We start from the raw sequence: 60,720 nt of genomic DNA on the forward strand, positions 1-60,720 counted from the left end.
ACTTTGTATACTGTATAAAGTAGTAAAAAATAGCGGTCAACCCGAAACGGTATACCGGTATTGATCGGTATCCGAAATATATCGTACCGCTAGCCAAACTGATACAGCCTCTGGTACAGTATTGACTTCCTTGATTTATAAAGGGATGTCAAAAGGCTTGTGTGCTCCACAACAATACCATACCACTTTACACACGGAACAGTACTTGTGATTGGTTGGAAGGAAAGAATAGAGAAGGGTCGAGATGCAAGAAAAAGAAGGATGCATGTATGCTTAATTTGATTGGAGAGAGGAGAAGAATTGGAGGATTGGGTTTTCTTCTAGGATGCATAAAGAAACTTTTTTTTTTTTTTTTTTAACAACGGTGCATAAAGAAACTATGATAGTACGATGTTTGATCATAGTTAATTCTAGTGGGTTTCGCAACCTCTTTTTTTAGTCAAGATACCCTTTTTTTTAGTCAAGTTACTTGTTTAAATCCACTTTTTGAGTGCAAGTTGAAAAAAACATAGATCAAATTGACAATTATTAAATTATATAGACCAAATTGATATTGACCCCAAAATGATATTTTAACTACCAAAAAAAAAAAAAAAAGTGTCAATTTCTAGCTTATATGTGTAAAAACTCTTAAGATTTGAGTTTGTTGTGTTGGCAAACCATGACAAATTGTAATCTTTTCCGATTGGTGTTTGAAAGCTCAAATAGTGTAAAATACTATAACTTGTTTAGACCCCAATTTTAAAAACACGGCTTGATTGCTTTTACCTTATTTAAGTGTAGAATAAGAGTAAATTATACGCAATAACCGGAACTACTCTCTAAGCCATAACCACATGCAAGCAACAATAATTATAAAGCTTAAAGAGTAAGGGAAGAGAGATGCAAATATAAGATAACATCAAGACGTGTTATCAAATAGGAAATTGAAGAACTCAACGAAAAACCTCTCCGCAGCCCTCCAAGTCAAAATCGATCCACTATTGAATAAGTTGGAGTACAAGGATATCAAAAAAACCCCCTAAGCCTAATCTACCCAATGTACTTGAGACCTCCAAGTTCTAGTAACCAACGGACTTCTCAAAATCTTGTCTTCACTAGTTATCTGAATCCCGCAATACTGCTTGATTGCATCCGCCAAGCCTCACTGGCTTCTTTTGGCAAATCCCAAATGCTTTCCAGGCTCTAAAACACTCTTTATATTCTGAATAGGTGTGGGTTGTGTTTGGGTACAAATCTTCTCTCAAGGTATAACAATGGGAGAAGGGAATGAGAAGAGATTACAAGGATTTCTCTATTGAGAATGAGTAGCTCTCTCTAATAAGGGTGGGTGTGCTGTAGAAACCTCTCTACGGTTTTTTTCTGAATAGTCTCCTTGCAATTTTATGGGTAATGAGGGTAAATGTAATAGGATAAAGAAGAGGAAATGTCTTACTTAAAATTCTCTAGGTAGAGAGTTTCGCAAGTCACTCACAACTTGGCTTGAGTCGCGAAGTGACTCACGAAATACAACTTGGCACTTGACTCTTTAGCTTCCAACATGTGCGTAGGTTGCACCACTCGCAAGCCAAGCCGCTAGATCAACTTCTTGGGAGAATCTAGCCTTTTGCCCTTGTTTGGCAAAATATTTGGCAATATGCCCCTATTTGCAAACTATATAGGGGCGTGCCCCTGTTTCGGTACTCGATGACACTAAAATCAAGTTACTTAAAGAAATCGGTTACATTAAAATTGAGTTATGCCCGATCAAACTTAAAAAAAAAATTGCATAGAACTCGATTTTAGGGAGATCAAGTTCCAAAACGCCACTATAGAGCTCCCTCAACCTGCCATGGGACAATCACACTTAGGAAAAAAAATTTATAGGAAAACGCCGTTATAGGGCTTTAAAATTAGGGATGACAATTTTTGCCCGACCCGTGGATACCCGGCCCGGCCCGACCCTAATGGGCTAGATTTTACCCAGTCCGATTAGGAATAGGGTCGGGTATGGGTTTTAAAAAAAATAAAAAAAAATTCCGAAGCGGGTTCGGGTCGAGTCAGGGTTTTATCAAAAAAATCCGAAACCCGGCTCGGATATAACCCGGTTACAGCAAAATTACAAAAAGCCCCCCTATATATATATAGCTATTACTAACCCTAACTAAGTCCCTCATTTAGTCATTTTTTTCAGCAACAGCAGCTCACGCCTCCTCAGTCCCTCCCTCACCCTCTCACACTTACCCTTTGTCACTCTCACATTCGCTCTCATCCTTGCATCACTGCCGCCGACCACAACCCCATTCATTCCCACGCCTCACTGCCTCAGCCCAGCCACCTCGCTCCCTCCGCGTGTCTCCATAAAACCACCTTGTTCTCTCTCTTTTCTTTTTCTTTTTCTTTTTTTGGGGGTTCATTTTATCTCAATCATGTGAGTTGTTTTCTCTGATTTTTGGAGGCTTGATTCGATGGTGGAGGAATGGGTCTCGGCTAGGGTTGGTGGTAATTTGCAACGCTGCTCTTCTGTGATTCAGATGTGGGTGATGTCTTTGGGTATTGATGATGAGAGCAAGGTATTACAATTGTTTTGATTATGGTATTACGGTGATACTAAGATTTTTCTATGGGTTTTTTAGTGGGTACAATAAGAACACAATGCAAGGAAGATTTTTTTTTTTTTTTTTTTTTGGAATATGGGTTTTCTTGTGGGCACTGGGGATGGGTTTCTGATTTCGTTACTCATTTCCTAATTTTGATTGTAAAAGTTCACAAAATGAGTTGAATTTATATACAAGTTTCTAGCTGTGATTATTACACCAATTTCGGTTTTTGAAAGTATTATATTTGCATTCATGTAATATAAAAAAAAATGATCTTTTTATTGATTCCTTTGAAGAGCTCAGGTAGTTTGAAACAATGATGAATTTGTTAAAAACTCTTTGAATTTCTGTGTTGTGTTATTTGCATACCAAATTCATTAGCAATGGGTCGGCACAGAGGTGATTTTGCAGAGGGAAGAGAGAGGGGGCAAAGAATAAAAGTCCTTTATTCTTCAATTCTTTTTTTGGGCTTCAATTATTATTTTTTTTTTTTTGGTTGGGCCACAATTTGGGCCGCAAATTGGAACTAAATTTGGTAGGGCTTAATAGGGCCCGGTTGGGGCGGGTTCGGGCCTCGGAAAAAAATCTGTTTAGTAAACCGGCCGGGTCCGGGCCGTGGGTCTTGGCCCGCGGGTCGGGTCAGGGTATGGAAAAACCCGACCCGAACCCGACCCGTTGCCATTCCTATTTAAAATGTCACTATAGAGCTAGAAAAACACCACCATAGGGCTCTCTCAACTTACCATGGGAAAATCACACTTAGAAAAATTTTTTTGCAAGAAAACGCCGCTATAGGGTTTTAAAACGTCACTATAGGGCCTAAAAACGCCACTATAGGGCTCTCTAAACTTGGTATGGGGTAATCACACTTATTAAAAAAAATTGCAGAAAAACGCCGCTATAGAGCTTAAAAACGCCACTATAGGACTTAAAAACGCCACTATAGGACTCCCTAAACCTTGTATGGGACGATTACACTAAAATTTTTTTTGCATGGAACTCAATTTCCAAGAACTCGAGTTCCATGCATTTTTTTTTTTTTTTTTAAGTTTTATCGGGCATAACTTGATTTTCTACAAATCGAGTATTTAATTGAAACTCGATTTTAAGGTAATCGAGTATCGAAACAGGGGCACGCCCCTATATCGTTTGGAAACAAGGGCATATTGCTAAATTTTTTTTAAAAAAGGGGTAAAATGCCAAAATCTCCCAACTTCTTGAGCAATCTTTACCAACTTAATATTAAACCCATTACAAATAAATCCCACAAAAGATAAGAAAATAAATTAATGCAATTACAACACTTTTTTGTGATGGAATAAGCCAACATAAATGTGAGTTACAACACTTTTCGTCATGAACAACCATAACTTAACAATCTCTCCCTTTGGCTATTCCGTGACAAAAACATCCTATAACAGACTTTAAACTTAAATGTGAGTTTGGGAACAATGGCAAGACTCACTCACACCTAAATCTATAACCTATAACGATCTTGGAACAAAATAACTGTATCCTAAAACACTTGCACAAAACACATTAGACCATCAGGGTAAAGAAAATAATAAAGGACAAGTAAAATGAAACAAGTAAATTGCAATCAAGTAAACATGATATGAAACATATAAGAGCAACTTGATCAAACACCAAATAGTCATATAGAAATGACTACAATGATCACATAGCAAAGCAAATGATCTTCCGAACATGCAGTCAATAAAGCACAATAGTATAAGGATATATGCATATTCAACATATAAACACGATGCGATAAGAACAACAAAGCATAGAAACTAAAAGTAAGTCAAAGCACCAAAAAGAAAAACAAAAAAAGGTTTTCTCATAAAAAAAATGTCATTTTCCCCTTGGTATATCCATCTCTCCTATAAAATTTCTCCCCCTAAGAATGTGTATGAGATAGAAATTCTCCCCTTGAGAATGTGCACAAGAGTCATATAGAAATGACGATAATCTCTGGTATACTCTTTAGTATACTCTCCCCCTTTTTGACACGAACAAACAAAGGGGCCAAGAAGAATTAGGGAAAGATATGAACAAGAATAAAGATGCATGAGGGGTATAAGATGAATGAGAAATAAAGCTCAAAGAAAAAAGAAAAAAAATGCTACAAAGTATAAAGTAAACATGACGCGTTAAGGATGAGGAAACAAGATGTAGACAAAGGCATGACATGGATAGCAAAGGTGTATGCAAAAGGTGGCTATGTTCAATGCATGAACAAAACATGAGAAATACACAAGTGGGGCAAGGTCTGTAAAATACACAACCAATAAACGAAACATGTTACTAGTGAGGAAACATGAAAAATCTCAAAGTTTGGTACTCATCAGAGTCCAAATGAGTGAGAAAATGACTAAAGGGCATTTTATCAAACACTTAGCATGCATACAATAACTTTATATGAAAAACAATGCATGAAAATATGAAAAATATGCCTTAAATACATGTTCAAAATGCCTCATGGGGCCAACACAATCATCAACAAACAAAATAGGACTAAGCCCAATCAACAAAATTGAAATTTTTTGCAAGAAAGTAAGTTTTCCCAACCCAACACTGAAATAAACCCCAACCCTAGGTTTTAAGTAATCTAAGACAAAATCAAGGAATTGAAAGATTACAAGTGATGAAAAATACCTTGGAGAAGTCTTAGAGTAGAAATCCAAAAGGGTTTTGATGAGTTTTGGAAGAAATTTTGAGTTTTGGGGGGTGGGAGTCGCGGAGTGCAAAAAGACAAGTATTTTGAAAAACTGAATTTTCGAGCCCTTTAAAAACTGTTTTTTTTTGCATTTCACGAGTCAGTGACTTGTGAACTAGTTGTGAACCCACTCACAAAATGTGCAGATGAACAGGGCAGAATTTCGCTGGTCAAGTCTAAGTTGTGAACCTTTCACGAAGGAGTCATGAAACTCTCTGCCTGAAATGGCCAAACACAGTTTTTCAACACAAAGAATTTGACATTTTGAGAAAAACTTTCAAAAACAAAGTGATAAAAATCACTTCCAGAAACAAATAAAATACTCAAAAATCTTTTTCGGTTTTATCATCAAGCAATTGCGCATACACACATCACATTTAAACATGTATAATCACACAAATGAAATAGATATACATTGAACATTAGACTTGTGTGTTGTCTGTGGGTATCAAGTATAAATTAGTCCATAGTCTAGTATGAAGTTTCAATGATTAATTCAATCAAATCATACACAAATAGTACGAAGTTAAGTGACCTATCTCACTAGTAGAAATGAACATATATAACTCCTCACCAAAGTGTTTACAATGATTGAAAGCTTTTCATTTGGCTTCCATTTTTTATACTTTTTTTTCAATACAACTCAATTTTTGGGCAACGATGCCATGAAATTTTTTAAATTTCTTTGAAGAATAAGCCTTTAGCTTTGGCATGATACATTTTGAATGCATTTTTGCTCCACCTTTTCCTAGTCTAACTAGTTTTCGAAGCAAAACATTTTCAGTTCTTTCTCCTTTTAGAGATTGAAGTTTAAAGCCTTTTGACATAAAAAAATAAAATAAAATAAATGTGAGGAGATATATAGGGTCAAGTCTACGCATGTATCATGAACAATCTAGACTATTGGCTAGACATTCATGACAAGCTTGAAGATCTATTTACAACAATCAAACGTAGATTTCTAGGTTTTACTCATATTCAATATGTGCATATATAACAAGCTAAGCTCCTAAATACACTATGCCATTAGTACGAAGGTACTAGGTCAAACTCATATGCGATATGACAAAACACAAGCGATCAAACTTTTTGAGATTTTTTACTTTTTATGAGTTTTTGGATTTTTAACTCACATAAAACAAAAGCAATAAAGTAAGATTAACAATGAAAACAATGCTTATAAAAAGATGCAAGATGCGCAAATGCATGATAATGAAGCATCTAATGCATGAAGAGTCCTACAAAGATTGAAAGAATTAAATCAATGACTAAAGGAGCAAAAGCTCAACCATAGGAACCCTACCTCTTCCAAACGGAACGATTGTTTGGAATGAGTATCTCATGAGAAGTGAGACGAGAGTTAGAAGAATGAAAACTAGAGATGCACATAGACAAGGAGGTAAGAGCATTAACCACATGCTTTAACAATTTACCACTTTCAATCAAATCCAATTTAGCTTTTGAAGCACAACTTCCAAGAAGCTTAAATTTCTCCTTTTTTTAAAAAAAAAAAAAAAATTCTTTTAAGAGCTTGAAACTTAGAGGAATGGGGTCTTAAATAACCAAATGCACCACAATGGTGACAAATAATGTGTTTAGATCCACTAGGCTTTTTAGGGACACAACTTCCAAGAAGCTTAAGTTTCTGTTTTCTTTTTTCTTTTTTATTTTTTTAATTCATTTAAGAGCTTAAAATTTAGAGCAAATGACCAAAGGCATCACAATGGTGACAAATAATGTGTTTAGGTCCACTAGGCTTTTTAGGGAGGGATCTAACAACATGGTTTTGTTCTTTCTTCAACATAGAATATTGAGGTCTTATGTGACTGATCACACCGCAATGGTGGCAAGTAGGGACAAACTTAGATCCATTCAAATCTCTAGGATGAGACCTAAACAAAGGCTTTGGCTTAAAAGTCTTTCTCTTCACTTTTTGATTTCTTTTGTGTGAAGGAATGTACACCGATTTGTCTATGGAGGTAGAACTCACAAAAAGTACAAAATCAAGCAACACAACATGATTGCAACAAAGATTTTCTTCCTTTTTAGCAATAGGTTCAACAATCAAACATTTGGCATGCATCTTAAGATCTTCATTTCCACATTTAAGATCATCGACAAGTTTGTTAGACAAAACAAGTTTAGCATCCAAGTCCACATTCAAACATTCAAACTCTTTCATCTTTTCAAAAATATTTTCAGAAAGTTTCTTATATTTCTCAACTAATTTATTGTATTCATTAAGCTTAGAAATCAAATCATCCTTTTCACCAATGAACTTGCTCAAAACCTCATGAAATTTTTTTGACTTTTTCTTTAAGAGTTTGACATTTGGAATTTTAACAACAACCAAAGAGTCATGTAACATGTCATCACAACCAAGAGGATAAACACTCACATTTTTACAAACATATGGCATGTTACAATCAACATCATCCAAAACATGCAAAGAAGCACACAAAACACTATCCATGGCCATAAACACAAAGGGTCAATGATCACACTTAAGTATTTAAACCAAAACAAGTGTACCAAGAGGATAAATCCCACAAAATACAAAGAAATAAATTAATGCAATTACAACACTTTTTGTCATGGAATAAGCCAACATAAATGTTATGTGAAAAACCATAACTTAATAGTGTTCAACTTGTCAAAACTATTCAATTGGTGTTTGACCTATTGAAAATCATAGGATCAGTAAAAATCAACAAACATGAAAAGACATTATAACTTGTCCATTTCGACCCAAATTCGTGATTTGTTTGTTGTGGTATTTAAAGGACATAAGAAACTAACCCTAGAGAGCTTTTAGAGGATAGAAAAAGTGTCCCATGTGCCTCATATTCTATATCTGGGGTTTCTGTACCCAAAACAATCTCAGATCTTCTATTGGTGATATTCTTTGAAGAAACTTATGATCCGATGTTGTAGAAGTTGCTATCTCATACCAGCCATAAATAGTGCTGGATCTAAACATTCAAGTGTGATCTTGAAGTCATAGAGTGGAGGCCTACGTTGGCGAAAGCCTTCAAGGGTGGTCTTGGAGTCGTGAATTGGAGGTTCATGGCACAACAAATTATTATCGAAGACATCTTTGGGATTCTGAGCTTAGTTCGGTATTTGTACTTAGATTTACAATGAATAGGGTTATTCTAATTGTATATCTCTATCTAATAGTGAATCTATTCACCTCGGGGTTGATAAGGTCAAGTCCTCCAAGGTTTTTCCTGTGATACAATTTGTTTTATTGGTTTTTTGGGTCATCATATCATCTCTTATTTAAATTTCCATACTTCATGATATTTATGATTATATGTTTAACCTAAGGCTTCCATAATTAACCTAGTTATCAAGTTGGCCTTAAAATTGGTTAAATAAAGAGTTTTGACAGGGTCTAAACCCAACAAAAACCATTCATTGTACATCACTAAATAAAAATAGAGCTCATTTCACTCATTCAAGAAAAAATTGAAAATTGAAAGTTGCATATCTTTATAGATTATTTGAACATGGTGTGAGTCTATTATGACTTCGATCAAACCATGTTTTGTCATAAATTTTCTATTCGTAAATTTTTCTTACTTTACACTTTAAAAGTTTAATATGCAACTCAAAAGAAGACACTGTTCAAGAGTAATCTTTAATTTTAACATTCATTAGATCGATTGAAAGATGATTTTCGATAGATATTCAACAATAGCTTCCTTAATCGAAAATTGTGAAACCAAAATCTGACGCGTTTTGATTGATTAAGTTCAGTGCTGCCTTGTCTTTTCCTATCCTATATGCAAATTATAAAACGCTTATTACCACAACTTCATTAAGGAGTTTAGAGACCGTTACCATGCATCAAGGACAGAGAAAATCTAAGCCTAGTTTTGATCAACCTGTGATTCAAAAGTCTATATTCAACAACAATGTTGCTGTATTGATGATCAAGAGCCTAGCTAGCTAGTACTGTTCAGAAGAAAAACATATAGAATTGTTCAGAAGGTTTGGAGCTGGTGTAGGATTACGTGTGTGTTTGACTCAATTTAAAAAGCCAACTTATTTTACTATTTAGCTTACTTTTGCTACAATTTATGGATCCCATTGCACTTTTTGATACTATTCATGAATCTTACTGTACTATTTGAGCTAACTTTTACCTTTATTTATAACACTTTCAACAAAAAAAAAATTCAATTTCAACAAGATAATTAAGTGGATCTCAAACAGACCCTATGTCAATAAATTAGATTGTATCATTTCTATTCATATAGTGGATTTCTTTATCAGAGATTATAACCTCATAGTGTTTTTCCTTTGGAGTCTTCTCCACTAGTTGTTCACTTCATCGCCAAATCTGGTATTATAATAGTCTACCTGTTTAGAAGACTTTGGTCCACATGTATCTCCCTGTAAATTATTTAAACAATTTACGTTAGTTTTTTTTTTTTTTTTTGAGAAACAATTTACGTTAGTAGTTACGTCACACCAAGACATGTAAGTACGTTTTATGCCATTATTTAAACAAAGTTGAAAGTTTTACGTATGTAGTTACATCACACTAACAAATGCCAAAATTTAAAAGATCATCTTACGTTTGAAGTTATGTCACACTAAATCAAACCTTCCTAGCTTACTGGGGAAGAAAGTAAAGTGGGGCTTCCTTTCATAATCGGAGAGGTCAAACTCGGGGTGAGCTACTGGGTTTTGCCTACGCTATATATAGTTTCATAAGATTTAACCTTTTTAAAGCTCAAGAGAATGGTTTTCATTCCCGGGATAATATGTTAAAATTAAAACAAAAGGAAATTACAAGTCTCATATTTTAATTAACTGTCTGAAGTTATATTTGTAATTGCACGTCAATTTACTACAAAAAATCCAATTGAAAATAAATTTTATGCTACCATACCAAGAAATTTTAAACATGTATTTTTTTTTTTGTTTATTTCATTTTATTTTATTTTAAATGTATTTTTATTCTCTAAATACAATTTTTTTATTGTAGGGCGTAAATGACTTATGGGCCAAGCCGAGGAGGATTATGGCCCAAGTTCAACAAAATAGACTTTGGGTACCGCCGAGGGTAGTTCAGTCATCGGCAGACCCAAAGTTCCCCCTCGTAAAGAAGGGTAAAAACGGTATAAAACTGAAACTCGGAAAAAAGATCTAAAATATCCGGGGAAAGCTGCTGTTATTATCATTTAATGCTCTGAACCTGATAGAGCCGCAGTCTTTAGCTTTTACAACCACCCCCAACGACTTTGAATATGGGCTGATGGGACAAGTATCAATTTTGGAAAGATTGACCCTATACGTGGACGAAGGACAATGAACACAGGCGAATATAAAAGGAAAAAGAGGTAACCTAAGGGGGGGGTTGGGAAAAATGGCCAGAAACCAGAGCCTCCCAACCCACCTCCAGGAGAAAGACTCCAGGGGTGAAGGTAAACCGAAACTTGTATGAATACCACGAAAAGCCCACCGCCTGTCAACCGAGGCCTAGCCTTCCAAACCCACGCTCTACAAATGATATTGTTAGGGGTCTTTTCACGCGCGAACCCGACACTGTTACGGTCCGCCACGAAACGCGTCCTTACAATTGGCGCCGTCTGTGGGGAGGGCTTGTGTGTTGGTATAGGAAGTGGGTCGGTAGAGTTTCTTTGTTATATCTAACCGTTAGTTATAAAATTCTAGTATAAAGTTCCGTTAGGAACTACGTTTCTTGATTAGGGGCTTGGTTGAGAAGCTAACTCCCTTAAGGCCAAGGTCCCCCATAAAGAGCAAACTAGGCACTTTGTAACGTTAACTGTATGGATAAACTCTAGGGGCTTGGCTGAGGAGCTAACTCCCCTAAGGCCAAGATCCCGCACAAAGAGAAAACTAGGTTTTGGACAGAACCAAGGCATTGTATGGTCCTCAGACCCAAGCCTCAGGGGAAACCAACTACCTGGATGTAATGAAAACTAGGTTTTGGACAGAACCAAGGCATTGCATGGTCCTCGGACCCAAGCCTCAGGGGAAACCAACTACCTGGATGTGGAAAACTAGGTTTTGGACAGAAACAAGGCATTGTATGGTCCTCGGACCCAAGCCTCAGGGGAAACCAACTACCTGGATGTGGAAAACTAGGTTTTGGACAGAACCAAGGCATTGTATCGGCAACTACCTGGATGTGGAAAACTAGGTTTTGGACAGAACCAAGGCATTGCATGGTCCTCGGACCCAAGCCAGGGGAAACCAACTACCTGGATGTGGAAAACTAGGTTTTGGACAGAACCAAGGCATTGCAACCAAGGCTACCCGACAGAACCAAGGCATTGCATGGCGGACTCAAGCCTCAGGGGAAACCAACTACCTGGATGTGGAAAACTAGGTTTTGGACAGAACCAAGGCATTGCATGGTCCTCGGACCAAGCCTGGGGAAACCAACTACCTGGATGTGGAAAACTAGGTTTTGGACAGAACCAAGGCATTGCATGGTCCTCGGACCCAAGCCTCAGGGGAAACCAACTACCCTCAATGGTCCTGCCTGGGAAACCAACTACCTGGATGTGGAAAACTAGGTTTTGGACAGAACCAAGGCATTGCATGGTCCTCGGACCCAAGCCTCAGGGAAACCAACTACCTGGATGTAATGAAAACTAGGTTTTGGACAGAACCAAGGCATTGCATGGTCCTCGGACCCAAGCCTCAGGGGAAACCAACTACCTGGATGTGGAAAACTAGGTTTTGGACAGAACCAAGGCATTGCATGGTCCTCGGACCCAAGCCTCAGGGGAAACCAACTACCTGGATGTAATGAAAACTAGGTTTTGGACAGAACCAAGGCATTGCATGGTCCTCGGACCCAAGCCTCAGGGGAAACCAACTACTTGGATGAGGAATTAACTATTTAAAGAAAAAACTATGGCCTGTAAACCTCGAAATCCCTCCGAAGAGAACTCCGCGTTAGCAGACGGGTTAATACCTTGATTGCGCGGATTCCTCGGCCTACCCTCAGACCCCCAGTATTAAAGGGGTTGGTGCGATACGGTGCAACATATTACCCCAAAAGCACAACCAAAGTCCCTCGCTACCTAGTTACCCTTTCAGACGAATTATTTAGAGGTTATCGTTCTCGGACATTGGTCTAGCATGCATCACGTAGTACTCAGCGCTTATCCCGGTTAGTTCCAAGAATTTAACTTATTGGAAGTTACCATTGCTGTACTTGATAATATTTGTGAGTTTAAATTAGTAGGAACCTGTGTTAAAGCATTTTTTTTTTTTTTCTGCCTGGAATATCCTTAAGGGTAGGCTTGCATTTAATGTTCATGCATAAAGTAGTTGTTATGGAGAAGAAAGATATGTATGGAGAAGTAGGCACATATTTTATTAAGACAAAAGAACAGTACAGTGTACAATGAAAGGCTGAAACAAGCTTACACTAAAGCTGACTGCATAAGTAAAGGAAAATACAAGCGAGTGGACAGAAGGCCGTGGGGACAGCTCAGAGGAGAGGTTGGCTACTGCGCCGAGTTATTGTCTAAGGAAACCATTCCTCCATGCTTTTGCACGCCCGTAACTCAGGCAGCAAAAGAACCTGACCTCAGGCTAACACCATCTACAAAAAAAGTGCAGGGAGCCGGAAGTTGGGAAGCCCCCGCAAAAATCTGCCTGCCACAAAGTAGACAGTGCTGATGGTGGAAATCCCTTTTTCTGACATACCAAAAATCGGGCATGACCAGAACCTGCTTCGGATTTTGACTAAAAGAGGGAGGAATACCATCTTCCCTCCATCAAGACGGAGGACTGGCTTGAATCTGTGCCATCCTTGTCCATACCATATCACCTTGAGGATTCGGTGCCTCTGGAGCGCGCGGAGACCTTTCATCCCTATCCAAGCCTCAGACATCTTGCTTTGGGGCAGTGGCACTAGGGAGAGGGATCGCGGATATCGAAGAAATATAGTTCTGAAGGGAAAGGGAGAGTTCATGTGCAAGTGAGGTGATCCCCTATCCCATTTATACCCAGAAGTAAACCGGTGGCATTTAATTCGCGCAGCGTCCCAAGGAACGCTACAGACAAAACGTCTCTGGCTCGATTTCCAACGTCGTCTGCAACCCTGAGATTAAAAAAGTCTCGAGAAGGTGCACCTCGAACATTGGGACGCCAAAAGGTACCGCGTGGTCAAAGGTTATGGTAACACCTCTTAATTTGTGGGCCCAGTAAATCAGCGGCCCAGGCCCATCCAGCATATGGGCCCAGGGACAGAACCAAGGCCTTGCATGGTCCTCGGACTCAAGCCTGTGGGGAAACCAAGTACAAAGAATTATAAAAATTACAAGTTTTTGGACAGAACCAAGGTCTTGCATGGTCCTCGGACTCAAGCCTGTGGGGAAACCAAGTACAAAGAATTATAAAAATTACAGGTTTTAGACAGAGCCTAGGTCTTGCGTGGTCCTCGGACTCAAGCCTATGGGGAAACCAACTACTTGGGTAAGTAAAGACTTGAATTTCGTAAGATGGGCTACTTGATAAAAACGTTAAGTCACTTCGTCTACGGCTTAAACACCATAAAAGGTTAAGGCCAATAAAGGGGTAAGGAAGATGGTGGGACGCCTCAGCATTTAATCGTATAAGAGGGCTATTCATTTGGCGGGGGATATGTCCTCGGACGGTTATTTCTCACACGGCATCAAGCCTTCGTTTTTCACCTCGGCTAGCATGGGGTAAGTATTACTCTTCGTTGGTTGGCCTTATTAGGCCAGGCATTTCTATTAAAGTTATGGCGACGTTTTTTTTATTATCAAGTCTTTTGGTCTTAGTCGTCATTGATTTAGATGCTATATAATCGTATCAAGCAGCATTTGTAGATCTAAAAAAAAATAGGAACAAAATATGCGAAATAAGGTAGACAACAACCTTTATTAATATGAAAAATTGCTACAACATACAAAAAGGGGCTCAAACGAGCCTATACAAAATGAGAACTGCCTAAGCAACCATTACATCTGTAGTACAGAAAAGTAAACTGTCAAGCGTCTTTTGAACTCGTCTTCAAAGTTTCTCCAATCTCTGCCTCATTGATGCTCATACTGAGAGAGGGACTCACTTTAAAAAAGAAAATGAATAAAGAAGATGGAGGACATGAGTAAAGAAGGAGGAGAAGAGGAGAGAGAAATGAAGAGACAAAGGGAGGAACAAAAGATAGAAAAGAAACAGCATCAGGGCGGAACTGGTGCTGGGAAGACTATAAGAGGAAGGCGGAGGAGGGCACCAAGGAGCAAAAGAGGGAGAAACAGAAGCACTTAGCCCCTGTCTCAGCCCTGACTCCTAACACGCCGGTGCCATATTAGGTACGCTCGTGAGGAGCCGGATGGTAACGATCTTGGGTGTTCTCGACTCAGTCACGTCGAAAGTTTAACGTGACAAGTCCCTGCTTCGGATTTTGACTGAAAGAAGGATGAGGTTGATTTTGAGTCTTCGCCATCCTTGTCCCGATCGAGCCATGATAAGCTTTATCGGAACGTGGCGTTTTTGGGAGGGGTGGGGCTTTTGCATCCCTTGTTGTTATGGTAAAGTATTTTACGATTAGGTGTATAAACCAGCGAGTAAACCGAATCCTAAGGGAGACTAAGTATTCCAGAGTCACAGGGGGATGAAAAGGGATTTTTGGTAAAAACAATAACCTCCTCCTGTCCTATTTATACAGAGGGCGGAGCGGGGGGCATTTAATGGGTTCAGATCTCCAAAGGAATCAGCAAACCCAAACACGCCGGTTCCACTTCCCCACCCCATCAAAATAAACCGTCGAGTTAAAAGTAGTCTCGTAAATAGTGATTATTCAAAGCTCGTTTTGGATGCCCCAAGCAATAAGAACGCTTCAAGCGCGAAATTAAAAACTATCTCGTAGACCGGTGAATCTCTTGGGCATATGAGGAACCGCCAGCGTGTTTAAATAGGCCGAGTGGATTGGGCCACAGGAAGAGGTTTGGAGTCACCAAAACCCCCCTGTCCAGCCCAGAGGTTGGACAGCCGGGTTTTGAGGGGCTAATGTAGGGCGTAAATGACTTATGGGCCAAGCCGAGGAGGATTATAGCCCAAGTTCAACAAAATAGACTTTGGGTACCGCCGAGGGTAGTTCAGTCCTCGGCAGACCCAAAGTTCCCCCTCGTAAAGAAGGGTAAAAACGGTATAAAACTGAAACTCGGAAAAAAGATCTAAAATATCCGGGGAAAGCTGCTGTTATTATCATTTAATGCTCTGAACCTGATAGAGCCGCAGTCTTTAGCTTTTACAACCACCCCCAACGACTTTGAATATGGGCTGATGGGACAAGTATCAATTTTGGAAAGATTGACCCTATACGTGGACGAAGGACAATGAACACAGGCGAATATAAAAGGAAAAAGAGGTAACCTAAGGGGGGGGTTGGGAAAAATGGCCAGAAACCAGAGCCTCCCAACCCACCTCCAGGAGAAAGACTCCAAGGGTGAAGGTAAACCGAAACTTGTATGAATACCACGAAAAGCCCACCGCCTGTCAACCGAGGCCTAGCCTTCCAAACCCACGCTTTACAAATGATATTGTTAGGGGCCTTTTCACGCGCGAACCCGACACTGTTACGGTCCGCTACGAAACGCGTCCTTACATTTATTAATTTACTTTAAGGAATTAAATTAAATGTCTAAACTTTATGTATTTATTTAGATTAATCTCTTACTTCGATTGTTAATAACTATGAATTAGTTATTTTTATTATTTACTTTAATGATATAAAATATATAGTTGTCATTTATTGAAATTATGGAGAATTATGAGTGTGATAATGAGTCCAGATCGAGTTTTAAACAAACTTGTATTGAAAAATGAAGAAATCATTCAATAGTTTCAAAATAAAAAATACCAAAAAAAAAAAATGGAAGAAAAAAAAAAGTCAAGTGTTTTCAAGTAAATTAAACTAGGTTTGAAATATTAAATTTTAGTTTAAATTTATATTATATTTTGTATGACATTACCATTATTTACAATTTTTTATTTATTTTATTATAGATATTGACTGATATTTTTTAGGTTGATTTTTTTTAAAAAAAAATTCCTTTTAATTTTGCCTCTCTTAAATTGAAATTTTGACTTTGTTACTACCTAGGATGATATGTTAAAATTAAAAAAAATAAAATAAAATAGAATTACAAGTCTCATATATATATATATATCAATTAACTCTTCGAAGTTATATTTGTAATTCTATGTCAATTTACTACACCGAGAACAAAAATCCAAATGGAAATAAATGTTATGCTACTATACCAAAAACTTTTAAACATATACCCTTTTTTGTTTGTTTATTTATTTTTATTATTATTATTACTATTATTTTATTTTATTATTATTATTTTTTTTTTTTTTTGGTTTTTGTGGATTAGTTAACATATACTCCAATACCTTTTTCGGCTGGTTAAAATCAAGTGTAGTATGTTCTTATCACTTTGAAAATATGTACTCCTAAATCTTTATATATACAAAAAACCATGCAACCTTTCAAACATAAAAATCATCGTCTCTCTTTCAAACGCCTTCTCTTCAAAACGAGTCATTAGCTTACATATTGACAATGGAACAAAAGCCTCGCATAGCTATTCTACCAAGTCCAGGTATGGGGCACCTCATCCCTTTTGTCGAGCTTGCCAAGCTACTTGTTCTTCATCACGACTTCCATGTCACATGTATCATTCCCACATTTGGGCCTCCGTCCAAAGCCATGAAAGAAGTCCTCGAAGCCTTGCCCACAAGCATAGACCATGTCTTTCTTCCTCCAGTGAGCTTGGATAACCTCGAAGGCGTAATGCCTGGAAGCCGAATTATTCTCACCATGAAACGTTCACTCCCATCTCTCCTTGATGTGTTAAAGTCACTAGTTGCAACAGCTCGGTTGGCTGCTTTTGTGGTTGATCTTTTTGGGACTGAGGCACTAGATGTTGCTAAGGAACTCAACATCTCACCTTACATTTTCTTCCCCGCAAATGCTATGGTTTTGTCTTTGCTTTTGCATTTGCCAAAGCTTGACGAGACAGTTTCATGCGAGTATAGAGACCTATCAGAGCCATTGAAAGTTCTGGGGTGCATACCTATTCACGGTAGAGATCTTATAGAACCTGCTCAAGATCGAACAAGTGAGTATTACAAAGAGATTTTTCGCATCGGAAAACAACTCCGATTAACTGAGGGTATTATGGTTAATACCTTCATGGAATTCGAAGGAAGTGCTATAAAAGCTTTCGAAGAAGAAGTAGGAAAAATCTCACTTTATCCAGTTGGACCCATCATGCAAATTGGTTCAAGTAATCAGGTTGATAGGTCTGATTGTTTAAGATGGTTGGACAATCAGCCAAGGGAGTCTGTCCTATTTGTTTGTTTTGGTAGCGGTGGAACTCTCTCTTATAACCAAATGACTGAGCTAACCTTAGGATTGGAATTGGGTGGCCAAAAGTTCTTATCAGTGGTAAGAAGTCCAAATGAATCAGCAAATGCTGGGTACCTTAATGACCAAAGCCATGACAAGAGCCCTCTTGCTTTCTTACCAAAAGGGTTTGTAGAGAGGGCCAAAGGGCAGGGTCTGATGGTGCCTTGGGCCAAAGGGCAGGGTCTGATGGTGCCTTCTTGGGCACCACAAGCCCAAGTGCTTAGCCACAGCTCCACTGGTGGGTTCTTAATTAAGTCACTGTGGTTGGAATTTGACCCTGGAAAGTATCATGCAAGCAATACCATTTATTACATGGCCGTTTTTTGCAGAACAAAAAATGAATGCAGTATTATTAGGTGAGGATCTAAAAGTGGCGTTGAGACCTAAAGCTAACGAGAAAGGTTTAGTAGACCGAGAGGAAATTGCAAAAGTCGTAAAGGATCTTATGGTCGGAGAAGGAGGCAAGAAAGTTCATAAGCATATAAAAGACTTAAAGATTGCTGCTGAGAAAGCACTAAGTGTAGATGGGTCTTCTACTAGGGCACTCTCTGCATTAGCATCCCAATGGAAAAATCAACCTTCCTTTTAGGACACAATACTTTTCTTGCTCAATTTTCTAATTTGTTCCTCTTTATTTTTCATTTTGTATGGTAATCAATTTTGTGAGGGCTGGCTCATGGTATGAGGCAAGTAAGCAACCGCCTAAGACTCCTAATAAAAAAAGTTCTCAAATTTTAACCAATAGAAATATTTATGTACTAAAGGGAGTATCAATTAAGCCCCAAATAATAGCCAATAAATAAAAAGTAATTTTTTTTAACAAAGAAAAACTAGAAAAAGAAAAATACTTTCATTAGATGAGGCAATGAGTGTTTGCTTTTGTCAGTTTTAGAGTGTAGAACTCATTACTATCCCACACACAAATGCTGAAAAATTACTCTCTCGATCTCTCTCTTAAAAAAGAAAAAAAAAAAAAAAAAAATTCGCCAACCTCAATTTTACACTAATTGCTGGAAAGTGAATATTTTTTTTTTTTTTTTTTCTTAAGTTTCTTAGTTGCAATTCATACTATCTTCTCCATTGAGCATTGCAATGAGTCTAGTCCGTCACTTCAGGTTTGACAGTTTGCTAAGAGCTTTAGTTCTTGCTTTATTTTCCTTTTTATTTTTTTCTTCAAAGATAGCTCTTAAGTTTTTTATAATAAAAAAAAAATATTGTTTAAATAAAATTTCACCTTCACTTTCTTTTCTTTTTTCCACGTCAACACTTCTATATAATAAAAAAGAATTATTTTTTTGTACAAACAAATTAAATAAATGTATAACTAATTAATAGTAACTATATTTATACTCAGATTTTATTTTGAGATATTAAATATATAATTTTATTAAAATTTTCAATCATAATTTTTTAGTATATAGATGTTTCACTTAATAGATAGTGTTTATTTTAGTTGTATAGTCATTGAATAATACTATGAATTAGTTTTGATTCATAATTTTGCATCTAACAAATGATTTTAAATGAAAAAATAATACCAAAAGTTAAATAAATTTTTTATTACTATTTAAAATTTAAGAACAAACTTTATTTAAAGTAGTCGCTTTATGTCCCAGAATAACTTAAGCTAGTCTTTGTTTCTCTTTTAGAAATACAAATCTTTTATACTACTTTTTTGTGTTTCACTTTGTGCTCTACCAATTACAAATTGCCATATAATTTTTTTTTTTCATTTTAAATATTTCTTATTTTATTAAAATAGTTAATCAAATATATAGTAAGTTGTAATCGGTTAAATACAAAAAGTTAAATAGAATATTTGTACTCAATAGTCTATTTTATTACATATCATTTCATCATGTATCGTTGTTGACTGTTTGACTATATCATGTCTTTATATGGTTTTTCTAATTTCTAATTTGTAGATGGTCGGCCCAGCTACTAGCTCTGCCTCTTTTTTTAATCTTCTGTCACACAAAGCGATTCAAGCTAGCCCAAACAAAAACTCAATTGGCAAGAGTATGTACAAGGTTATGTTTCTTAAGGGCCCAACCCAATTCTAAACAGTGTTAGGGGTTCAGTTGAAGAAGTTATCGATTAATCATCTCTGTTGCTACTCAATTATGGTTGTTGTTGAAAGATACTCTTACCGCGAAGTTTATCGCCATCGCTTCCGCACCCTGAATTGACGTTGCCCCAAAATTTGAGAGCTAATTATATATATCGGTTAGCCGTAATGGTTTCTCTCAATAAAAGAAACACAAGTTTTGCCATTCTTTTCAACTGCATCAAAATTATATTTAATACAATTTAGGGCTATAAATGAGCCGACCTTTATTGAATAGTGAGCATTTAAGTTTGACTTAATAACGAATGTAAAATGTTCAAATTTAGCTCGAACTCAATTTAAACCTATAAATGATGCTTGAGCTCGAGCTCGTCTAAAAATTTGAATTCAGCTTAATTCATTAATCAAGTCTAGCTCAAGTTAAATACCAAGTTCAAACTCGTGTACAATATCAAGCTTTTGAGCTTAAGATCTAAAACAAGTATATTATCAAGTCCGATCCATATCAAACTTATTGTCAGACCTATTTGATTTTAACGAGTGGCTTTTTAATTCTTAAGCTCATATTATGCTTATTACCAAGCCCATAAATGAATTTTAACTTAGATTGTTTTGTATCGAGTTTTGGCTTGTTTATAAACAAATAAACATTAATGAACTTTTTATCGATTTAAGCCCAAATTATTTATGAACAGCTTGATTCATTTACAGCCTTTCATTTTTGATATCCATGCAACATAAGACAAAAGCTTTCAGCACCCCCCCCCCCTCTCCCCGAGGGCTTTTAACTATCCTATTCCTCAACTCATAGGCAAAGCCTTTGTTACTATTCTCGATCCATAGAAATATCTTCAATCTTTCATGAATGTCTTGTTTAGCAGTAAACTTCCCCGACTTGTTGCACACACATGTAATCTGATTTGTAGTAAACCTACTTGAAAGATGATTTTTTCTAATCTCTGACACAGATTTTTTTTTGTCAAAGAAAAAATGTAGCATCGTGATGTCCCACTTACATGTTTCTTAGTACTCTATTAAGTCACTACAAGAGGATATTGTCTCATGTCCTCTATGTGTTGCTTTCTATTGGGTTGTAGATTGACCCTAGTTAGTTAATTCAATTACCTAAGTTAATTAATTATCTAAATTACATGCAATATTGTGGAGGCACAAACAAATCTCAAATTTAAACTAGAGTGCAGTGGAAATTAAATTTGGCAAAGTGATTTGTTGACTAATGAGGAAAACCTTTACAAGGCAAAAACCCCCCACCGAGTGAATTTTAGGTCATCACTTCAAAGAATCCACTAATCTAGAATAAAAGATTAAAAATATAAGAAATCTTACCACTACCCGAATTATCTCAAAATACCAACCTATAGTTGGACCTTTGCCCTAATCCCCAATTGGACTTGATCTTGTAGAAGACTTCTTCTTTACATAGATCTCCAATCCGTGATTAACTGCTTTGCACGAATCTCAGTATGTGACTAATTGTACAACAACTCATTAGATTGTTATAGTTGATTTGCAGTAGCTTCAAATAATTAAATAAAATAAAAGAATAAGATCTTCAATTATTGGTGTTAAAGACTTTGCTTGGTATAGAACCAAGAGGCGCAACAAGATCTCTTTCTTTTATTTTCTGATCTCATTGGTTCAACAGTTGGAGATTAGGGTTTCAATAAGAAAACCTTATGAAGCATTAGTCTTAGGGTTTTCTTTCTCTACCACTTTATTTAAATAGGAGTTTAATGAGCCTTTTAAATAGGCTCTCATATTCCTATTAGGTTTACACAAACCCATAAACAAATAGTCAATTAGAATAAAACATTGCGAGCTATATTCTAAAAACTGTCAACTCGATAGATTGAGGTAGGTATTGAGGTTCATTAAATCTCAATAGATCGAAAGTGTCAATCCAGATATCAAGATCCCAGTTTTCAGCTTTTCACCACTTTCTCTCTGAGCAGTTTTCATGTCTTCAATACTATCACTAGAAAAACTATTTCAAAGTACTTCATGATAACCTTGAATCCACTTAGATCTACCCAAGTACAAGTACATTTTGTTATAGGATATGCCAATTACATATACATATGACCCTAACAATCTTTCCCTTTGAAAATCTCTGACAAAACTACAAGAGTACATGAATGTCCTAGAATACATTCTACTCAAGATTACACAGAAAAATAAGTCTAATTTAATACTTGAACCCTTGAAAATTAATCTTAACATTGAGGAGATTTATCTCACCATATAAAAGTATGGAGCAATCATGGGTCTTCGCAACTTTGATGGCATCATTCTTTTGTTATCTCAACCTGCCTTCATTAACACGCAGGCTAACATCCTAGGAATCTCTATGAGCCTTGCACAATCTTGGAAAAATATTTCTAACTGTACTTAGGCTTTGATACTATTGAAAAAAATCTATTTTGACCCCTACAAGATCTGAATGCTCTTATATTAATTGAAAAATATGATTTAGACCCCAAACAACTTATGCAAATAATTAGTTACTCAAATTATGATTCGGTCAAAACAGAAAACACACACAAGAATCTCAACCATATGCATAGTTATAACTTATAAGTCACCAAATCTATGGAGAGGATTTTCTAACTATTTAGGCTCAGGAAGGTTTCCTCTCAACATATATAGTTTTGATATGACAACCTCTCTCCTCTCAATATCTGCAATATGGGTTGGTTTTATAAGTTTCCTATTTTATTTTTGTTTTAATATTTTCTAACGGTAATTAAAACTTTTGAGGACCTAATTATTTTTTCATATTTTTGAGTAGTCAATAATCTCACATTTGCCAATTAATTATAGGAAGAAATTCCTTCGATATGACTTGGAAATGCTAATTAAGGGTAATTTTTTTCCTAGATTTGCTATTGAAGTTACGTCACACTAGGTTTCTAAAAAATAAAAAAAAGTTACGTCACACTAACACATTTGATGTATGTTTATATTAGGGGATCGATGGCGTTATGTTCATCTTAGGGGTTCAAATGAACCCCCTAAACCTAACCAATATATATAAACAAATATTTCTTTGACCCCTCTAGAATAAAAATCTGAAAACCTTCACCTTAAATTATTTGTAAACACAGCTGAAATAAGCTTAAATATAATCATTTTAGTGCTACATTTATAATATTTTTATAATAAATTCACAATAAAGGTTAAGTGTCAAGTTTTAATTGGTTTTTAACTATACAATTAACATCACTTTTTTAATTATCATTAACAACTTGCCATTTAAATTTTGTTGTAAAATTTTTATGACAGTGTTATGTAAGTATCACTACTCTTAAGATATTTAATTTTACTGAAGAGAAGAGAAAAGGTTTCAAATGTTGATTTTATTATTTAAACAAAGTTCGAAGACTAACGTTTGTAATTACGTCATTCTAACGCATGCAAGTACGTTTATGCCAATGCTACATAAAATCTAATTGGTTGATTTTTTTTCTCTCATTTCCACTCCATCGAATAACCATACACACGTATTTGACCAAAACGCCTATATAAACCATCCAACCATTGCAAGTCCCAACCATAAAAATCGTTCTATATTCTCTTTCAAAAGCCATCTATTCAAAGCATTATATTGTAGTCTTGTATATTGTCCATATGGAACAAAAACCCCACATAGCTCTTCTACCAAGTCCAGGGATGGGACGTCTCATCCCTCTTGTAGAGCTTGCCAAGCTACTTCTTCTTCACCACGACTTCCACATCACATGTATCATTCCCGTACTTGGGTCTCCATCCAAAGCCATGAAAGCAGTCGTTCAAGCCCTCCCTACTAGCATAGATCACGTCTTTCTTCCTCCAGTGATATTGGAGGAGGAGGAGATCAAAGGCCTAAAGCATGGAGTCCAAGCTATGCTCACCTTAACTCGTTCACTGCCACCTCTTCGTGATGTGTTAAAGTCTAATCGATTTTCCGCTTTTGTAGTCGATCCTTTTGGGATTGATGCGCTAGCTATTGCTAAGGAACTCAACATCTCGCCCTACATTTTCTTCCCCTCAAATGCTTTCGCGTTGTCTTTGGTTCTTCATTTGCCAAAGCTGGACGAGACAGTTTCATGCGAGTATAGAGACCTACCAGAACCAGTAAAACTTCCAGGGTGCATACCTATTCACGGTCGAGATCTTTTAGAACCGGTGCAAGATCGAACAAGTGAGTTCTACAAAATGTTTCTTACCAGCACAAAACGGTACCGATTAGCCGAAGGTATTATCGTTAATACCTTCATGGAATTGGAAGGAAGTGCCATAAAAGCTTTGTTAGACGAAGAAGCTAAAAATCTCCCACTTTTTCCAGTTGGACCGATCCAAAGTGGTTCAAGCAATCAGGTTGACAAGTTAGAGTCAGACTGTTTAAGTTGGTTGGACAATCAACCACATGGCTCTGTCTTGTTTGTTTGTTTTGGGAGTGGTGGAACCCTCTCATATGAACAAACCAATGAGCTAGCCTTAGGATTGGAATTGAGCGGCCAAAAGTTCATATGGGTTGTAAGAGCCCCAAATAATGAATCAGCTGATGCCACATACCTTAGTGACCAAACTCTCGGCAACAACCCTCTTGCTTTCTTACCAAAAGAGTTCGTAGAGAGGACTAAAGGGCAGGGTCTAGTTGTGCCCTTTTGGGCTCCACAAGCCCAAGTGCTTAGCCATGGCTCCACGGGTGGATTCTTAACTCATTGTGGTTGGAATTCCACCCTAGAGAGTATCATGCAAGGTATACCATTAATTGTATGGCCACTTTTTGCAGAACAAAAAATGAATGCAGCATTATTAGCTGAGGATCTAAAAGTGGCACTGAGACCAAAAACTAACAAAAATGGTCTAATTGATCGAGAGGAAATTGCAAAAGTTGTAAAGGGTCTAATGGTTGGAGAAGAAGGGAAGAAAGTTCATAATCGTATGAAAGATATAAAGATCGCTGCTGAGAAAGCACTAAGTGCAGATGGCTCTTCTACAAAGGCACTCTCTAAATTAGCAACCCAATGGAAAAATCATCCTGACTTTTAGAACATGATACTTTTCTTGCTTTTCAACTCTATTCTTCAGTTGTTTTTCTTTATGTTGTCTAGTCTTAATTTCTTATTTTGTCACTTTATCTTGTATTGCATATTTATATGTGCCTTTATAAATATAGCGTTTGCATTTTAGAGACCTATCAGAGCCATTGAAACTTCTGGGGTGCATACCTATTCACGGTAGAGATCTTATAGAACCTGCTCAAGATCGAACAAGTGAGTATTACAAAGAGATTTTTCGCATCGGAAAACAACTCCGATTAACTGAGGGTATTATGGTTAATACCTTCATGGAATTGGAAGGAAGTGCTATAAAAGCTTTCGAAGAAGAAGTAGGAAAAATCTCACTTTATCCAGTTGGACCCATCATGCAAATTGGTTCAAGCAATCAGGTTGATAGGTCTGATTGTTTAAGATGGTTGGACAATCAGCCAAGGGAGTCTGTCCTATTTGTTTGTTTTGGTAGTGGTGGAACTCTCTCTTATAACCAAATGACTGAGCTAGCCTTAGGATTGGAATTGAGTGGCCAAAAGTTCTTATCGGTGGTAAGAAGTCCAAATGAATCAGCAAATGCTGGGTACCTTAATGACCAAAGCCATGACAAGAGCCCTCTTGCTTTCTTACCAAAAGGGTTTGTAGAGAGGGCCAAAGGGCAGGGTCTGATGGTGCCTTCTTGGGTACCACAAGCCCAAGTGCTTAGCCACAGCTCCACTGGTGGGTTCTTAATTAAGTCACTGTGGTTGGAATTTGACCCTGGAAAGTATCATGCAAGCAATACCATTTATTACATGGCCGTTTTTTGCAGAACAAAAAATGAATACAGTATTATTAGCTGAGGATCTAAAAGTGGCGTTGAGACCTAAAGCTAACGAGAAAGGTTTAGCGGACCGAGAGGAAATTGCAAAAGTAGTAAAGGATCTTATAGTCGGAGAAGGAGGCAAGAAAGTTCATAAGCATATAAAAGACTTAAAGATTGCCGCTGAGAAAGCACTAAGTGTAGATGGGTCTTCTACTAGGGCACTCTCTGCATTAGCATCCCAATGGAAAAATCAACCTTCCTTTTAGGACACAATACTTTTCTTGCTCAATTTTCTAATTTGTTCCTCTTTGTTTTTCATTTTGTATGGTAATCAATTTTGTGAGGGCTGGCTCATGGTAAGAGGAAAGTAGGTAACCGCCTAAAACTCCTAATAAAAAAAGTTCTCTAATTTTAACCAATAGAAATATTTATGTACTAAAGGGAGTATCAATTAAGCCCCTAATAGTAGTCAATAAATAAAATGTATTTTTTTTTTAACAAAGAAAAACTAGAAAAAGAAAAATACTTTCATTAGATGTGGCAATGAGTGTTTGCTTTTTTCAGTTTTAGAGTATAGAACTCATTACTATCCCACACACAAATGCTGAAAAATTACTCTCTCTTGATCTCTCTCTTAAAAATGGAAAAAAAAAAAAAAAAAATTAAATCGCCAACCTCAATTTTACACAAATTGCTGGGAAGTGATTTTTTTTTTCTTAAGTTTCTTAGTTGCACTTCATACTATCTTCTCCATTGAGCATTGCAACGATTCTAGTCCGTCACTTCAGGTTTGACAGTTTTCTAAAAGCTTTAGTTCTTGCTTTATTTTCCTTTTTATTTTTTTCTTGGAAGATAGCTCTTAAATTTTTTATAATAAAAAAAATATTGTTTAAATAAAATTTCACCTTCACTTTCTTTTATTTTTCCCACGTCAACACTTCTATATAATAAAAAAAATTATTTTTTTGTACAAACAAATTAAATAAATGTATAACTAATTAATAGTAACTATATTTATACTCAGATTTTATTTTGAGATATTAAATATATAATTTTATTAAAATTTTCAATCATAATTTTTTAGTATATAGATGTTTCACTTAATAGATAGTGTTTAAGACTTTGCTTGGAACAGAACTAAGAAGCGCACAAGAGTCCCAGGCAGCAAGATCTCTTTCTTCTATTTTCTGATCTCATTGGTTCAACAATTGGAGATTAGGGTTTCAATAAGAAAATTTTATGAAGCATTAGGGTTAGGATTTTCTTTCTCTACCACTTTATTTAAATAAGAGTTTAATGAGCCTTTTAAATAGGCTCTTATATTCCTATTAGGTTTACACAAACCCATAAACAAATAGTCAATTATAATAAAACATTGCAGGCTATATTCTAAAAATTGTTAGCTCGATAGATTGAGATAGGTATCGAGGTTCATTAAATCTCGATAGATCGAAAGTGTCGATCCAGATATCGAGATCCCAGTTTTCAGCTTTTCACCACTTGCTCTTTGAGCAGTTTTCATGTCTTCAATACTACCACTTGAAAATCTATTTCAAAATACTTCATGATAACCTTGAATCCACTTAAATCTACCCAAGTACAAGTGCATTTTGTTATAGAATATGCCAATTACATAAACATATGACCCTAACAATCTTTCCCTCTGAAAATTTCTAACAAAACCACAAGAGTACATGAATGTTCTAGAATACATTCTACTCAAGATTACACAGAAAAATAAGTCTAATTTAATACTTGAACCCTTGAAAATTAATCTTAACATTGAGGAGATTTATCTCACCATATAAGAGTATGGAGCAATCATGGGTCTTCGCAACTTCGATGTCATCATTCTTTTGTTATATATCTCAACCTGCCTTCATTAACACGCAGGCTAACATCCTAGGAATCTCTATGAGCCTTGCACAATCTTGGAAAAATATTTCTAACTGTACTTAGGCTTTGATACTATTGGAAAAAGTCTATTTTGACCCCTACAAGATCTGAATGCTCTTATATTAATTGAAAAATATGATTTTGACCCCAAACAACTTATGCAAATCTATGGAGAGGATTTTAAGTCACCAAATCTATGAAGAGGATTTTCTAACTATTTAGGCTCAAGAAGGTTTGCTCTTAACATATATAGTTTTGATATGACAACCTCTCTCCTCTCAATATCTGCAATATGGGTTGGTTTTATAAGTTCCCTATTTTATTTTTGTTTTAATATTTTCTAACGGTAATTAAAACTTTTGAGAACCTAATTATTTTTTCATATTTTTGAGTAGTCAATAATCTCACATTTGCCAATTAATTATAGGAAGAAATTCTTTCAATATGACCTGGAAATGCTAATTAAGGGTAATTTTTTTCCTAGATTTGCTATTGAAGTTACGTCACCCTAGGTTTCTCAAAAAAAATAAAAAAAAAAGTTACATCACACTAACACATTTGATGTATGTTTATATTAAGGGACAGCGCTATGTTCATCTTAGAAATTCAAATGAACTCCCTTGACCTGACCAATATATATAAACAAATATTTCTTTGACCCCTCTAGAATAAAAATCTGAAAACCTTCGCCTTAAATTATTTTTAAACACAGCTGAAATAAGCTTAAATATGATCATTTTAGTGCTATATTTATAATATTTTTATAATAAATTCTCAATAAAAGTTAAGTGTCAAGTTTTAAATGGTTTTTAACTATACAATTAACATCATTTTTTTATTTACCATTAACAACTTACCATTTAAATTTTCTTGTGAAATTTTTATGACAGTATTATATAAGTATCATTACTCTTAAAATATTTAATTTTACTAGAGAGAAAAGAAAAGGTTTCAAATGTTGATTTTATTATTTAAATTTTGTTCGAAGACTAACGTTTGTAATTACGTCATTCTAACGCATGCAAGTACGTTTGTGCCAATGGTACATAAAATCTAATTGGTTGATTTTCTCTCATTTCCACTCCATCGAATAATCATACACACATATTTGACCAAAACGCCTATATAAACCATCCAACCTTTACAAGTCCCAACCATAAAAATCGTTCTATATTCTCTTTCAAAAGCCATCTATTCAAAGCATTATATTGTAGTCTTGTATATTGTCCATATGGAACAAAAACCCCACATAGCTCTTCTACCAAGTCCGGGGATGGGACATCTCATCCCTCTTGTAGAGCTTGCCAAGCTACTTCTTCTTCACCACGACTTCCACATCACATGTATCATTCCCGTACTTGGGTCTCCGTCCAAAGCTATGAAAGCAGTCCTTCAAGCCCTCCCTACTAGCATAGATAACGTCTTTCTTCCTCCAGTGATATTGGAGGAGGAGGAGATCAAAGGCCTAAAGCTTGAAGTCCAAGCTATGCTCACCTTAACTCGTTCACTGCCACCTCTTCGTGATGTGTTAAAGTCTACTCGATTTTCTGCTTTTGTAGTCGATCCTTTTGGGATTGATGCACTAGATATTGCTAAGGAACTCAACATCTCACCCTACATTTTTTTCTCCTCAAATGCTTTTGCGCTGTCTTTGGTTCTTCATTTGCCAAAGCTGGACGAGACAGTACCATGCGAGTATAGAGACCTACCAGAACCAGTAAAACTTCCAGGGTGCATACCTATTCACGGTCGAGATCTTATAGAACCGGTGCAAGATCGAACAAGTGAGTTGTACAAAATGTTTCTTACCAACGCAAAACGGTACCGATTAGCTGAAGGTATTATCGTTAATACCTTCATGGAATTGGAAGGAAGTGCTATAAAAGCAATGTTAGAGGAAGAAGCTAAAAATCTCCCACTTTTTCCAGTTGGACCGATCCAAAGTGGTTCAAGCAATCAGGTTGACAAGTTAGAGTCAGACTGTTTAAGTTGGTTGGACAATCAACCACATGGCTCTGTCTTGTTTGTTTGTTTTGGGAGTGGTGGAACCCTCTCATATGAACAAACCAATGAGCTAGCCTTAGGATTGGAATTGAGCGGCCAAAAGTTCATATGGGTTGTAAGAACCCCAAATAATGAATCAGCTGATGCCACATACCTTAGTGACCAAAATCTCGGCGACAACCCTCTTGCTTTCTTACCAAAAGGGTTCGTAGAGAGGACTAAAGGGCAGGGTCTAGTTGTGCCCTTGTGGGCTCCACAAGCCCAAGTGCTTAGCCATGGCTCCACGGGTGGATTCTTAACTCATTGTGGTTGGAATTCGACCCTAGAGAGTATCATGCAAGGCATACCATTAATTGTATGGCCACTTTTTGCAGAACAAAAAATGAATGCAGCATTGTTAGCTGAGGATCTAAAAGTTGCACTGAGACCAAAAACTGACAAAAATGGTCTAATTGATCGAGAGGAAATTGCAAAAGTTGTAAAGGGTCTCATGGTTGGAGAAGAAGGGAAGAAAGTTCATAATCGTATGGAAGATATTAAGATCGCTGCTGAGAAAGCACTAAGTGCAGATGGCTCTTCTACAAAGGCACTCTCTAAATTAGCAACCCAATGGAAAAATCATCCTGACTTTTAGAACATGATACTTTTCTTGCTTTTCAACTTTATTCTTCAGTTGTTTTTCTTTATGTTGTCTAGTCTTAATTTCTTATTTTGTCACTTTATCATGTATTGCATATTTATATGTGCCTTTATAAATATAGCGTTTGCTTTTTAGAGGTGGTATTAGATTTCTCATTCGCTCTAACTTACGGGAATGTGGGACTTGTGACTTGTCTGGCTAGCTCTAGTGGAAAAGACGAACTCGTACTGTGGTACATAAGCATCAACCTAACGTTCTTCGAAATGACAAAATTTGACGTACTTACGGGAATGTGGGACTTTTGACTTGTCTGGCTAGCTCTAGTGGAAAAGACGAACTCGTACTGTGGTACATAAGCGTCAATCTAACGTTCTTCGAAATGACAAAATTTGACGTACTTACGGGAATGTGGGACTTGTGACTTGTCTGGCTAGCTCTAATAAAAAAGACGAACTCGTACTGTGGTACATAAGCATCAACCTAATGTTCTTCTTTTTTCACCCAAAAAAAAAAAAAAAAACAATTACGTAACATGATTAATCATTTAGGCACTAGAAGATTGATGTGTTGATGTGTACCAAAACGAAATTCTTTGACCAAACGTGTGTAATTTATATTAATAAGCATTAAAGCACATACAACCTTCTTTCTTCATAGGCAAATATGCTTGAAGGACAAGATGCCTGGGGATACAACCAAAACAAGGATATCTAAAAGCCGATTTGCCTAAGGTATGGTGTGGACTGCAACAATATTAGAATTTGGAAATACAATTTAACGTATATATTTGAAAAGATCTGCTATTTTGTAGCTATCATTGTGGATTCTAGTTAGTTCAATTAGTATAATTTCAGGTTGTTGAATAAGAGATTTAAGATTCAATCCTCGTCTAAATCAAAAATTAATTGATTCCTTAGTCTAATGATAAAAAGCTATTATCAAAAGCAAACGCTATAAGTTGAAACTATTTCCAAAAAAAAAAAAAAAAATTATAGCTACATTTAACCTAAAATTAATAACAAAGATATTGAAGACAGACAGCCCATTATTCTTTTCTTAATTAAAAATGGTGGCTCAACTAAACTAGAGAGGCTTATTAGGGCATCTCTAACAGCTTCTCCATATTTTTGTACTGTTTTGACAATAAACAGTGACATTTAACTTTTACCTATTTACTTTTTCAAATACATCTTCCAACAGATTCTTTATCCTTTCTCTATCTCATTTAAATATTATTTTTTCTTTCATTATTTATTCTTTTTTTAACAACTATATTTTTCAATGAGAAGTGTTATGTCCACAACATTTTTTATAATACTTTCACAACAAAATTTATGTGGATAGTTGTTACTAATTTTAATTTGAACCTACCACTGAAATTATTTTTTTACTCATCAATATTAACTAATAGCAATCTGTTACGTGAAACCTATTGTGAAAATATTGTTGTAGCATTTCTCAATTAGGATTTTTTATTCTTTATACTATTTTTCCTTTCTTTCATTTCATTTTCATCCATACGTTTCATTTCTTTTTTTTCTTTTCTTTTGTTTTTTCCTGTTTTTCTCCTCCACACACGTGTCCAGTGTCCTATCTCTATCCCCCCCCCCTCTTTTATTTTCTTTTTCTCCCTCATTCAAGAACATTCCAGTGAATCTAGCTCTCATTCTCTCTTTCTTTCTCCAGCTCTCTCTCTCTTTTTTTTTTCTTTTTTTCTTTTTTTTTCTTTTTTTTCTTTTTTTTCTTTTTACTTGATTCCAGAACATTCACTAGCTCTCTCTACGATAAGAAAAGATAGAAAAGAGGTATAGAGAGAAAGAACAAGAGAGATGGGTCACTGTGCCGTCGCTCATCTTCGTCCCCAACGCAATCCAAATGGGTTAGATGGCTTATGTCTTTTATCTTCTTCTTTTTTTCTTCTTCTTTTTGCTTTTATTGTTATTATTTGATTAATTTTAAAATTGTGTTTTTGAGTTTATATTTTGATAATCTGATTATGCTTAAGTTTAGAGATGTTTGAGAGAAAGATTGTTGTGTTTGTAGCTGTGAGAGGAGAGAAAGAATTATTTTTTTATTGAGATGTATGAATTTTTTAAGTAGAAAAATTCATTTGGAGTTGCTACAGTGTTCTCTATATCAAGAGGTTGTAGCAACTTCAAAAAAAAATTGGAAAAGTTTTGCATATAGAGAATCGGTTGGAGCTAGGTTTTTGGGCTTACTCTCCAAAACATAGATTTAGCTAATCTATTGGAGATGCTCTTAAGCCTTAACTGCTCAAACAGAACAAAAACCCATGAGCCCAAAAACTAGGCCATTTGTCCAAACAAATGATAGTAATCTGAGCAAGTCCAATGCTCAGTTCATCAAGGTGGCCCATCTAAGGATTCCTAAGAAGAACCATGAAAACCTAAATCGAGTTCTCTTCCTAGCTTTGGTCAAGTCTGGTGTGAAAGCTTCCTGAATTGGGTTTAGTTTGTTAAAAGAGGCTAACAATAATGTTCAGTCTTTCATGAATTTTGTTCCACCACAGGAACTTCCATAACTTCTCATGATTATCCTTCCGTTTGGTTCATCCAAATGTCTCATTTAGTAGTAAACTTCCCTAACTTGTTGCACGCCCATATAATCTCGTCTATAGTTGACCTACTTGAAAGATGAATTTTTCTAATCTCTGACATAGATTTTTTGTCAAAGAAGAAATGTAGCATCATGATGTCCCATTGACATGTTTCTTAGTAGTCTATTAGGTCACTACAAGTGGATATTGTCTCATGTCCTCTATGTGTTGGTTCCCACCCCCTTCCAAACCCATGAGTCATTTTTATCACTTCACCCTCTCGCCCCAACAGATAATGTTCTATTCGTTGTATTCTTTATACATGTGCAAAATGCAATGCATTTAGTTAGAGAATATTGTAGACAAGTGCTAGCATTGCTTGTAGCTTTGAAAGTGTACATAGCGAAAAAGTAGATAAGCCTTTTATTAGACATTTGTCTCTTCATGAATGGTAAAATTTGCAGAAGAATATTTTGTAAGAATGACACATATAGTCTTTTTAGAGTCCTTTTGATTGGAATAGTAGAAAAGTAGAAGGATAGAAAATGAGAAGAAAATAGAAAAAAATTTAGTTTTCCCATGTAATGTTTAATTTAGGGGTGAAAAAGTGAAGAGATAGAAAATGTAGTTTATATAAACTTACTTTAATGTCCTATTGGATAAAAATTTAAAAAAAAATTAAAAAAAAGTAACAAGTTAGAAGAAAAAAATGGATAAAGCAAAACAAATTAAACAAACATAAGATAAATTAATCATTTAGACACTATATGATTAATATGTGCCAAAAGCTTACTAGGTTTAGAACCTAGGCACGGTCAAAGTTGGAACTAGAGCCTAACCATTCAGTTAAGCTTGCAAGTTGATGCTCAACAATAACCCAAAAAAAAAAAAAAATTACTTGAAGTAAACTTAACAAAATTTTTTTATTTTTTATTTTTGTAAAAATAACTTAACACAATTCTATTCTACTTAATTAAATTATCCATCTCTTACAAGGAATATAAAAATATATATATAATTAAAATCCTTCAAAGATATTCAACTTTACTTCAAAAATAAATCATAAATTTTAATGTTTTCATGATTATTATTTTATTAACTTTCTTATTTAATTATTAAATATATACTTGAAATCATTAAATTTCCCTCATATATATAGATATATTAGTCAATTTTGCTAGTTTTATAAATTTAATATCTATATTTAGGTTTTAATTAATTATTAAAGTAATTATGACATCATCGCGGTTCAACTTTGGTCGAATCTCGGTTGACCTTAAAAACCTTGAACCTCTCCCTTTACCGATTCTTTGAACAGTCCAAGTCTGAAAATCATGATAATAAGTATTAAAGCACATGCACCCTTCTTTCTTCAAAGGCAACTAAGCTTGAAGGACAAGATGCCGATTTGCCTAAGGTGTGGATTGCAACAATATTAGAGTTGGAAACACAATTCAATCGTACGTGTTGGAAAAGATCTGCTAATTCTAGCCACTTCATTTTGTAGTCATCCTTTAACCTAAAATTAATAACAAAGATATTGGAGAAGGTCAGCCCATTATTCTTTTCTTATAAAAAAGGGTGGCCCAACTAAACTAGAGAGGCCCTATTAAACCTTTACCACTCAAACAGAAGCCCATGAGCCCGAAAACTAGGCCATTTGTCCAAGATGTAAGCCCACAACCAAACAAATTATAGTAATCTGAGCAAGTCCAATGCTCAGGTCATCATGGTGGCCCATCTAAGGATTCCTTAGAAGAACTATGAAAACCCAAATCAAGCTGTCTTCCTTTTTGGTCAAGTCTATTTATGAATGGTAAAATTAGCAGATGACCATTTTGTAAGAAATGACATGTATAGTCTTTTTAGGATCCGTTTAGTTGGAGAAATAAAAAAGTGAGAGGACAAAAAATAAGGAGAAAATAAAAAAGTTTTTAGTTTTCTCTCATGGTGTATGGTTTTGGGGCGAAAAAGTAGAAGGATAAAAAATGTAATTTGTATAAATTTACTTTTTATTCCCCTATTAGATAAAAAAAATAAAAATAGAAAACAAATTAGAAGATAATAAAAAGGATAAACAAAACAGATGAAACACAACCAAAAAATAATAAATAAATATAAAAAACCAACCGAATGAAAAGTATAGAATTGAAATGGACAAAACACTAAAGAATGAAATTTAAAATTATAAAAGAAAAAGAAAAAAGGAACAGCTGAGTAACAAAAACGTACATAATGAAAAAAAAAAAAAAAACCTAAGTATAGAAAAGCACAAAAAACTAAAGAATGTAATTTATATTAAAAAAAAAAAAAAAGGCGAAAACACCATTTTGGTTCCTACATTTTAGGGTCACAGTCAATTTTGTCCCTACATTTTGATAGCAATCTATTTGGTCCTTATTATTTTTAACTTTTAATCAATTTGGTTCCTACCGTTAACTCACTAATGAAAAGTGCCTACATGGCAAACAGAGTGCTTAGTTGACACAATTAAAGTTGACATGGCTACTAAAATACTAATAAAAAAATGTCATGTCAGCATCTGAATAAAAAAATTAATTTATATATAAAAAAAAAAAAATAAAAAAAAAAAAAAAAAAAAAAAACCAAATGATCTTGAACATGAACCCAGATCTAGGAACCCACATCACTAGCTTCATCATTTTTCACTAATATCTTGCGTACACTCTTCACACACGTATCAAACTCACTTTTATTATTTTTGTATTATTTTTTTGTTTTATATTTTCTTATGATTCTCCAATCAAAATAGGGTATATAACTTATATACTCGTGCACTCTGTAACTTATATAATATAATTAACTTTCTATTGTTTATGATCTTATCTTCCCCATGCTCTTTGTCCAAGTTTTAATTTTGACTTTACTCTCTCTAATTGATGCTATTTTTTAAGTGCTGAGTAATCAATCTGGGTCATAAGCACAGCTTTTGGGATTTGAGGATTTGGGAATTTTGAGATTTTGTGTTTTGTTCTTGCTCTGGAATTTCAGTCCAAGGCATTGGGATTTTAGCTGTAAGCTATATCTAGTTTTCCATTTTTAGCTTCTGATGTTGAATGCTATTAGCTGTCTCTAATGTTGAATGCTTATTTCTGTAATGTTATTTTGACTTTCTGCGGTGCTGTTGTGTATTTTGAATTTAAGCCTTCTCTTTCTGAGGTTTTGGCTCATCTAAATTACAGTTTTTCTTCAACCCCTTTGAGTTTGATAAATTTTTATTTGAATTTATGGAGACTTGAGTTTCTAGATTCGTTCATGTTCAAGATCATCTAGATTTTATTTTTTTGGTTTTTAATTCTCCTATATTTTTTTCATTAAAATTGATAATTTTTTTTTCATTCAGATGCTGACATGACATTTTTTATTAGTATTTTTTTAGCCATGTCAGCTTCAATTGTGCCAACTAAGCACTTTGTTTGCCACATAGGCACTTTCCATTAGTGAGTTAATGGTAGGACCAAATTGATTACAAGCTGAAAATAACATAGACCAAATTGATTGTTATCAAAATGTAGGAACTAAATTTATTGTGACCCCAAAATGTAGGGATCAAAATGGTGTTTTCACCCAAAAAAAAAAGAGTCAAACCAAGGAAACCTAGCACGTTGTAGCATTTGTTTTCTCCTCAATTTAGAGAGAAAACACTTTGGTGAGTCAGGGAAGAAAACATCTAAACCCTGCTGATTTTTTTTCCTCTCCTCTTTTTAGCCAAACACACACTAAAAATATTTTCTCTCCCCTTTTCTCTCATTTCTTTTCTACCCTCCTTATTCCACCTCCAACCAAATGAACCCTTAGATTCTAGAAGATTACTATTCTTTTGTATTCATGTATCTTTGTTTTGTATATAAGGAGATGCATTTCATTTGTACATCTCAATGAGTAATAAGATATCGACTTCCTTTCCATTTCCCTTTTTATTTTTGTATGTGTTTGCTACTAGTATCAGATGCTCAGAGCCCCTTCCAACTTGTATATATGCTAAAATAGTATTGCTCTTGTGAATTTTGTAAACTAGTCACTAACCCATGCGATGCACGGGATAGTTAAACAAAATTTATAGACATTCACCTTTATTGGTACAATCATTTGAAAACAATTCTAACTAATACCTAAATGTAAGAGACACATTGACTTACTATTTAAAGTAGCATTTTGAAGAATTTACACATATTGTGCAATTGAGCCTTAAAATTTAATTCATGAACACCGCAACTCTATAAAATTCATACTAATAATAATATTTTATGATTGCACAGACTATTTTTTTAGAGTGGTTGATCTCAACATTGGCGTGCATTTAATCTTTCACTAAAAGCAAAGGGAAGTAGATCATGTGCATACATCTTTATGAGCAATTTTTGTCCTATTCCTACCATCTAAGAACATATCCTCTCTTATAAGTTGATGATGCCAAGTTTTAACATATCCTCTCCCTTTTTTTTCTTTTTTTTTCCCCCCAAAGAAATAAAAGGACTTTAAAGACATGTCCAATTTGTTAAAATGCAAGTGCTTCAAGCCATATAAAGATTTAATGAAAATTGCAACTCCATGAATTGAATTTGCAAATGGTATTAACTATTGGCTATTAATGCGATTATTAAGCTATACCACATTGAACATGTTTCTCTATCAAAATATATAAACAAACAAACTTTACAAAAACTGAACTTTATAAGCTAAATCTATACCGTGAGTTGTAGATCTTGAATGCTATACCGTGCATTTAGGGCTTCCTACATCTGGAGAGAGAGAGTTTGCAAAAACCAAAGAAAATCTCTCTATAGCTTAAGAAATATAATATACTAAAATCAAAGAGAGAAAATTTTCGGAGGACAAAATATTATAGATAATTTAAAAGAATTTTGGTTTAATTCCTGAACACTGCAACTCCATAAAATTCATACTAATAATAATATTTTATGATAGCGCAGTTAGAATTTTGGTTTAATTCTTGAACACTGAATTGGAAATTGATTATATGAGTATTCAATGGTAAACAAAGTACTATGTATTAATTAATATATAAACAAAACTAACCTTACAAAAGCTGAACTTTATAAGCTAAAATCTATACCGTGCATTGTAGATCTTGAATGCTAGATCGTGCGTTTAGGGCTTCCTACGTCTGGAGAGAGAGAGTTTGCAGGAACCGTGGCTTTATATTTCTTAACTTGAGAGGGGTAAGGTTGTTAGAGTTTTGAGGAGTTATAATGTTTTTATTTTGAGAGTTTGCAGAAACCGTAGCTTTATATTTCTTAACTTGAGAGAGGGGTAAGGTTGCTAGGGTTTTGAAGAGTTATAATGTTTTTGTTTTTATTTTTTATTTTTTAAATATTGTGTTGACGTTGAAAATTGTGGTGCCTGCAAAGGCTTCGGTTATATATATATATATATATATATATAGATAAGTTTGAAGTATCTAGCATCATATCTACTACTAAAGAGTTCATAAGGTAAGCTCTATGCTCTCTCTCTCTCTCTCTCTCTCTCTCTCTCTCTCTCACTCTCTCTCTCTCTATATATATATATATATATATGTGTGTGTGTGTGTGTGTGTGTGTGTGTGTGTGTTTTTACAAAGTCTTTTATATTCTTGAATATCATTATTTTGTGTTGTTACATTTATAGCTATTGTAAATAGTGGCGGAACCAGGATTTTAGATTAGGGGTGGTAAGATCAGAAAAGAGTAAAATTAATCCAAAAAAGTATTAATTGATATTAATAACAAAATAAATGGATAACTATATGCAAATGTAATTGTCATACACATTTAAAATTTGGGTTTGTTAAAAAAACCTTAGGTTTGAAACTTAAAATTTTCCGGTTTTATACTTTTAATGAATCAGATTGATGACCAGTTTTCAGTTACCGTGGTCCAACTAGCCGGTCCGGTCCAAATTTCAAAACCATGCCAGTAGGTAATTAGGTTGATTCAGGTTAGCTTTTGCGGGTTAGTAGATTAGCTACACACCCCTACATGTGGGGTTTTCATAATTAAACTCGAAATAATCTAATACTAATCATAAGTTCTAACACTATATAAACCATCTAACCTTTCAAGCCTCCACCATAAAAACCATTGAATTCTCTTTCAAAAGCCATCTCTTCAAAACATTGTCGACTTGTACATTGTCCAAATGGAACAAAAACCCCACATAGCTATTCTAGCAAGTCCAGGGATGGGACATCTCATCCCTCTTGTTGAGTTTGCGAAGCTACTTGTTCATCACCACGACTTACACGTCACTTGTATCATTCCAGTACTTGGGTCTCCATCCAAAGCCATGAAAGCAGTTCTTCAAGCCCTTCCCACCACCATAGATCACGTCTTTCTTCCTCCTATGATATTGGAGAAGGAGGAGATCAAAGGCCTAAAGTTTGAAATCCAAACTATTCTCACCTTAACTCGCTCACTGCCACCTCTCCGAGACGTGTTAAAGTCTACTCGATTTTCTGCTTTTGTAGTCGATCCTTTTGGAATTGATGCACTAGATATTGCCAAAGAACTCAACATCTCACCCTACATTTTCTTCCATGCAAATGCTTTCACTTTGTCTTTGGTTTTTCATTTGACAAAGCTGGACAAGACAGTTTCATGTGAGTGTAGAGACCTACCAGAACCATTGAAACTTCCGGGGTGCATACCTATTCACGGTCGAGATCTTATGGAACCGGTTCAAGATCGAACCAGTGAGTCGCACAAAATGATTCTTCACAGCGCAAAACAGTTCCGATTAGCTGAAGGTATTATCATTAATACCTACATGGAATTGGAAGGAAGTGCCATAAAAGCTTTGTTAGATGAAGAAGCTAAAAATCTTCCACTTTATCCAGTTGGACCAATCCAAAGTGGTTCAAGCAATCAGGTTGAAGAGTCAGACTGTTTAAGATGGTTGGACAATCAACCACATTGTTCTGTCTTGTTTGTCTGTTTTGGGAGTGGTGGACTCTCTCATATGAACAAACAAATGAGCTAGCCTTGGGATTGGAATTGAGTGGCCAAAAGTTCTTATGGGTTGTAAGAACCCCAAACAATGAATCAGCTGATGCCACATACCATAGTGACCAAACTCTCGACAATAACCCTCTTGCTTTCTTACCAAAAGGGTTCGTAGAGAGGACTAAATGGCAGGGTCTAGTGGTTCCCTCTTGGGCACCACAAGCCCAAGCGCTTAGCCATGGCTCCACGGGTGGGTTCTTAACTCATTGTGGTTGGAATTCGACCCTAGAGAGTATTATGCAAGGTATACCATTGATTGCTTGGCCGCTTTACGCAGAACAAAAAATGAATGCAGTATTATTAGCTGAGGATGTAAAAGTGGCACTGAGACCAAAAACTAACAAAAATGATCTAATTGATCGAGAGGAAATTGCAAAAGTTGTAAAGGGTCTCCTGGTTGGAGAAGAAGGGAAGAAAGTTCGTAATCGTATGAAAGATATAAAGATCGCTGCTGAGAAAGCATTAACTGCAGAGGGATCTTCTACAAAGGCACTCTCTGAATTAGCATCCCAATGGACAAACCATCCGGGCTTTTAGTACATGATACTTTTCTTGCATTTCAACTTTATTATTCAATTGTTTTTCTTTTAAGTTGTTTGTTCTTGTTTCTCAAAAAAAAAAAAAAGTTGTTTGTTCTTAATTTCTTATTTTGTAACTTTATCATGTATTGCATATTTGACCGTACCATGCCTTTATAATTATATCGTTTGTTTGTTTAGAGGTGGTATTAAATTTCTCTTTGGTTCTTAATCTTTATATAAAAAGCGGTTATGCTGTTACAGTGCTTTGGCACTGTGCAAGCACTGTAGCGGTGTTAGGATCCTCACTAAGGTGCATTTGAGACATTGTGGCTAGTTAGTGCAGAGTGCAGGGCAGTGTGTTGTACAGTACGGGGCAGTGTGTTGGGCAGTGCAGGCAGAGTGTAGAGGTGTGCTGTTACGACAGAGTGTTAAGGGAGGCTAGTACAGAGACAGTTACCAGTGGCCTTAAAGTGTTGTATAGTAGCTTTAAAGTGTTGTATTGTTGCAGTTTGGTTGTATTGCATTAAAGTGTTGTACTTAGTTAGTTGAGTTTAGTTAGATTAGCTGTGAGGTATTGTACTTAGTTAGTTAGAACAGGATATAAACTACAATTCAGATTCTAAGGATTCGTTGAAGAAATAACGCATTGAATAGCTGGTATATATATTGTTATATTGACACAATAAATTTCACAATATTTTCATAATTATTGACATATTAATTTCTTATATGTCGAAATAAAATATGAGACTATGACAAATCACAATTAAAAATAATTTTTTTGAGAAAATGTCATAACACTTATTACGTAGTACTTTTTCTTTATCGTGAATTCGCATATGTATGATAGCTACCGTGCTTTTGGTTTAGTTAACTGTCACTGTAGTTTTTTTTTCTTTTTCTTTTTCTTTTTCTTTCAGTGATTGGTTTGTGTTTTTTTTTTTAGAAAAATATTTATATAAACTGGTATATATATTTTTATACTGACACAATAAATTTCACAATATTTTTACAATTATTGACGTGTCAATTTTTTACAAGTCGAAATAAAATAATAAAATATGAGACTGTAACCAACCACAACTAAAAATAAATGTTTTGAGAAAATGTTACAATACTTATTGTGCACTGTAGTTACAGTGCCTAAAGTTTTTTTTTTTTCTTTTAAATATTTATGTAAGCTAGTACAGTGCCTAAAGTTTTTTATTTTATTTTATTTTTTTTTAGTAATCGGTTTATGTTTTTCTTTTTTTCCTTTTAAATATTTATATAAGTTGGTATATATATTGTTATACTAAAACACAACAAATTTCACAATATTTTCATAATTATTGACTTGTCAATTTCTTACAAGTCAAAATAAAATAATAAAATATAAGACTATGACGAACCACAACTAAAAATAAATATTTTGAGAATATGTTACAACACTTATTGTGCATTGCTTTTGATTTATTCAACTGACACAATAAATACAATGCCAAAAGTTTTTTTTTTTTTTTTTCCTTCAGTAATCGTTTTTTTTTTCTTTTAAATATTTATGTAAGCTAGTATATATATTGTTATATTGACACAACAAATTTCACAATATTTTTACAATTATTGACTTGTCAATTTCTTACAAGTTGAAATAAAATAATAAAATATGAGACTGACCAACCACAACTAAAAATAAATATTTTGAGAAAATGTTACAACATTTACTGTTATCACAATATTTTCACAATTGTTGAGATCTCAGTTTTTTATAGATCAAATAAAAAATGCTAAGTCTACAACATTTTAACATTAATTTCTCCAGTGCCTAAAGTTTTTTGTTTTTTGTTTTTTTTTTTCCTTTTAAATATTTGTGTAAGCTGGCATATCTATTAACTATATAAAAGGAGCCAAAGACTCATGAATAGTGTTTTATTGGTTTATTTAATTAGTGAGGTGCACTTTTTGTTTTTTTTTTTTCTTCAAGTATGCCAGTTGGTTTGAGCTTTGTTTTTGTTTTTTGTTTTTTTAAGATCTTTATATGTTTACTTTATACTTGCAATGCAAGTTTACATTGTAAATACACAAAAGTGGTTAATATTATACACATTTGCACAAAAAAATGGTAAATATTGTACAAATTTTGTAAATGTGTACAAAATTTGACAAGTTTTTTGTGTCTACAATATAAATTTATATTGTAATTAAGTACAATGTATACTGTAAGGACTCAATTTGTAACGATCCCAGACTGATATTGGGTTCGTACGTTAAAGGCTTAAACAATAAAATTTGTAGAGCGTAGGCTAAAAGACTAGGCCTTGGTCACCGGACAGTCGTTAGTCATGGTGTTCATAGTGGACGCGCAGAGGTGAACTAAGCTTGTCCATGGATCTTGTCCATGAAGCTTAATGTTCTTATTCTTCCTCTCTCTTTCTGCCCCCCCCCCTTTTTATTGGCGCCGTCTGTGGGGAAGGCTTATGCATTGGTATATGTGATGGATCGAGCTCCTGTCAAACAAGGGATGGCGAAAGCCCCTCCATCACTTCCAGCAGCCCGCTGTTGTTGCCCTAATATAAAGTTCCACTAGGAGCTATGCTTCGAAGCGTCAGTGGCATGGGCAGTTCTAGGGGTTTCCAGCATCAGGTCAATGCCCCACACCTTGGTCGAGGGGCTAATCCTCACCAATTACTTAAAGAGAAATCTAAGTTTTTGATAGAACTAAGGTATTGCATGGTCCTCGAACTCAAACCTATGGGGAAACCAACTACTTAAAAGAAAATCTAAGTTTTGGACAGAACCAAGGTATTGCATGGTCCTCGGACTCAAACCTATGGGAAACCAACTACTTAAAGAAAATCTAAGTACCAGGCTCGGCCTAACAACACACTCGGCACCTCGGATGATACCTTTGGCTCCCCAGAAGTATGTTCAGATACAAGTTCAACACCCCATGGGCATGGGTAAGTTAGAATTCCGGGGTGTAATCCCAAATAAATCATATGCACAACCATTCATACATGTTAAAATAACTAGTTCAAAAATCATGAGATTTGCAACAATAGTAAATATCGGCAAGGGCAACGAACATGTAATTAAAGGAAAAATGAGGAAAAAAATTTCATATATGTGGTTAAGGAGTTCAACTACAAGCAAACTCTGAAGTCTTCAAAACAAAAAGGAAACTAGTTAACAGTTAAACTAGAAACAAATACAAAAATTGGTCTGGGCTTTTACTTCTTCAATTTCGTTTTGGCCACATCCTGAGAAGGCCGAGCAGGATTAGCCTCGGAACCCTGGGAGACATCCCCTTCTTGGGAAGGCTTGGCAGGATCAACCTCAGTGCCCTGGGGGACATATCGTCTCCCAAGCTATTGAATCCTAAAAAAGGAGAACAATAAGAACATGAAACTCCTCGGACGAGGTCTAAGGGCCGAAGCCGCTCAGGCTGTGCCGGGGGAAAAGTCTTATTAGATACACTAAGTTCACCCTCATGCAAACTACTATGAGTACCATGACTAACCACTGTCCGGTGATCAAGGCCTAGCCTTTCAGCCCACGCTCTACAAATTTTATTGTTTGGGCCTTTAACGTACGAACCCAATACCAGTTTGGGATCGTTACAAATTGAGTCCTTACATATACATAGAGATATTGTGAAAAATGTTGCGATGCATGTGTCAATTCCTTATAGGTCAAAATAAATTAAAATAAAATAATAAAATATCATACCGAGATCTAGCACAATTAAAAATGTCGTAACATATTGTTGTTATTATAATATATTCACAACTAATGAGATGTAAGTTATAAATCAAAATAAAATAATAAAATATTAAACTGGGATCCGTTACAGTTTTATATGAATGAAATTAATTTTTTATAACATAATTATCAAAATTCTTAAAATTAATATCTTTTTTAATTATTGTAAATCTCTATATATTTTAAAAATCAAATGATTTATATTTATATTTTATGATATAAATAAAATTTAGAAGGGATCCTATCACTACTTTTTTTTCTATGACTAATACGTGTTTTGCACTTGCTGTCCTAACTAATGGATACATGAAATGACAAAATTTGACCGGAGGGTGAGACTTATGATGACTTGTCTAACTAGCTCCAACCCAATAGAAATGATGAAATCGTACACGGGTACTTAAGCTGTTAAACATTAAGCACCTCTCCTCTCTCTCTCTCTCTCTCTAGAAATTTCTAGAATTTCTCACGCAATCTTTCTCTCTCCGAAATTCTCAGCCACAAGTTAATCCTTGCATAAGTTAATCTCAGCCACAACTTTACAAGATGTCTTTGGTGAAAGAGATATTTTTACTATTAGTCAAAGACAAAAGAATGTGCTAGAGAATTCAGAGTCGGTGAGTTAACCGACTGTAAAGCATGTATAAATATGTAGAAATATTGGTGCTCACTTTTTGGTGTGTCATAAAGCACCAAGTGAGACGTGTAAGGTGCAGTGTGTGACTTGAAGTGAAACAGGTGAAGTGAGGAAAATAAAGTCATCAGCTAGTGTGTGAAGTATGTAGAGTGAAAAGTGAAGTAAGAAAATCCGAGTGTCGGTAGTGTCAAAGAATTGGTGCGTATCTTGTAAAAGTTTAGTGTGTTGGGACTGTATAAGAAGCTCTGCCGCGTGGTGTTACTTGAGTCTAGCATTTGCGTCGTACGTGGGAGCCGACACAAGGCTTTCATTAGTCAAAGCATTGTAATTTATGAGTCCAATTTTTTAACAAAATAATATTATTGTTACTAATTATTTTATAATATTTTTATAAATTATTGATATGATAAATTTTTATTAATTCTAATTTAATTTGGATTCATCACTATTATTATATTCATGTTTATTAATAATTATTTGAAAATTACTAAAGTCATATGATCAGCAGTTTGTAAAAATATTGTAAAATAGTTTGTATTTGTAATATTACTATTTTTAATGATGATCTTTGGGTAACGGTTAATCATTCATTTTAAGAAATTTTTTATACCACTTTTATGAAAAATGAAAAATGAAAAAAATATTAAAATATTAATTTTTTTTCCTTTCCCTATAAAAAACTTTCTTTAAATAAATTGTTAACCATTATCAAAAGTATCCCTTTGCATTTTCTTTTTAATAAAAGCTTTTTTGTTCGGTCTTTTATTCAACAAAAGCATCATCGTAACATTCTTCTTCTTCTTTTTTTCACAAAAAACTATTTACGTAACTTTATTAATCATTTAGAAACTAAAAGATTGATAACAAAGATATTGGAGAAGGTCAGCCCATTGTTCTTTTCTTTATAAAAAATGGTGGCCCAACTAAACTAGAGATGCCTTTTAAGCCTTAACCGCTCAAACAGAAGCCCATGAGCCCAAAAACAAGGCAATTTGTCTAAGATGTAAGCCCACGACTAAACAAATGACAGTAATCAGAGCAAGTCCAATGCTCACGACATCAAGGTGGCCCATTTAAGGATTCCTACGAAGAACCACGAAAACCCAAGTTTATCAAGTCTGGTGTGAAAGCTTCCTGAATTCCGTTTAGCTTTTTAAAAGAGGCTAACAATAATTCTCCAAATTAATCTTCTTACCATCTATCTACCACCTCACACTAAAAAAGAAATCAATATATATATATATATATATAGAGAGAGAGAGAGAGAGAGAGAGAGAGAGAGACAGAGAGAGAGAGAGGGGTAAAGATAGTAGATAGCTTTGATATGATAGCTATATATAATTGTTCAATATCATACAATTAGCAATATGTATCGTGTACAAAAAGTTTCGTATTATTAAGATATATTGGAGGTGCTCATGAATAGTACGATACATAAGTGTGTATCATATAATTCATATCATATCGTAAAATCATATGATACATAAACATATGGGTTTAAAATAAAAATTTTTTTTTTTGTACTTTTTTTAGAGTTTAACAAGTTGTTAGACTTGTTTTAACAAAAAATTAATTGGCTACTTGATTGAGCCCAATAAATAACATGTTTAGGAGTTTTTTTCAACAAAATTTGTATTGCACACTTGACACTTCATTTTTGTATTTGCAAATTTCTTTTATATACTATGATTAAGGTATTAAATGACAATATAATTTGTTATATATAATATTTTTGTAAGTCTAACGAGCTAGAATGGCAAGACGAAATATCAAGATAAAAATTATTAAAATAAAAGGAATGATAAGAGGCAATTAATGTTGATCACAACGAAGAAAATGTTAAAGAAAAAATTATTTTGCAAGATGATAAACATTTTGATAACACTAACTTAGATAGAGTTGATTAGGAAAGATGGTAAATATATGATGAAAATAAATTATTATTTTGCCTCATATGTTATATATTATCACTTTTAAATTTAATCAATTTGAATGTGTATCTTATAAACATATGTTATTTATTTATTAATCTTGTTAAATATTATTAAATAAATTATTCATTAAATTATTCATAAATTGAATATATTTCGAATTTATAATGAATATATATTTTTCATATATATATATATATATATATTCTATTAGGTATTCATGTATTTTACAATACATGTTACGATAAATGATATAGATATCAAAAATCAATTCATGATATGATTAAAGATTTAACAACTATGATGACCACCTTTCTCCTCTCAATATCTGCAATATGGGTTAGTTTTATATTAGAAAATATAAGCTTTTGTTTTATTTTTTTTTTCTAATGTTATCCAAAAATTTTCAAGGAATTAATTATTGAAAGTTCAAATAGCGTATATGATCGGTGCAAAACTGCAAGTGCACAGTATCGTAGTTTTATAGCAAAGTGATGAGAAGAGTATCGTCCTCAGGAATTAGTAACTTACTTTTGACAAATACCAAAATTATGCTAATCTCGATTTTATGTAGAGAAGTCACTAAGGTTTTTTGTAATTGGAATTCAAAATAAAATAAATTTAAATAAAAGATACGCCGCGGAAAAGAAAGATGTTGCTTGAAAATCAACTTAATGAGGGAGAAACTTCTAGGAAATCGATTTCACCTAATCCCTCACTATGCTTTACTCATCTAGCTAATTGAATTTAATTCTCTCTGTTTGTTAGCAATCTCCAAACTCATCCAAAAGCCTCTTTCGATAGTCAATTGGAAACAATCTTGTTCATTATTTTACACAAGAGTATGCAATTTAATAAAGCAAGAAAGCATTAAGACCAATGATTTTAATACTACATAGGTTCATACAAGTCTTTCGATCTCTATATTTACCTATGCTGAAATATTCAAGATCTATCCTATAATCCCCTCTTTTGACAACAAATCACAAGATTAAAATCATCTAATTAATGGCCAGTTAATTAGAAACAATAAGCTTAGAATAAATCAGACAAACATGAAGAGAATTTGTTCAAATTAACATAAAAAAACAAGCATAGTTCGAAACTAGATTACATCGTTTTCCTAAAATAAAGAAAGTTTAGTTCATGCTAAAAATTAAATCCAACACAAACGAGTTCACCATAATTTTTTCTGAGAAGATTGGAAAGAAAATAAATGCTGAAAAATTCTCTGTTCCAGCCCTCTCTTTCTTTCAGCTTCAGCACCGCACCTTATCTTCTTGTTTTTCTGTTTCAGCCCTCTTTGTTTTGTTTTCTGTTTCAGCCCTCTTTCTTTCTTTTCTGTTTCTCTGTTTCAGTGCTCTTTCTTTCTTTTCTGTTTCTCTGTTTCAGTGCCACTATTTCTTGTCTTCTCTAGACGTGATGCCCTATTTTTTCAGCCCAATACACTTTTTCAGCCCAAATACTTTTTCAGCCCAAGAACTTTTTCAGCCCAAAATGTTTTTTCAGTTCAGCCCTCCTATTTTTCTTCTGTTTCAGCGCCACTTCTTTTCTTTTCTGTTCAGCCCTTCTTTTTTTCTTAAGTGCCTCATTCTCTTTTTCTTGCCAACTTCCAAGGCCAAAAATATTCTCTCTAGCTGTTCACATCTCTTTTATTTGAGTAAATCTTTATTTTCTTCAAATCTGGAATAAAATTTAAATAACAAAAATCAAGTCTAAAATCAACAAAATAAATAAAATTAGACTAAAGTTTAAAGTTGAGAAGTGATAAATTACACTCAATTATGCAAGTCATCAGTATTAAACACCAATGAACGTTTAGACCTCCAAATACAAAATTACCAACACAAGCTTATAATCAAACAATATATGTGCGAAATATGAAATATAAGCTATATCCAAATTGGTAACACACTCTAAACCATAATTAATTACAAACATAGTAGCAATGAAAAGGTAAAGAGAAAGGAAAGATAGATGCGAACACAAAGATAACACGGCGGTGTGTTATTGAAGAGGAAATTGAGATACTCGGTGAAAAATCTCTCTGCTGCCCTCCAAGCGGTCAATAATCCACTAGAGAATGAAGTTGAGATACATGAATAGTAAAAGACCCTCCAAGCCTAATCCACCTAGTGCACCTAAGCCCTCCAAGCTTCTCGCTCCAACAGGATTACGCCAAACCTTGTCTTCTCTAGCTTACCGAATCCCGCAATAAGCCCATTGCATCAACCAAATGAATTGGTCCCCTCTAAATTGGTCCCAAGCACTAAAACACCTCCTCACTGATATAGGTATGGTGAGAGAAGGATTTGGCAAATGTACCTCTCAAGGATATGTCAATGGAGAGGTTGAGAGAAGATGAATTTGGAGAATCAAGCGATGAAAATTGTGGATGAGTCAATCTTGTTTTTCTCTAAGGTTTCTCTCTCAAAATTCTCTCTAGAAACTCTTTACATTTCATGGGTATAAGAGTATTTATAGTAGTGTGTTGAGGAATGCGAAAAGTCAGTTTTCATCAAACAGGGCATTCTGGCGACTCAACCTCGCAACTGGAATGAGTCACGAGTCTGAGTCGCGAGCTAACTGCTTGGCCAGACTGGAAGTTTTGTCCTGTAGTGCTCCAGCTGTTGTGACCCTTTAGCTCCCCTGCATGCTTCATACATGTGCTATTCTGGCGACTTGCCAGTCGCGAGTCAGTCACGAGACTTCTTTGAATTGCACACATTTTGAGTTTTCTTTACACTTTCTCACTCACTACCCTTACATAAATCCCACCTAAATACAGGGTACCTAATTACTAAATTACAAGAAAATTTGGCATGGAATAAAGCCAACTCATGATTGAATAAATTCAACCTTACAATTATTATTTTTTAGATGTGAGTAGTCACTAATCTCAAATGTATGAAATAATTACAAGATGCAACCCCATGAGAACAAAGACCCCAAAATGTTGATCAAGAGTAATTTTTTCCCTAGACTTACTATTGAAGTTACATTACACTAAAACATTGGTGTACATTTATATGCCATTATTTAAACAATTTTTTGGAGTTTTAAGTTTGTAGTTACCTCACACTAGCATCTGCAAGTATTTTAAGGCCATTATTTAATTTAAATAATTTATAATAATAAAATAAACAAAGACTTGTTGATATTATTATTACACTAGTTAGGGTTGCATGTGCAGCCCTTTGAGTGAGAAAATTTAAGATAGATAATTTTTTTTGAAATAGTATGGAATTATGTGCTTAAATTTAGAATAGTTATTTAACATATGACTCTCTATTTATTATGATAATTTCTTAGAACCTATTTACTAAAAGTAGTATCTGCTCATGAAAAAAATTATACTAAGAATGATAACAAATGTAGTCATCTTCCAATAAATGATGACATATACTACAATTGAAACTCTTCATCAAATTAAATACTTATAACCATTTGCAATGAATATTTTGTTATTCATACTTCCTTCTTTATCATCTTAATTATTTTATGAGCTTAACTACGATATTTAGCTTACTTAATTTTTAATTAATACATTTTTAAGGAAAAAAAAAAGATGTCATTGAAGTTTCTATTAAATAAAATTATAGCAACCTTTCACACAGCTCAAGCTTACTTTCTAAGCAAACTTGGGCTTGGGCTTGAAAGCAACAATAAATCTAGAAGATTTAAACCTCTAATAAATCAGTATTCTTTAGGTAGCAAATATAATACCATACATCACCATTTTTACTTTTTAAGTATCACTGCCACATAAAACTCAAAATACATAAAGAAAATTTTTGGAACATTAAAATTACTGAAGCATTTTAGATATTGCACAATTAAATATTCTAAAAATCATAAGATTTTGTTAAAGTTTAACTAAGAGAGTGACAGCAAAAACTATATGCTTGTTTATAAAATATAAATGAGGAAATTATTCAACTTTAAAGTTTACCCGGGGAGGGGGGGGGGGAATGAATGGGGGAAGTACTTTTTCCATAATTTTGTTTGGTAAAATATATATATATATATATATACTTTAAAAAATGTGTTAAAAAAAAAGTCAACCCAAGAAAACTGTCCGTAAAATTATGAATTTTGGCTCAACAAATTGACTAAACCAAAAAAAAAAAAAAAAAAAAAAAATTCAAGAACACAATAAATGTCACGATATTTTCACAAAACCTTTATTTTAGCTATCGTGAGCCCTGGTATGATATTTTATTATTTTATTTTAGAATAATGCTATGTTCACAACAAATACTATGTAGTAAATTGTTATTAGTTTTTAATTGGGACAACCACTTTAAACTATGCATTAACAAAAAACAACAGAAGAAAATTGTGCATGAAATTATGAATTTCGGCTCACCAAAATTTCTCTAAAAAAAAAAAGTCTAGGAACACAACAAAATGTCATAATATTTTCACAATTCCTTTATTTCTAGTTGTGGTAAGTTTCGATTTGATATTTTATTATTTATTTCATAGAAATGTTATCTCCATAATATTTTTATAACAAATTCTAGATTATAAGTTGTTACTGGTTTTAAAATGGACCCACGACTGATATCACTTTTTTATCCATCAATAGTAGCTTACTGCCTATAATTTGTTGTGAAATTAATATGAAAATGTTGTGGATTTAGCATTTTTTGTTTGATCTATAAGAAATTGAGATCTCAACAATTCTGAAAATATTGTGATAACAACAAGTGTTATAATATTTTCAGAAAGCATTTATTTTCAGTTATGGTTAGTCACAGTCTCATATTTTATTATATTATTTCAACCTATAAAAAATTGACTCCTCAATAATTATGAAAATATTGTGAAATTTGTTGAGTCAGTATAACAATACCATGCCAACTTATATAAATATTTAAAAGAAAAAAAAGAAAAAAAAGAAAAAGAAAAAGGAGAACAAACCGAAATGGCATGATTGGAAAAAGAAAAAAGGCAAAATACAAAATGGTGAGCTTTGCTCACCAATTGACTAAACCAAATTTTTGCTTCTACTGGGTTGGTTTTAAAGGTGCATTTTGGTCGTTAAAGTTATCAATTCCATATTATTAAACATTTCTATAATATTTTTACAACAAATTTTCGGTAGTAAATTATTAATGATTCTACTTTGAACCCACTATTGAAATTATTATTTTTTCGTTAATATTAGTAATAACTTGCTATTTCAAATTTATTGTAAAAATATTATGGACATAACATTTTTTAACATTTAACATCAAAAATATTTCTTTCTCACCCAGAGTCACCTTTTGGCTTGTTATACAAAAGACAAAAGTTTGAATAAACCAAAAGCGGTGTAGCTAGAGTCATTACCTACAAAAGACAAAAGTCTGAAGAATTTGTTTTGGTAGTCACTAAGAAACTTAAATTATACAAAATTTAATAAATAGACAATTTGAATATATCAACGTCATAAAAAATAAACACGCAAATACATGAAATATTAAATTTTTGTACTAGAAAAAAAAAAAAAAAAAGACTAATAAGAGATAAAGTGGAAATTGAAAATGCTGATATGAGAATAATAAAGTGACCACAACAATTTCATAAAAAAATTCTTATGCAATAAGATGTTATTGGTGGGTAAAACATGTCAATATTGAGCCCAATTTAGAATTAGTAACAGCTTACCACATAAAATTTAGACGAAACTACAATATTGGTCCCTCAAGCCCTATGTGCGCAATTGGTCCCTTAAATTTGAAGCGAGCACAATTAGTCCCTCAAGTTTTAAAACTGAGTGGTATTGGTCCGTTTACTAACTGCTGTTAACAGTGGTATTTACGTGGCTAACGAAACAATGATTTGACATTTTTTTTAATGATGTGGCATGTTTTTAATTAAAAAATTACAAACTAAATTTACACATGAGAAAAAATATTCATTGGTACCAAATTAAAAAAATTATTTTCTACCTATTGTAAAAACCCACAACGAGAGAGAAGGGGAGAGAGGGAAGAAACCAAGCCCTAGCCACCGGCGACAGTACAAGCCCTAGAAGCCGTTGGCAACAGCCATTGACCCGCCTTCCTCCTCCTCTCGCATAACCACTGACCCGCCCATCTTAGGTATTACACTTTTTTCTATGGTATCTCACCTCAATTTAGGTCCATGTAAGATTTTTTTCCCCTCTGTTTGTATCTCAGGTATTACACTTTTTCTTATGGTATCTCAGGTATTACACATTTTTTACTTGTTGGTTCCATTTTAAGTGTCTACTAAAATTTTATAGGGCATGTTTGCAGTTATTCCTGACATTTTTATTTATTTATTTCTGTTTTGGCTAAGACTATGTTTATGATCCAAGTACTTCTATGTGTTTCCCATAATAATTTGTGGTTGTACATTGGATTTTGGTTATGATGGAGAATGTATAAATTTAATTGCAAATTGTAGGCAATTCGTAGTGAACAATATCTAAAAGGAGACCTACATATGAAGTTGTTGATTAAGCAAATTGTAAACGTGATTTTTAATATGGATACATCAAGTGATCTAATGAAATGAGATTTTTATTTTTATTTTTTTTTTCTAATGCTAAATATTATGTTAAACAAATGAATGAAGATTTAGGAAATCATTCCATTTGTTTTTAGCTTGGATCACTTCCTTATATTTTTTTAGTTATCTGTACATATTGATCACATGTTGGCACGATAGATTTCTATCGATATGTTGATAACTTCTTGGTTTTGAAATTATGTATCACATTCTATGTTTTCCTCTTCAGTTTTGGAAAATTCTTAGCTGGTGTTTTGGAAAATAATTCCATATTTGATCTTTTTTTTATTGTTATTAGTTTCTCCCATTTATCAGAAAATTCTTAGCTGGTGTTTTGGATTTTGGCAGCTGGTTGTGTTTATGTAAATTCAGAAGTCATGGCTTTGATCTAAAGAGAAAACATGGCTTCAGAACATGCCATCTATTATAGGAAGACATTGTTTCAGTGGATGACTTATACTACATTAATTGGATGCCACACACATAAAGGGTTAATAGCAAAGCTCATTAATGATGCCAAAAATCATCTATTAGCCACACGGTCCTCACGTGCCCTAGACAAAACTTGCAAAACAGAAATAAAGAAGACCTTGCAAAAAGTATTGGTGTGGTACTGGCCAAATACCCTTCAAAGGTTAAATTAGAGAACTTTCACAACTCTTGAGTGCTAGAGCTGGGGTAAATTATGCGTACCTTGGTTTGTGAGGGTTTTGGGGGTTTTTATAGCAACGTAGAGCTGACATTCATTTCTTGGTGGAGAGGGTCTTTCCTTTTAGGGAAGATCCTCATAAATACATGTATCTTGCAAGATCCTTTCCTTATAGGGATTCCCTTTATTAGGGTTGATCGTGGGGTACAAGATATTTCCATGTATAGATATTCGTGGAGGTTAAGCAAGGCCATGTTGGGCTGGTCATGCTCTTTATTCCGTTGGCCTCTTTTACTCCCATCGGCCTCCCTCTACCTGTCGGCTTGGGGATTCTTGTCATCTCATGTGGATGCCGTCGGGTATTGAGGTGATGTCATCAGTCTATAGCGTCATTAATTTCGTTCTACTTCACACGAATATGAAGCTGACGGGCTCAATGGAGTTGTCAGCTTCTTTGTATGTAACGAGTTTACTTCTTCCTAAAAACACCCTTGTCAGCTGCCCCCTACTCCATGGCTCTGTCAATTTTAGCTGACGGGTCATGGAGTGTAGCTTTTCTTTTATTATTTATCCATTGGAAAAAGGTGTTCATTAATGGCTCTTTGAGCAGCTTTTATTAAATGCTAGGACATGTGGCATAGGCTGGCTGGCTTCGTTTCCCACGTTCTTTCGCCTTATAAATAGCTCATTGCCTCCTCTCATTTTTCCTTATTTCATCTTTGTAAATCTTAAGAGGGAGAGCTGTTGTTCCATCACCTTTGTTGTCGTTAACTTTGCAGATCTCATCATCTTCATTGCCGTCAACTTGCAGATCTTGTCACTACTACAGAGTTGTCTATTAATCCTGTAAGTCCTCTTCTCCTTTTATTTCTTTTTTACTTCCGTTTCTTCAGTCAGTCGTCACTTCTATAGAGAGACCCATCAAATAGGCTCTTAGAATACCTTTGTCGCTTGTAGGTGAATAGATGTTAGGTGATAGAGAAGCGACAAGTGAGCAATTGTCGTCAGTCTGTAAGGAGCAAGCTACGACAAAGTCTACTTGTCAGGTCATAGGCCTGATGAGGGCTTATCTTGGTCATTAGAGAGGGAACCGTCTTCCCGTTCTCCTGATGATGAAGAGGAAGATTATGACGGAGAGGAAGTAGAGGAAGGAGAGGATGAGGATGAATATGGCAAGGGAGAAGGGGACAGAGTGGAAGGGGAGAACGAGAAGGAGTACGAGGGAGAAGAGGACGAGGGTAAGGGTGATGAAAGAGCTTTTGAAGGAGGAAATTCAGGAAGCCCAGGGGATGGTTATACCCGTCCCTTCATCCTTCCCATGATATGGACCATCAACGACTTCAAGCCGACGATGATGACTAACATCTTCAAGAACTTATGGGATTGATACCAATCCGTGATAATTTCCCAATCTGTTTGCCTAGGAAGTTTGAAAACTGCTACTTTGGGAAGACCGCTGATGTTGACATGTATAACACCATGTTCGTGGCGGGATTGAGATTGCCATTGACGGAACTACACTGTCAGTTAGCCAATTTCCTAGGTTTTTTCGTTAGCTAAATAGCTCCCAATGATTGGAGAATCTTCATAAGAGCTGAAGTCATCTAGGGTTGTCTTAGTGGTGGAAACTGTCGACTTACTCTCGACGAGTTCTTTTGGTGCTACAGACTCCAAAATATCTCCTCGTCTAAAGGGATATATCACTTTGCAGCGAGGAAGAAGTCACTTAGGTTGGTGTCGAAGATTCCTAACTCCAATAGAAATTGGAAAAGTAGGTACTTTTTCATCCAAGGGACAGACTGGGTATGCCACTGGGAGGAGTGGGTTACTATGTCTCATGGCTTCGACAATACTTGGGGTATTGTCAAGGATTCAAGTTTAGTACCGTTTGCTTCCTCACTTTTTCTTTGTTTATTTGTTGTGTTTGATGTTGTCTGCTTCTTTCTTTTTCAGCTAGTGTTCGTTCGCGGATAACTGACGAGCAAGAGGCTTTATCTGTCGGGTGCTTGACATCCCTTTCAATGAATGGAGGTGTAAGGAACTCATTACCCTCGACACGCTGCATGCCTACTGTGGTGGTCTTGAGCCGACGCCTACAGCTCGTAGACTGAATGCTTATTCCTGTCGGCGTAAGTTCTTACTTCTTGACTTTTTCCTTCTGTATGCTTCATACTTATGCTTGCTTATCTAACGTTTGTGTTTTACCCTTTGCAGAAATGGAGGTAGCAAGACAAAGAGTTTTGGTAAGGGCATCAGCCGCGGCGCGTAAGTAAAAGGAGAAGGAGAGGGCCTCAATGTCAGCTCCCAAGGTCGTCGGCAAAGGAACGTCCAAGTGAAAGAGCGAAGGGAAGGATGACCGTCCGCTCAAGAAAGGACCGGGCACTCCTGCTGGTGACAAACAGTCAAAGCAGCCATCGCCTCCCAAACCCAACCATGGAGCCGGTAAAGGTTTAATAACGGTGACTAGTCCCATCTCCTAGGGAAATGTTTGTCATCTTCTGATGCATAAGGAATATGTCGTTGAGATGGTTGAGTCAATCATCAAGGAGACGGACTTGGACCCTTGTGCCGAGTAGACGACAAAAGACTTAGGGGCGTTAGGTCTCTTTGATCTTTCTAGGGTACGCTCTTTTCCCAAACTTTTTTCCATTCTTTTATTCATTCATTTGCTGAGGGTTGTCTTGATTTTAGGCGTTGGTGCGCATGAAAGTGCTTCAAGATAGGTGCATTGCCCAAGAAAGGGTGATCCATCAGTTTTAGAAGTGTCAAGAAATCGAGAACAAGGAACGGGACCAGTACAAGGAGGCAGTCCGCACCCTCAACAAGGAGGTGATGGCTATCACTAAGAAACTGAAGGAAGAATCCCGCCTCCGAGAGAAGACGCAAAAAGCCAATGAAAGCCTGAAGACGGAGCTGACGACCCTTCGTGAGCAGACGAAGAAGGCCAAAGCTGATGCCGTGGTGGAGTTTAGGGCCTCACAGTCTTTCATTGATGCGTGCACTGTCTACTATGGTGAAGGTTTTGATGACTGCCTGAAGCAAGTTGGGTTCGTCTATCTAGACCTTGACTTATCCAAGATCTCCATGGATGACTCGGTGCCGACGACTGCAGGTGGTGACATTGTTAGTGAGGAGATCGATGACTCTACTCATACAGAGCAGGATCCGAAAGATGACAGTGTGGTTCTTGCTTAACCCACTCTTGAAGGACCCATCGCTCCCTTGGTCCCGTCTGCTAAAGATCCTCTTAACGAAGATGCTAAGAACCCCTTTGCCTAGGATGCCCAGAATCCTTCATCCTAGTTTTAACTTTTTAAATTTTTATGTATCCCATCTTATTTTCAGATAATATTAAGTGCCCTTTTGTTTTTGGGCCGTGTTGTAAACACTTCCTTTTATTTATGGCGTCCGTTTAATATTTTTACACCCTTCGCTTTTAGTATGCTTTTATTATGTGTTGATTCTTATTTTAAGATATGCGTATGTCCGTCCACCTTAGGAGTAGCATACATATTGGGATGTACCTGTCCCCTAAAGGACTTGGCGAATAATTAGGATGAACCCGTCCACTTGTAGACTTAATAGTAAGTTTGTCCACTTGTGGACTTGATAATTTCAAGGCATTCCCATGGGATGAACTCGTCCACTTGTGGACTTAATAATTTCAAGGCATCCCTTTAGGATGAACTCGTCCACTTGTGGACTTAATAATTTCAAGGCATCCCCGTGGGATGAGCTCATCCATTTTTGGACCTAATAATGAATTCGTCCACTTGTGGACTTAATAATTTCAAGGCATCCCTATGGGATGAACTCGTCCGCCTGTGGACTTAATAATGAACTCATTCACTTGTGGACTTAATAATTTCAAGGCATCCCCATGGGATGAAATCATCCACTTGTGGACCTAATGATGAACTCGTCCACTTGTGGACTTAATAATTTCAAGGCACCCCTATTGGTTGAACTTGTCCACCTGTGGACTTAATAATGAACTCGTCCACTTGTGGACTTGATGATTTGGTGGCACCCCTTAGGACGGACCCGTCCACTTACGGACTTAATCATAGATGTAGTTTCGTAGAGACATACATACACAGGTCATATCTGAATAACTCCTCTTATGTGTTGAATGCACGCATAAGTAAAAAATTGTTCTTGAAAGAATAAAAAGCTGCCATTTGGGCTTAAAAAGTATTGTAGATAGTAAAAATTAACTAAAAGGAAGTAAACTGGAAATGAGGAATGTTGTTCTTCGTGCCATCATCTACTGGTAGTATCTTTTCAAGTGCTCCATGTTCCATGGGTGGTGCAACTTCTGCCTGTCTAGTGTCTGCAGTGGTAAGTACCTTTCATTTGCCATGAAGTGATTATGTAGGGTCCTTCCCAATTAGGTCCTAGCTTTCCCTAGGAGGGATCTCTTGTGGCGCCCATGACCTTCCTTAGGATGAGGTCTCTGACTTGGAAATCTCTGCGTTTGACTCTGGAGTTGTAATGCTTGGCCATGAGATCTTGGTACCACGCTAAACTTTGTTCGATTGTTGCTCTTACTTCATCTACTAGGTCAAGTTGTAGGCACATGGCTTCATCGTTCCTATTTTCATCATGGTTCTCCACTTTGTAGCTTGTGAGTCCGACCTCAGTTGGGATGGCGGCCTCTTTCCCGTAGGTATCTCTCCTAGTCGAAATGGTGTCTATCCTATTGGTGTCCTAGCCGTCATCTTGTACGCCCATAGTACGCTTGGAAACTCTTCTGGCCATATACCCTTTTCACCCTTAAGAGTCTTGATGATCTTGAGTAAGGATCGGTTCGTGACCTCAACTTGTCCGTTGGCTTGAGGGTGGGTGGGTGAGGAGTAGTGATTCTTAATTCCCAGTTGTGATCTTTGAATGAGTCGTTATCGAATTGCTTCCCGTTATCTGAGACCAAGACTCTAGGGATCCCGTACCCGTAGATGAAATTTCTCAAGAAGAAGTCTCATACGTTTTTCTCTTTAATGGTGGCCAGGGCTTCAGCTTCCACCCATTTGGTAGAGTAGTCTATGCCGACCAATAGAAACTTTAGTTGTCTTATCGCTATTGGGAATGGGCCCATGATGTCTAATCCCCATTGAGCAAAAGGCCATGGAGTCGTCAATAGAGTAAGCTCTTCTGGCTAATGACACTGTTAAACCTTTGACATTTGTCGCAGGCTTTGCCGTAGGCTTGGGCATCCTTTTGCATGGTAAGCCAATATTATCTAGCCCGGATTAGCTTGTGCACCAGTGACTGTGACCCTGAATGGTTCCTATATTTCCCTTCATGGACTTCTCTCATAACATAATCTGCTTTCTCGGGGCTTTATCATCTTAGGTACGGGTGGGAGAAGCCTCTTTTATACAAGACATCTTTTATCAAGATGAATCGTGCTGCTTGAACCTTTAGCTTTCTTGCGGCCTCCTTACTGTTAGGTAGTATTCCATCTTTTAAATAAGAAATTATCGGTGTGGTCCAGTTGCTTCCCGAGTCTATTTTGTGCACACCGACACCGTTTATCAAATGTGAGAGTTGAACAAAAGAAAGTACCTGTTGTGAAATTTTAAAATATTCGCAAGTGTACGAACTGTACCGAAGTATAGTTGGACAAGAACGAGGTCGAACCCACAGAGACATGTATGAATGTAGGAAAATTAATTAAACCTTAACCAAATTAATCCTAATCTAGTTTAATAAAAATTGATTTTTTTTTTTTTTTTGCAATTAAATATACTAAACAAATAATAAAATTAAGCAAATAATTAAACTAAGCAAAAGATATAAAGCAATAAAAAGATGTAAAAAATCAAGAGAAAGGAATTAAGGTTTTGGAATCCACCTTGTAAGTCATATCAGCATATATTTATGATCATTAATTTTTCTCAACTCACTACATGATAATCTAGAAATCAATCTTGCTATCATGGAAAATATCATCATTAAAACTTATGTTTAAAAATCTAAAGCATGTTCTTCTTCGCTTCTTAAGTATAAAACCAAATCATCAATTGTATCTGTAGCCAAACAAATCACAAGATATATCCAATTCTAAAAATCAAATCATAAATTGTATCCATTAACAGACAAATCACAAACGATATCCAATTTTATAGTCAAGAATTAATAAACCAAGCATTCAATTAATTAAGATAAATCCTAAATCATGAGAAAAACATGATTGAACTCATATCTAGAATTCCATCTTAGTCAATTGATATGAAGCAAGAACAATTTAAATCTTTAAAGAACAACTATTGTGGGAAAAATCAAATCACATAAATATTACTGATAATCCTTAACAAGGTTTCATCCTCAACCCTAATTATAAATTTAGCTACTCATAGTAATTGAAAGAAAACACAAAAATAAAATACTAAACATTAAACTAGACAAATAAAATAAAACTAACTGTCATGGAAGAAAACCAAAGAAGTAGCCGCACTCTCTATACATTCAGGCCTCAGCCCTAGCACTAGCCTCAGCCCCCCTGAATTTTGCCCTAAAGAGCCTTTAAATAGATCAAGGAATCCTATTACAAGTTGAATTCCCGTTTGGAGAAAATCCCAGATTTTTAGGCTTCACTTAACAGACGGTTTTGGCCCATTTAAAGTCAGAATTTGGACTTTTGGTAAACTATAAAGTTGTAGCTCTTTAAGTTAACGTTCTAGCCTAACTTGAATCATCTCGATTGGACATCTGAGCCGAACGTTATGCCAAAATACTAACTGATGTGAAGTCTGAAATCCTAATCCGAATTGGACTTGGATTTGGTGCAAATTTTCTTTGATTCCTTGCTCCAATTGGACTTAAATTTAACTGGGTTGGTCTTTCCTTGAATTCATGTCTGGCTGGATGTAAGTTGGCTTGATTCAATTGGCCTAGCCCCACTTTGCATGTAAAGTCCTTGTTATC

The 60,720-nt window shown here is 35.1% G+C and overlaps 4 protein-coding genes and 1 pseudogene across 4 annotated transcripts; all 5 read left to right on the forward strand.

The window, feature by feature from the left end:
• Nucleotides 1–16,888: 16,888 nt before the first annotated feature.
• LOC115984089 (hydroquinone glucosyltransferase-like) lies at nucleotides 16,889–18,326 on the forward strand. The gene is given in 2 exon segments (XM_031106992.1): nucleotides 16,889–17,983; nucleotides 17,985–18,326. Coding segments are annotated over 2 exon segments (1,437 nt in total).
• A 5,077-nt stretch (nucleotides 18,327–23,403) lies between these two features.
• Nucleotides 23,404–25,072, forward strand: LOC115987632 (hydroquinone glucosyltransferase-like). Its single transcript, XM_031111220.1, has one exon. It carries the CDS (start codon nucleotides 23,454–23,456, stop codon nucleotides 24,858–24,860), a length of 1,407 nt encoding a protein of 468 aa, XP_030967080.1. The 5' UTR covers nucleotides 23,404–23,453; the 3' UTR covers nucleotides 24,861–25,072.
• LOC115985084 (hydroquinone glucosyltransferase-like) lies at nucleotides 24,988–25,933 on the forward strand (the record flags this gene model as incomplete). The annotated part of the gene is given in 2 exon segments (XM_031108055.1): nucleotides 24,988–25,590; nucleotides 25,592–25,933. Coding segments are annotated over 2 exon segments (945 nt in total), but the record flags the coding sequence as incomplete, so codon positions are not given.
• Nucleotides 25,934–28,744: 2,811 nt separating this feature from the next.
• Nucleotides 28,745–30,350, forward strand: LOC115987723 (hydroquinone glucosyltransferase-like). Its single transcript, XM_031111318.1, has one exon. It carries the CDS (start codon nucleotides 28,795–28,797, stop codon nucleotides 30,199–30,201), a length of 1,407 nt encoding a protein of 468 aa, XP_030967178.1. The 5' UTR covers nucleotides 28,745–28,794; the 3' UTR covers nucleotides 30,202–30,350.
• An 8,573-nt stretch (nucleotides 30,351–38,923) lies between these two features.
• Nucleotides 38,924–40,328, forward strand: LOC115983176 (annotated as a pseudogene).
• Nucleotides 40,329–60,720: the final 20,392 nt, after the last annotated feature.

This window comes from Quercus lobata, chromosome 4, assembly GCF_001633185.2.
Source record: "Quercus lobata isolate SW786 chromosome 4, ValleyOak3.0 Primary Assembly, whole genome shotgun sequence".
Taxonomy (NCBI): Eukaryota; Viridiplantae; Streptophyta; class Magnoliopsida; order Fagales; family Fagaceae; genus Quercus; species Quercus lobata.

Bases quoted from the DNA above. Each gene is read 5' to 3' on its own strand.
- LOC115987632 (XM_031111220.1), top strand. From the start codon at position 23,454: ATGGAACAAAAACCCCACATAGCTCTTCTACCAAGTCCAGGGATGGGA.
- LOC115987723 (XM_031111318.1), top strand. From the start codon at position 28,795: ATGGAACAAAAACCCCACATAGCTCTTCTACCAAGTCCGGGGATGGGA.